Genomic DNA, 72,089 nt, shown 5'->3' with positions numbered 1-72,089 from the left:
GCCTAAAACCATTCTCCCCACCCCACACCCCTTCCTGCCTTGAATATGGGCATGAGGGCTAGAGCTGCGGCAGCCTTCTTGCTCATGATTATGAGACAATGTGCAACAGAGAAAGGCCAGGAAAACTGCAGTGATGATGGATCCGACACTTTTGAGCCACCAAATCAACACTATCAGGCTTTGTGTAAGAAAAATAAAACTCTATTCTCTTTAAACCATTGCAGATCAATATATCTGTTTCTAGTGAGGGGACAAATATAAATACACCATTAATAAAAAATCACAGACTTTGAATATGTGATTCCTAAAGGCTCTCTAGTCACATATTCTATGCTTGTAGAAATTTAAGAGGCTCTTTGAGTGGTAAGTTCAATCTCAGACCCACTTACTTCACACTTCTAGCTGGGACATAGAGCTTCTATAAGACTCTTCCCTTCAATTTTTGCTGCACTTTTTTCACTTTCCAAGCGAAAGACTTTTATCTATGGTATGTCATGATATCTCCTTGTATCTGTCTCATCTTTAATGTCACATCTCTGTTACCAATGAATTATTTCAGGAAAGAGATGAATCCTTAGGAAGGACTGGCACAGGCTGTTAGTATTTTCTGAATCATATGAGAATCCAGGGCAGCCTGAGGCTTCAGAAAAGGGAACCCAATGAGTCAGTGGCAAGAAACAGGGCCCCTCCATAGTTCCTGTGATAAGCCTGTGCATGTACCATGTAACACAAAACTAAGCAACCACTTCTAGGAGCTCTACCAACTAGGAAGACATAAAGGTGGTGCTTCTGTCTGAAGGACAATAATTTAACTCAGTTATACTAACATTTTGAAAGCATCCACCACAGGCCAGATCCTGTGAGAGGAACCAGGAACATAAAACGAGATAATGCCAGAACATGCCCCATGTTGAGACATGTACTCCTTTCACTGATAAGAAGTCTACATTCTCATTTTTTAACCAGGTAAGGATGTAGTAACGTCATCTTCCTTAGAGATCCAGTGTCTCTTCATTTGTATTACTAAGCCAGATGCTGTTTACTGCACCTCAGGCTGGGGGCACTGGGAGAGCGGGGGAAGGTGGGTGAGGCTAGTTAACTTTTCATTCCTCCTCAGCCTATGCCGTTCTGCAGGCAGGATGCCCAGCATGGGTGTCAACTTTTTACAAATAACAATTGAAGCTGTCAGTTATCTTGATGAGTAGCGCTCCAGTGCAAGAACAGCATAATTGGGGGTGAAGTGTTAGTGAGCTAATTTTTTCACCAGCAAAAAAACAAAACATCTTTCTGGGGATAATGTATTTACTGTTATTATTTGGTATGTAGCACAGAAATTCCAAGTAATATAAGAATGAAAATATCAAATTCCTCAACTTTAGGAGAGGCACAGTATATAACCTCTCTCACAGGTTAAAAAAAAAAAAATACAGAGATTATCAGAACCTTATTTCTTTTTTTCTTCATAAAGTTTTCTCTCTCCTTTTTTTTTTTTTTTTTGTCAGTTTTAAACAGAAAAACTCTGGTGCTTATTTTTTGTTGGGTATTTGTATGCTTAAATATAAGGCATCAGGACTATAAAAAGACCCCAGTGTTTAAGCCTCAAGGCGAATATGATATGAATTTAAATGATCTATGACATTGTCCTCTAACACTCTGGATGGCTCATTATTCAGTGAACCAGAATGTAATTTCTCCATCCCTCCTAGTCTGTAAACCTAAGACCCCAGCAGCCTGCCCATTCTTGACCATCTTGTAAAATCTAACTCAAAAACTGAAATCCCGGTGGAGGCGTCCCTGCCTTTGCCAGCAACGCTAATGTTTCTCTTCAGTTTCATCCCTCTTCCGCCTGTCTCTCATCTGGCCCTCCTCAAACTGTCTTCTAATTGTTGCTTACATTCTGTCTTCCCTCTGGATAGGGACTAAGTTTGTTCACCTATGTACCCCAGGGCCTTATGCAATTTCTAGCACATAGAATATCCTCAATACACTCTTGCTGAATAGGAAAATGAAGGAAGGAATGTGGGAAGGGTGGAGCATCTTGGTAGGTGATCAGTACTCAGAGCAAGAGCTCCATAGTCAAGCCAAGTGAAGGGCTCTGGCTCCTGGTCCCCAGCAGAGGGCAGCAGAGAACTAAGGAGCAAAAGCTAACGCCCCAGAAGAAAGTTCTCCTGTGATTGCCAATGGGAAAGGCCAGAGAGCAGGAAGGGAGGACAACCCCCATGACACCAAAACTCAGGGGCGCAGCACTGTCAGATGTCACAGGATGCACAGGCAGAACCCTGAACCTGGCAGGAATGTATGAGGAGGTTAGGATGCGTAAGAGACTCCTACAGTGGGTCCAAAATAATTTGGATGGATTGTATTTTGGGGGCCAGGCATCATCTGAAGGTTCATAGCCCTGGCCCAAGCAGGAAATGTCCCTCAGCTGATCTCAAGGTCTTGGGACTCCAGACGGACATAATGGATGAACAAACCTAAACTTCTTACAACTGGATCACTAAGGAGAAGCCTTAGTGATCTCATAGGACTTGGAGAGATGAAGATTAGACATTCCAAAAGCCACTGAGCAGGAGTTGAGCAAAGAAACCCTAAATAAAAGGCAGCAATAATGAGAAGGTTCCACTGGTCAGCCCAGGAATCCAAAAAGCAAAGGACCTGGGTGGGAGAGGATGACACAGCTGTGTTTTGAAGGAACCACAGAATTTTAAACAAATAAACCCAAACCACACTCACAGAGGTTTGGGATTAGATTGCATTTCATAACTGCAAAGTCTTACCCTCTTGCTTACCACTTGCAAGCATGGTCAATGGACTAGCACCCACATCATTGCCAAGAAGTTGCTAAAATGCAGAATTTCAATCCCACCCCCAGATCTACTGATTCAGAATCTGCACGTTAACAGAATTCCCAGGAGATTCGTACGCCCATTAACTTTGGGAAGCCCCCTTCACCACCGGCTGAGCCCTCACCACAAACACCTCTGACCATAACTTGAACTATTCTACCCATTGACCACCATATGGTCACTGTGTATTCCAACCATACCAACCTTTTTTGCTCCTGCAATATGCCATGTTTATTCCCAACACATGGTCTCTGTTCTATCTGGAACCATGGATGAGTTTTCTTGACACTCAGATTTTGACTCAAACATCAGCTCTTCGGAGAGGTCTTCCCCAGCACCCAACCCCACTGAAATACCTGAGTACTCTCAACTACATTAGGCAAGGCCACTTCTGTGCATGGTGCCACTGTTCTCAACCCTAACATCTGAACCACACAGAGAACTTATTAAAACACAAATTCCAGGCCCAGCCCTCCAGAGTTTCTGATTCAGTAGGTCTGGGGTGGATCTGAGAGTTCTGAGAATTTGCATTTCTAACAAACTGCCAGGTGACAACAGTACTGTTAAGCTGGGACCACTCTTTGAGAATCATTGGCACTGTCTCACTATCTGATGGTATTTCCCTGATCACTCCTTTCTGTAGGGTCATCTACACTGTACCAGAGCGTCTACTCCAGGAGAGTAAACAGTCTGTATGTTTTGTTCACCCAGTGTCTCCAGTGCATGGTATATAGTTGGTGCTTTTTAATATTTGTGGACTAAAGAATGGATTCATTAGTAGCCAACTTTTTTCACTATAGATTTTGCATCTTTTGTATGTGGCTTAATATAACTTAGCAACAGCTTTGCATTCCATTCTGTAATACATATAATCAGCAACCAGAGTTTTGTATTCATTAGACATTAACTTACAAAAATGTAAACCACACAGAGACAATTGAGAGCTATGTGTTATCTATAGCTATCTGCTATTGAAAGCACTTTTTATGTTGTTGACTTCATTAGCTGGTCTTCTACTTGAAGACAGAGACTCTATCCAATCCCATACCAATGCAGGGGACAGAGGTTTGATCCCTGGTCCGGGAAGATGCCACCAGCAAGGGAGAAACTTCTGTGCCACAGCTATTGAGCCAGAGCTCTAGAGCCTGAGAGCTGCAACTATCAAGCTCACATGCCTAGATCCCATGCTCCACAACAAGAGAGGCCACCGCAATGAAGAGGAGTCTCAACTCGCCACAACTGGAGAAAGACCCCTCGAAGCAACAAAGACCCCGTGCCATCAAAAATGAATACATAAATGTTTTAAAAATGTATTTTTTAAAAATCATGACCTCTGTCCCTTCTGAGCACTGAATAATAAGTAATATTTAGACAGCGTTTTTTTACATACCTCATTTCTCTTAGTTTGTATTGATAATAGTATGGATATCTAGGAAGTATTCATAATATATATAAATCTTTAAGTTGATTCAGGAATACTTACATTCTTCAAACTATATATCAACTTCATAATAACTGTTAAGTAAATATTACTACTACTATCCCCATTTCACAGAAGAAACTGAAGATCAGAAAATTTAATAAATTTGAACCCACTTTTTTTCCTTCTCCTGGACAACCCACACAACCGTCTAGGGCATGATCTTTTCTGGAGACAGCAGCAGCAAATGCTAAGATACAAGGAAAACTTTGTTTGATTAGTTTGGACATTCTTATGATGTTCTGGTTTGGCATCTGATTATTGAGTCTTAGGCAATAGGCCATTCTAGTTATCAATTCAAATCTGTATACACTGAATTTTTTTATTGTTTTAAACCAGCAACAAAATCACAAATATCTGCTAATAATACACAAGCAAACTTTGAGAATTTAATGTCACAACTGAAATCAGGTACTGCTTGAGGAAAAAGGTAAACTTAAAACAGGGAATATGAGATTTTATTGAGTCTACATTTTCTTACAATGTTTTGATTTCTTTGTATTCAAGTAAGTGAAGATATTTCCAATAAGAACATGGTTTTTTAATTAGAAGTATTTTTTTCTTTTTAAAAAGTTATTTTCTTTTATTCTTCACAATGATTGCCCTTAATATAACTTATTAATTCTTCAAGAATGTTCCCTATCAAAGTTACTTGGGATATACTGCTAGAACAGCTGGGATTTGAAGCACTATAGCAATTCATATGAGTCTGTCTTCTGCTAAAGATGCTTTATAAAAGTGCAATTTTTAAAAAAACTTCTAAAAATTCCATAATTGTACTTACAAAAGAGGTGTGAGGTAGAGAAAAGAACAGCAAGTGTGAAAAAGGGAGATGGAATAAAAGGGGAGAGGCGAGGGAGAAGTTAGGAGTAGTCAGGAGAAGAGATAAAAGGAAGAAAGGGGGAAAGGAGGAAAGAAGAAAGGGAAGGAGAGAAAGAAAAAGGCTCCCACTTTGGCTCTTGGTCTAATTCTGGCCTTTCTTACCCTCACTCCACATACCCACCCCTCACACATGCACCACACACACACACACACACACACACACACACTACTTCTCTGACAGTTGCCTCAGCCCCGTACATTTTGCACAGGATGTAGAAACTGGCAACATCCTGACATCCAAGCTATTTCTTTCAAGAACACAAAATTATGGCCATACATACATCAATTATTTAAAAATTGTTTTAAGATTTAAAAGATTCTCAGAATGGAACCATTTTCAAAAATAGTTCCATGAAAAATTAATACTTAAGTTGCAAGAGAGTTCCAGAAAAACATCTACTTCAGCTTTATTGACTATGCCAAAGCCTTTGACCTTGTGGATCACAACAAACTGTGGAAAATTCTTCAAGAGATGGGAATACCAGACCACCTGACCTGCCTCCTGAGAAATCTGTATGCAGGTCAAGAAGCAACAGCTAGAACTGGACATGCAACAACAGACTGGTTTCAAATCGGGAAAGGAGTATGTCAAGGCTGTATAGTCTAACCCTGCTTATTTAACTTACATTCAGAGTACATCATGAGAAACGATGGGCTGGAAGAAGCACAAGCTGGTATCAAGATTGCTGGGAGAAATATCAATAACCTCAGATATGCAGATGACACCACACTTATGGCAGAAAGCGAAGAGGAACTAAAGAGCCTCTTGATGACAGTGAAAGAGGAGAGTGAAAAAGTTGGCTTAAAGCTCAACATTCAGAAAACTAAGATCATGGCCTCTGGTCCCATCACTCCATGGCAAATAGATGGGGAAACAACAGAAACAGTGAGACACTTTATTTTCTTGGGCCCCAAAATCACTGCAGATGGTGACTGCAGCCATGAAATTAAAAGACACTTTCTCCTTGGAAGGAAAGTTATGACCAACCTAGACAGTATATTAAAAAGCAGAGACATTACTTTGCCAACAAAGGTCTGTCTAGTCAAAGCTATGGTTTTTCCAGTAGTCATGTATGGATGTGAGAGTTCGACTATAAAGAAAGCTGAGTGCCGAAGAATTGATGCTTTTGAACTGTGGTGTTGGAGAAGTCTCTTGAGAGTCCCTTGGACTTCAAGGAGATAAAGTCAGTCCATCCTAAAGGAAATCAGCCCTGAATATCATTGGAAGGACTGATGCTGAAGCTGAAACTCCAATATTTTGCCCACCCGATGCGAAGAACTGACTCATTAGAAAAGACCATGATGCTGGGAAAGATTGAAGGCGGGAGGAGAAGGGGACAACAGAGGATGAGATGGTTGGATGGCATCACCAACTCAATGGACATGAGTCTGAGTAAACTCTGGGAGTTCGTGATGGACAGGGAGGCCTGGCATGCTGCAGTCCATGGGGTCACAAAAAGTCAGACACAACTGAGCAACTGAACTGAACTGAAGTTGTTTTCTACATTCAATACTCTACAGTACTTTTTCTTACATTACTCTACAGGCTTTTTTAACAAAATATACTTCTTGAACAGATGGATGGATGATACACAGTTATCCTAAATCACTAAACAGCATAGCCACAACCAGAATTTTCTATCCGTGCAAACTCCTGCACACATACCCACTCTGTTCCCCAATCCCTTGGGAATATGATTTCAATATCAGAATTTTATCTTTGGGGAATATTTTCATTGTTACTAAGGAAAACAACATGAAATATTTTAGACTGGGGCTATCACACACACACTCACACATGCATGTACTTATGTGAATGTGTGTATGCAGCACACACACAGGTACACGTGTGCACATACACACCAATACCAGGTATATGAAAGCTATATACATATCATTCTCATTCAGTGATAGATGAAGGGAAATGTTGAGATTTGGATTGTAGCTTTTGCCTCCTCAATAGAACCATATTATATTCCTGAATGAGCTGTCAAACATCCTGATGACACTGTTTAAAATTCATAATTGGGCATATGTTTCAATTTAATCTGAGAAATAGGAAGGCCTACTCTGGCCAGTGATATGCTGCTTATCTGTCGCTTCCTCCTGGGTTGTCAGTGTTTCTGAAATGCCAGTGCTACAGGCAAAGCACTCTGATTAGAACGTCAACCTGCCTTTGAGCAAACACTGCCAACTGCCAGCCTGTGCCTGGAAACTGAATGCCCCCTTAGCTCTAGGCCAGGGCTGGGGAGCCAGTTAGGAAATCCTTAAGAGATACAAGAAACTGATATGGAGAGTTGCACTCCCAAAAGGTAAGCTGGCCTATTTAGAAATGTGAGTCAGTATTGAGAGACGCCCTTTGTGGAGGAATATACTCAAATATCCTCACTCTTTCTAAATCCCCATACTGTCAATGGGCTTCCCTGGCGGCTCAGAGAGTAAAGAATCTGCCCGCAATGCAGGGGACCTGGGTTTGATCCCTGGGTTGGGAAGATCCCCTGGAGAAGGAAACGGCAATCCACTCCAGCACTCTTGCCTGGAAAATCCCATGGATGGAGGAGCTCGATAGGCTACAGTCCATGGGGAACACTTTCTTAACACAAAGGGTATTAGATTCTACTATTCATCCTCTGACTTGCTTTCTTCACTTTAGCAACACATCCTAGAGATCATATCATCCCCTGTCTGAACACATGGCTCTATCCCCTTTTTTTAAAGAGTTTACTAAACCTAAAACTGCTCTTAAAAAGTACACAAAATTTAGAGAGAGGTACACAGATTTCCCATATACTCCCTGCCCTGCACACACGAGCCTCCTCATTATCAACATCACTCACTAGAATGGTACATTTTTTTTTTACCAAAAATGAATCTACATTGACACATTATAATCACCCAAAATCCACAGTGAACCTTAAGACTCAATTTCGGTGTTCCGCGTTCTATGGGTTTGGACAAATGTATAATGATAGGTATCCACCAATATAGTGCCATGCAGAGGTTTTTTACTGCCTTTTAAATCCTCTGTGTTCCACCTGTTCATTGCTCTTCCTCACCTTCTACCCCACAACCACTGATCTTTTCACTGTCTACATAGCTTTGCCTTTTCGAGAATATCACGAGGATGAAATCACACAGCATGTAGCCTTTTCAGATTGACTTCTTTCACTCAGTAATATGCATTTAAATTTCCTCCATGTCTTTTCATAGCTTGATAACACACCTCTTTTTAGTGCTGAGTAGTATTCCATTCTCTTGATATACCACAGTTTATTTACCCATTTACCTACCAAAGAGTATCTTGTTTGCTTTCAAGTTTTGGCAATAAAATTGATATAAACAGGCCTGTGCCAATTTCTGTGTAGACATAGTTTTCAACTCCTCTGAGTAAATATCAAAGAACTCAGCTGGTGGATTGCATGGTTAGGGTGTTTAGCTTTGTAAGAAACCACCACATTGTCTTCTAAAATACCATTTTGCATTCCCACCAGCAACGCATGAGAATTCCTACTGCTCCACATCCTCACCAGCATTTAGTGTCAATGTTCTGGGCTGCGGCCATTCCAAGAGCTGTACAATGGTATCACACTATTGTTTTAATTTGCAGTTCCCTGATGGTACATGAAATGGATCTTCTTTTCATATGCGTATTTGCCACCTGTGTATCCTCTTTGGTGAAGGGTTTATTAAAGTCTTTAGCCCATTTTTATTTAGGCTGCTTTGTATCATTGAATTTTAAGAGTTCTGTGTATGTTTTTGGATGTTTTATATATTAAGTTTTTCTTCTTCTGTGAATTGCCTAATTTTTCCTGCACATTTTTATTGAGGTGTTTCCTATTTATATTTGGAGCTCATTATTGGATATTAATAAAATTCCCATTCTATATGTTGAAAATACTTTATATCAGTCTGTCCTCTCAACAAAGTCTGAATTTCAGCATAATTTTCATAAACTTGTCTTTGATAGGCCTATTTTTTCATTTGAGGTGATCAAAACTTTTTGGTTATGTGAGATGTGTGCATTAGGGTAATCTGGGAGAAGGGTGTACAAAAACTGTCTGAACTATCTTTGCACTTTTATGTAAGTCTAAAATTATTTTTAAATAATTTTATTATTTTTTAATTTTAAAAAATAATTTAATATACCTTTTTTACTCAATTATTTTAAAAACCATTTTTAAATAATTTTTTTACTCATACTAGTTTTTTTTAATTGTGGTAGCTTTTACAGCTTTGTTTGCTTACATGGTTGGTGGTAGTGGTGATTTTGCGCCTAGTTTGTTAACACTCTCGAGATTGATTTTTGTGTATAATAAAATGATATAATCTAGATGTCTGTTTAGATTTTTTTCTGAATGAGGAGCCTGTGATCCCAACATCATTTACTAAATGGTCTGTTAGTTTTCTATAGATTGAATGCGTCATAATAAACTGAATTCCCACACTTACCTAAGACTGTTTCTGAACTTTGCCCCGTTTTATTCTTCTACTTGGGGCTTCCCTGGTGGCTCAGATGGTAAAGAATCTGATTTCTCTATTTGTAAATTAATACCCACACTTAGAAAATCACTAGTGTTGTTCAGTCTCTAAGTCGTGTCCGATTCTTTGCGACCCCATGAACTGCAGCACATGACGCTTCCCTGTCCTTTAATGTCTCCCGGAGTTTGCTCAAACTCATGTCTGCTGCGTCAGTGATGCCATCCAACCATCTTATCTTCTGTCACCCCCTTCTCCTCCTGCCTTAGCATTAGGGTCTTTTCTAGCATTAGGGTCTTTTCCAATGAGCTCTTTGCATCAGGTGGCCAAAGTATTAGAGCTGCAGCTTTACCATTGGTCCTTCCAGTGAATATTCAGAGTTGATTTCCTTTAGAATTGACTGGTTTGATCTCCTTGCAGTCTAAGGGACTTTCAAGACTCTTCTCCAACACCACAGTTTGAAAGCATCAATTCTTTGGTGCTCAACCTTCTTTATGGTCCAACTCTCACATCCATGCATGACTCCTGGAAAAACCATAGCTTTAACTATATGACCTTTGTAGGCAAAGTGATGTCTCTGCTTTTTCATACACTGTCTAGATTTGTCATAGTTTTTCTTCCAAGGAGCATGTGTCTTTAATTTTAATTTAGTTTTTTGAATGCTGAGTTTTAAGCCAGTTTTTCCACTCTCCTCTTTCACCTTCATCAAGAGGCTCTTTAGTTCCTCTTCTCTTCTGCCATTAAAGTGGTATTATCTGCATATCTGAGATTGTTGATATTTCTCCCAGCAATCTTGATTCTAGCTTTTGATTAATCCAGCCTGACATTTAGCATGATGTATTCTGCATATAAGTTAAAAAAGCAGGGTGACAATATACAACCTTGATGTACTCCTTTCCCAATTTTGAACCAGTCCATTGTTCCATGTCTGGTTCTAACTGTTGCTTCTTGTCCTGCATACAGGTTTCTCAGGAGGCAAGTTTCTAAGTTGGTCTGATATTCCCATCTCTTTAAGAAATTTTCACAGTTTGTTGTGATCCATAAAGTCAAAGGCTTTAGCATAGTCAGTGAAGCAAATGATTTTTGGAATCTCTTGCTTTTTCTATGATCTAGCAGATGTTGGCCGGAGAAGGTAATGGCACCCCACTCCAATACTTTTGCCTAGAAAATCCCATGGACGGAGGAACCTGGTAGGCTGCAGTCCATGGGGTCACTAAGAGACGAGCACGACTGAGCAACTTCACTTTCACTTTTTACTTTCATGCATTGGAGAAGGAAATGGCAACCCACTCCAGTGTTCTTGCCTGGAGAATCCCAGGGACGGGAAGCCTGGTGGGCTGCCATCTATGGGGTCGCACAGAGTCGGACACAACTGAAGCGACTTAGCAGCAGCAGCAGCAGCAGATGTTGGCAATTTGATCTCTGGTTCCTCTGCCTTTCCTAAATCCAGCTTATACAACTGGAAGTTCTTAGTTCACATACTGCTGAAGTCGAGCTTGAAGGATTTTGAGCATAATCTAGCTAGCACGTGAAATGAGTGCATATGCTCCTTTCCTACCTTGACCCAATCTCTTAGAATTTGTAAAAAATATATACCAAATCATAATCCCTCCACCTTTACACAGGTATCTTTATCTTTTTATACTCCCTTCTGGTCTTTGTCCACACATAGGGTTTCATATTTTTATAATCAAAATGTACTCACAATTTTGCATTCTTCTTTTCCATATAATATGGCTTAAACATTTTCCCATGCAATCTTCATAATTACTACTTTAATGGCTATATAATTGTACATTTAGGTGATCTAGTATCATTTGTTTAGCCACCCTCTAATTTTTTCACTATTACAGACAAGTAGAAATGAACATTTTCAAATGCAGCCTTTATTTTCTTCAGATGTATTACTTCCTTAGAATATATACCCAAGAATGGAATTGCAGATATGAAGATAGGAGCAGTTTTAAGATTCTAGTCCTAGTCATATTGTATCTCAAAATGATTTTACCAATGTATTCTTAGAATCTTGTCAGCATTGGACATTACTGTTTTTGGTTCAAAAATAAGTATAAGAATTTGCCTGGTTTAAATGATGGTTAATTTTCTTTTTTGTAAGAAATACACATATTAAACTTTCTTAAACACCTATTGGCTTTCTTCTACAAATTGTTAAATATTTCATTAATCAAATGAGGTACTAATTTTATTTCTTACATTTGAATAAGTTTTATACAGGATAGATATTTACTACAATAGGTATTCATTAAAACCTGTCTCAGAATAAGTGCAAATATCTCCCCTAATCTGTTGGGTGCCCTTTTTCAATGATAATTTTGAATTTTTCATTATTCTAAAAGTTTTCTATGTTATAATGGTAAATCTACCAACATTTTCCTTTGATTTTCTTCCTCCTCAAAACTATGTAAACCATCATTCATACAAATTCTTCTGATAAATATTTTAAACTTTTCTGATCATATGGAGTTGATTTTGGATGGATCATTAGATATGGACAGATGCCCCCGCCCCACCCCAGACACTCTGGAAATTCATCCTCAAATACAGAATTAAACTCAGTCAGTACCACTCTCTACAATAGATAAAGAATATTTCGTGATGTCCAACACTGTAGCCACCTAGCCACATGGTTGCTGAGAGCCTAAAATGTGGCTAGTCCAAAATGAAATGTGCTCTAAAAAAGTAAAATACATATCAGATTTTGAAGACCAGGTATGAAAAGAAGAATGTAGAATAGCTCATCAATAATTTTATATTTATTACATATATTGGATTAAATATATTTATATATTAAAATAATCTCATCAGATTTATTTTACTTTTTTAATGTGGCTATGAGGAAATCTTAAATTGCCGATGTGGCTTGTGTACATGGCTTGCATTATGTTTCTACTGGAAAGAACTACTCCAACAACTACATTTTCTGTCATAGCTCTTGATAAGAAGCAGAGCTAAGCCCAGAGGATGATGGCAACTGACACTGTTCTCTTAAAGGAGAGAAAACTTGCTTTACAATTTAATGAACATGAGAGGGGACAAAAGTTTCATTAACCACTGTTGGCATTTTCTGTGTCAAGACAACCCCTGTGCTCATCTTTGAGGAAGATCCCCAAATTGATTCCTTGTTGAAAAATCTCTGGAGGCCCTGAAGAAGGGCAAGACCACAACACGAGGATTAGTCCAACTTTTAGAGTCATATAGTTCCAGCTTATCCTTGAAAACTTTCTTAAAACACAAACCAGACTGGAATTCACCTTTCAGGTTTCCACACCTAAACTTTTCCCGTTCTTCAAGGTCTTTGTATAGCTCCCTCTAATTATTCCACTTCTCACGAACTGCCCTTCATGACCAAGTTCCTGCTCACTTGGTATCTGTAACACAATTCAGCAATTGTGCTTTTTGCTAACTATTTCTGGTGACACCCAGACGCCACATGGGGCATTTTAATGCCTGTCATAACTCCAGGACAGGTTTTTCTGTTTCAGCTTATGTGGCTATTAGTGTCTATTCCATTCTCTGGCCTAAATTACCTAAAAATTTAAAGTAACAATAACCCTATATTCTACTAGTATTCTCCCAAAGTATTTTCACTCTAACGATCTCATTTAAGTCCAAATAGGACTCAGATCTAACTGGCCAATTTTATACCTCTCTGTTCCATGAAATATAATAATGCAGAGACAAAGTGAGGGATTCCAGTCACTGCTCCTCTATAGTGTACACGCCATGAGAAGTCCAGAATTAAGTTCTCTTTTTAAAGCATTTGCTAGGCTGTCATTATACAGTTGCATTTTTTTTTGCTATTACTAACTTTTCACCACTTTGCCTGGCAGTATGTATTTATATGACAGTAAAAGTGATTAAATAACTAAGTGGACCTTGAAGTAAATGAGTTATTTCTTTTCTGCCATTATGTCTAATTCACCATACATTATTCAGTCTGAAGGCTTTTCAGAATCACAAGTAGCCAAGATCATTTTTCACCTCATCATCCCATTATCCGTAATGAGAAGATTTCTAAATGTCAAGATTACTCTTTACAAAGATCCCTGGTGAACACTCCTATAGACATTAGTGAAATCTATTAAATTTTTTTTTTTCACAGCAGAAGGAAGATGTAGGGGCTGCTCTCAAGAATCAGGTTCCTTCCAGAGTATAAATGGGCCCTTCAGGATGACCCTACTAAGGCGGCGACCGACGACCTCACCACAGCTCATTGCATGAGATATTAGCGGGCTTCGATTCATACCCAAGGTTTTCAGGAGGAAGGCAAGTCTAGGTCTATCATGAAATTTCCTAGGGGATGTCAGTGGATCTAACCAGACTTAGTTTGATCCCTCGGCTCTAATAACTTCTCTATGCACTTTACAGTTCACAAAGGGCTTCTAAGCATATTATCCCATTTAATCCACTACATCCTAAAAGGTATTAATACTCATATTTTTCAGGTGGAGGAAAGGAGTTTCAGTGACAATCAGTGATTTACCCAAGATCACAGTTGCAGTTAACATTACAGCCAGACTCATGCCAAGGTCTTCTGAATTCAGATGTCAGGGGAAAAGACATTTAAGGAATAACTTAAGAGAACAAAATTCCAGCACCTACTTAGCCAGTGGCAATTTGGGGACTTTGCATGAGTCACTTTCCCCAAAATGAGCTGGACCAGAATATCACTACAATTCCACAACACTTTTAATATTCTAAGGATTCTAGGAATCCAAATGTATTAGGCTGACCAAAAAGTTCATTGGGATTTTTCCATAATATCTTACAGAAAAAACCAAACAAACTTTTTGGCCAACACAATAATCCCCACTTTACGTCTGTTCATCCTGGTTCTCGTGCCGCACCTTTGACATACATTGTTTTCAAAGTTGGATTGGTTCTTTGGATTTCTGATCCATTTTCTCCTGCATCCAACAGGATTCCAGTAACTCCACTGGACCCAGTCCAGAGAAAAAGTTCTATCCAGGCCAAAAAAGCCCATTCATACCTAAGTTTCTAAGTCTGCATGGAAGGTAATATGGGAGGTAGAGCACTTCCTCTATTCGGGGATTCCCAGAACCCTGTGGTTAAAAGCTAAAGCCAAGTTCCTCCCTCCTTATTTCATAAATTGGATTTGAAATAGATTAAAATTATTTCAAGAATAATCTTTATTATTATTGACTTAATAAATTGTAGAGATTTCAGGAAACACTTGCAGGGTGGGACAGTCATGCCCTTTTCTTAAAAATAAGCTTAGGACCATCAGTCATGCATCAGATGATATAGGCTGGGTATCTAAGTACATCTACTTGTGATGAAAAGTGAATGCTCAGGTCAGGATAGATATCTGTCCTTGGTTGATTTTAACACAGTTCATTTATTTTTATAGTGTTAAAAATGTCTTTTTCTTCAGCTGCTTCCACAAAACTCTAACCAATAATTCATGGAATTTCTTACCACCCCCCCATCCAACTCCCACAAGGGAGATACTCTATCACTTGAGAAACAAACCCATGAAAAATTTAGGTGATAGATTAAAACCAACTGCAACATTCTCCCTCTTTATTTTCTCCCTTCTTCTCTCCCTCTCTCTCTCTCCTCCAAGCTGAAGAAAAATTTCAGTAGCAAGCCTTGACTGTAGTAGACAAAAGAAACACACTGCTTTATAGTACTTAATCTAAATCTGTTTGTTTTATTCTCTTCTTTTCTGTAGCACTGGAGGTGCAAGCAGAAATTTGCTCAGGATTCTGAGTTGAATTTAGATATCATTTCAAACACTAGAATTAACATAAAAAAATTTAATCGTATCCATAAAAATGAATATAACCCAGAACTTGAGGGGAAATTTTTTTTTGAATAATCATTTGGTATGGTCCTATGCCTCTAAGCAAGAGAATTCAGTCTTCCTAAAAGAGATAAATACATCTCATGTGCCTTGGGATGAAACACTGATCTTCCCATTACTTAATAATGCAAATTCTGCAGAAGCAATATGGTATAAAAAGCATATAGGACTTGCATTTATTAGACAATGGTTCCAGGCCTGGCTAGATGTTTTACTCGCTGGCTGTATTGCCTTAGGAAAGTCACTTAACCTCTCTAAGCCTCATTTTATTCAACTTCATTACAGAATTTTCATTGCACATTTTTATTATAATGTTTATTACAGTAGAAGAAAGGCTTTTAAAAGGCCCTAATGAATTAACAGAGCTAGGCATTGAATATCAATAGCTAATAACATGACATACAAATACCTAGATTATGAATTATTAAAGAAAAATAAACCTAATTCTGATAAAACCTCAAGATATAACTATGAGTTTATAGGAGACAGAGCACCATACTAAACCACATCTCAGAGATGCAATCAGCAAAATTAAGACTGGCGGAAGCTCTGTAAGATAGACAGGCCCAGTGTCTTTGATGACATAACAGAAAAAAAGTAGCAAGGGAAAGAAAAAAGAGAAAGGGGGGAAGAAAATATAAATCAAAAAGGACTTAAGAGATATATAAACATTATGTTGTATAAATTTTATTTGGATTCTGACTAAAATAAACAATTGTGGGAAAAAAGTTGTGGCGCTTCCAGTTTCCAATTAGGGATTTAGAGAGCTGGACGGAGCACTCCTCTCACCCTTACAGCAGCAACAACAGAGAAAAAAGAAGGTCAGACAACTGCAAATTCATGACTTTTTTTCAAACCTCTTAGAGAACTGAGGTCTCAGGAAAACCAACAGATCCAAAATACAAGTAGATACCTATAGGGAGAGAAGAGATGTGACCACACACTTATCTGGGGTAGATGCCACTAAATGGACCCTTCTAAGAAGAGCTCAACTAAAATAGTCGACGTACCATTAGCAAATCAGATTGAGCAGTATATAAAAAGAATAATAAATATCTCACAATCAAGTTTATCCCGGGAGTGTTGATTTGAAAATCAACCAGTGTAATTCACTACGCTAACAGAAAAAAGGAAAAACATGTCTCATGGTAAAAACCTGAATGTCCCCATTAAGAGCAAGCCAGGAATGTCCTCTCTCACCATTTCTATCCTACATCCTACTGGATGCACCATGCTGGGTACATTCTAGCCAATACAAGAAAACAAGAAAAGGAAGTCAAAGGCGTACAGATTGGAGAGGAAGAAAGAAAGTGGTCTCCATTCACACATGACATGATTGTCTACATAGAAAATTCCAAAATATATACCAAAAATATGTCTTAGAACTAGTATGTGAGTTTGGCAAGTTTACTGGATATAAAGTCAATTTTTGGTGACGAATTAATTTTTTTAAATACCACTTATAATAGTATACCAAAAATGAAATTTAGTTTCATATGTGTGCAAGAATGTGGCTTGCAAAATTTATAAAATATATATGGCGAAATTTATATAAATATATATATATAAAATATATATGGTGAAATTTATAAAACACTGAAGAAAGAAACCAAAGAAGAACCAGATAGTCAAATTCATGGATTGGAAGGTTCAATATTGTTAAGCTGTCAATTCTTTCCAATATGATCTATATATTTAACACAAAGTCATTGGTATACAGTAACCTTCTACACTGCTTTTGAAATTCTTCTATAAATCTAAAATTATCTCAAAACAAAATATTTTTAATTTATAATATAATCAGGACAATTAAGGAATTATTGTTCATTAGGGGTGAGATGAAGGTATTAAGGTTATGTCTTTAAAATCCTTACTTCTTAGAGACATAAATTTGAATTTTAAATAATTAGAAAATCACTAAATGGCAACCTCCAGTTACTTATTTCATGCAAGATTCATAAATGCTAAAATTAATGAGTGAAATTGTTATGAGAAACAAGATACATATATTGTCTCAAAATATCTCTCCACAAGACACTTACTAAATATAAACAGAATGGTAATTTTACAGTGAAGTAATACGGCAAACATCTTAACCAAGTACCTCCTGATATGATACACAGAGAAGGACACAGTACCATTTCTTGTATTCCTGTCCAAAATGCATCCTCTGACTCTTAATCATTTCAAAAGCATTACACAAAACCAAACTGAAGGACATTCTACAAAAGGACTGGGCTGTAGTCTCTGGCTGAATTACTGCTGCAAATTAAAGGAGACAAATGCAGTATGTGGTCCTGGGTTAGGGCCCGGAACAGAGAAAAATATGCTCTTTGCTGTTAAGGACATTAATGTGGCGATTGGCAACATTTAAACAGGTTTTCAGGTTGGCTAACAGTGTTGTGTCATTTTAACTTACTGATTTTGTCTTCTATATATGGTTGTGCTATTATAGGGATCACACAATGAAGTATTTGGGGAATAAGGGCATTATATCATCAACTTATTCTCAACTTATATTATATATGTAAGTATGTATTATTTTATTCTTGAATTGTTTGAGAATAAGTATATAATAGTATAATTATATTATATATAAGTATATAATATTATATAATATATAATATAGTTTTATATTATATATTATATTATAATTTATATATCATATATTACATATGTAATATATAACATATATTATATATTATATCATATAATAAATATATTATATTTTATACTATAATAATTATTATATATTATAATAATAATTATATAATAATATATACTATATAATTATATAATATAGCAATAATATAATTTATAAATTATAAATATTTATAATATATAATTATATCACTATACATTATATATTATATAATAATAATTAATGATTATTACATATATTATTATATATTACATAATTATACATAATATATTATATACTATAATATGTATATAATAATATATTATATAACATTATATAATATATGTTATATATAAGATACATAATATATATTATATTATATATTATTATATTATATATCATATATGATACATATTATATTATATATTATATACATTATATCATATATTATATATTATAATACAATAATATATTATTAAATATAATATATAATAATAATATATGTAATAATTTATTATTATATAATAATACATGCAATTATATATTGTTTATATTTATAATTTATAAATTTATATATAAATATAATGTATAAATTCATAATTATTTATAATTATATATAACATATATAATATATACTAATATAATATATATTATATATATTTTAATATATTATTAAAATTATATTATATATAATATAATATATATAATATATTATATGTATACACAGAAATTAGAATATTTATTATACAGATAAAGCAATGTGTTGAAATGTTAACCTTTAGGAGACCTATGTGAATTCTTTTGTACTATTTTTGTAACTTTTCCAAAAAGTCTGAAATTAATACAAAATTTAAAGTTTTAAAAATTAACAAAAGAGGTTAATAACAACATCTTGAGTCTATGGCCTCCCCTACTTCCACCTTCTGTCTATGCCAGAAGAAAACCGACTCTATGACTACCATTCATTAGACCACCTCAGCCACTGTTTCATTTTCTGTGGCTGATATAACATATTACCACAAACTTAGTGGCTTAAAACAACACAAATTTTTTATCTTACAATCCTCAGGTCAGAAGTCCAAAAGAACTCCACTGAGCTATGACCAAGGTGTCAAGAGAGCTGACCCTTCCTTTCTAGAGGCTCTAGAAGAGAATTTGCTGCCTTGACTTTCCCAGCTTCTAGAAAGTGACTGCATTCCTTGCTTCACGGCTCTTACCTCCATCTTCAAAACCAGCAGCATGGCCTCTTCAAATCTTTCTCTGACTCCCTCTCCTGTCTTCTTCCACTAAAGTACCCTATGGTTTACAATGGGGCCTACCAGGATAATCCAGAATAATTTCCCTATGTTAAAGTCAGCCGATTAATGATCTTAATTTTATCTACAACCTAAAATCTTCCATGCCATGCAACATAATATATTCACAGGTTCTAGGAATTGGGATGCAGACATTTTTAGGGGCCATGTTTATCTGCCTATCACTGTTATCCTCTACCGGGAATGCCTGGAAAGTGTGCCCTATCCTAAAACCCAGATCCCTAAATCGTACTCCTCTAGAAACATGTCCCTAGGTAATTGGAAGTGTTGAGGTGATTGCTCCCAATGTAACTTCCTCATCCCCAATAAACTTTACAGATTTTAGTTATTTCTGTTTTCTGTTTGCTTGTTAGTTGTACAGTCTTCCTTTCTTCGACTGTTATCCATTGTCTGACTGAGCCTATAAATTGGAAGACTGATGCAGACAAGTAAAATAAATGTCACTGGTTAGAAAACACTTCCTCAAGTCAGAAAGAGAAACACCAATAGTATATTAATGCATATATATGGAATTTAGAAAGACGGTAACAATGACCCTATATGCAGGACAGCAAAAGAGACACAGATGTAAAGAACAGACTTTTGTACTATGTGAAGGTGAGGGTGGGATGATTTGAGAGAATAGCATTGAAACATGAGTATAACCATATGTAAAATAGATGACCAGTGCAAGTCTGATGCAAGGAGCAGGGCACTGAAAGCCAGTGCTCTGGGACAACCCAGAGGGATGGGGTGGGGAGGGAGGTGGGAGAGGGGTTCAGGATGGGGGACACCCATGGCTGATTCATGTTGATATATGGCAAAAAAACACCACAATATTATAAAGGAATTAGTCTCCAATTAAAATGGATTAATTTTTAAAAATAAATAAATAATTTAAGGAAAAAAAAAACACTTCCTAATGTCTAATTTAAATCACCTTTGTTGAAACATGACCACAGTTCTTCTTGTCCTCACTTTGGAAGTAACAGTAAGCAATAAGTCATTATTAACCTGATAAAACCTTTTAATTTAGAGTCTTTCTAATGGAAAACACACACATGCATATATAAACATACACACACAGAGATCATATGTTGACCAACCAGCCAATCCAGGATAAAAGTCAGTCAAGCTGCTTTTCAAATGTTGGAGTGATCACTCCAGGGATGGAGTGATACAGTTAAACCCTCAGATAAATAACCATCCACAAACATAACCTATTGATGCCTCCAGCTTTTCTCCCTTCACCAACATAACCCTACTCAGTCCTTGCCTGTTTCCTAAAGTGCTTATAGTTTCGGTTACCCTCTCTTAGTTCTGATTCCGTTCAAATTGGACCTGGGGCTTTTTCCTTCTCCAACTGGCAGCATCTTTTTCATCTTTCAAGGCTTATCACATGATCCCTTTCTCCCCCAAGAACAATTCACCAATCTCTTCTTCGTGCTCCCATTCGATGTGCTGGGGGCTTCATACCTCCAATACAACATGTAACTTGTGGTGAAATTCTCCTCATTACCTTCAGTTTTGAACTCATGTCTCATTTCCGGACTATGAACTCCAAAAAAAGCAGCTACTGCTGTTACCTGTTGCTGCTGCCTGTTACTATTTATTAAACAAGTCCAGGATTTCTTACTACCTCTCTGGCTATTTCTTTTTCTATTTTCAGATTAATTTTCCTTTACCTAGAGGAATTCCAACTCAGTGTTGGCATCCTTCAATACTTGGTCCTCGAGCCTCTTCCCTTCTCATTGTATATTCCTCCCTCTAGCTGACTATCCATTCCCTTAGTTTCAGTGAGTACTTTGGTTCAGATTACTCCCAAGGTATACCCAGCCCAGAACCCTCCTCTGAGACTAAACCCACACATCCATCATCTACTGAAGGCTTCAAACACAAGTTCAAGACAAAAGTCAGGAACTTTTCCATGGTAATGAGCACTTTGGTGGACATAATGAATCACAGTGATACCTTAGCTGGGGCTTCTAGAGAGAAAATTCCTCTTTCTATTTGATGGTTTGAGTATGTGATCATCTTGCTTCCCTAAGTTGTCAAAGGTACCCAAGAGACTGATTCTTATTCCACTGGTCCCAAGACAAGCCACTCTTAAGGCCAGTTTACCCTATTTTTTAATTTATATAAGTCAACTAATTATCTTTCTGGTTAAGCACGTTCGTATTGGGTTTTCTATCAGGAGAACCACATAGAAATGGATACTTCCTCTGGTATACCTGACCTTCCAGACTGCCCCAATTCAGTGAGCAGCAGCAGCATTCATGGGCTTCCCTGGTGGCCCAGATGGTAAAGAATCTGCCTGCAATGCAGAAGACCTGGGTTCAATCCCTGGGTCAGAAAGATCCCCTAGGGGAGGGCATGGCAACCCACTCCAGTATTTTTGCCTGGAGAATCCCATGAACAGAGGAGTCTATCAGATTACAATCTGTGGGGTCAGACACAACTGAAGCAACAGAGTCAGACAACTGAAGCACAGAGTCAGACACAACTGAAGCAACTTAGCACACATGCATGCATCATTATCCACATGGCTTTAAAAGTCAGACACTAAGGAGTCATTTCCAGTATCTCCTCCCTTACCTGCCATATCCAATCTGTCACCACATCCTGTCAATTATAAGTCCTAAATATTTCTCAAATCTGTCTGTATCTTTCTATCTTTACTGTTCCCACTCTGTTCTAACTATTTTTGCCTGTACTACTACAAAGCACTAACTGCTCTACCCTCCAATCCATTTTCCACACTGCAGCCAAAATGATCTCTTTTAAGTGCTAAAGTGCTAATTTCACCATTCTGTTCAAAACACTCAATCATTTTTCGTGGCTTTTAAGACAAAGACAAAACATCATTTGGGGAGTGACCCCAAGAAGCCTGAATTATCAGTATTGGAAAGTGAGTGAAACAGAGGAGGAGGAAATTAATGAGCCAGTTGACCACTGCCATGAGCAACTGTGATCAATTCCTTGAGGAACTTCTGAGGACTGTGGAGAATGTATTTTAGAACTGTCCACAAGAGACAAAGAGGAGAGCATTTACCCATAGACTTTCATCTGCCAATGGTTGAGAGTTGCCCTATGGTGCTAACTCATTGACATTTCCAAGTTGCTCACATGTGACTGCCAGTGGTTGCCTGCAAGAGCCTCAGACATGGGGACCAGAAAAGGCCCAGGCATACTTAGAATGAGGTCAGCACAGGATCAGTGGGAACTGGAATAGCACTGTCCCTCATAGCCCTGGCTGGAATCAGACTGAGGCATGAAGTGGTACAGTAAAGGTGTCTGATACTATGCATGGTCCAGCTTCTACCTTTCTCTTCCAGCCCCCTCTCATTCTCTGACTTCATATAAACCATACAAGTATTACAGCCCCTGGACTCCACATGTTCCCACCCACCAAAGGGCCCTTGAACATGTTGTTCCCTGCACCTGGAATACTCTCTCCTTCCCTCTTTGTCTAGTGCCCTCAACTTACTCATCGGGACTCAAGTCTAACATTACTCTCTGGGAAGCCTTCCCTGACTGTCAAAACCATGGTAATGGGCACTCACAGCTCCCTGTGCTTCTCCTTTGAGGCACATGTGAAAGTTGCAATTATCTACTTGTGTGATTATTCAAAACTGTCTGACTCCCTCAGGATTATAAGTAACCTGAGGAAAACTATAGAATTTCTAGCATTAGGACAGTACTTGGCATGTGCCAGGTGAACTCAATAAATCGCAACTGAAACCATAAGCAAATGTATCTTTCTATTTCCACTAGTTGGAGACAGAAATGGCAACACACTCCAGTATTCTTGCCTGGAGAATTCTATGGACAGAGGAGCCTGGTGGACTTCAGTCCATGGGGTCACAAAGAGTCGGACACAACAGCACACAGTACATTCCCACTAGTATCTGGAACAAATAGGTGCTCAAATATTTTTAACATAAGTAATTGATTAATTAATGCAGCTAATATTTTAAGAAGCAGAAGTGTTACATTCTGGCAGAATGTATCTAACTTTCACTTAATTGCTAATAAGACTTCTCTGGGAAGCCCTAGAGCAGACATTGTTTTGTTTTTGCTTTTTTTTTTTTTAATATGTAATACCTGTAGACAGCAAATGAATTCCCCCGGAAAGAATAGTTGAGAAAGAGAAAACAGAAATCATCAATGCAGGTAAGAAAGCTACACTGTGGACTAAGTGATGCAATCTAAAACAAACGGGTAGAGGTTATTGACCACAGGAAGAATAAAATTCACTGGTATGTGAAAACAAACTCCTGGGGTCACTATGAGCTCTCCCTGTTAGCCAGCACCATCAATTATGATTATTAAGTGCCTGCTCAGCTGCTGTGCAGTGGAAGAGGCAGGGAGGTTTGGTAGCTAGGCAACAGCCTGGAAACTCTAAGGGTAGGAGTTGTGATTCTGGCTCCTCCATAAAAGTGATAAGTGGCCTTGGGTAAACTCCCTGTGCTTTGTTTTCTTCATCTGAAAAATAGCATCACCAGTCTGCCTTTCTCTTTTGAGGGAAGAAAAACAGCAAACAATACCCTGCAATTGTAGAAAAGCGAACTAATAGGGCCCAGGGAGTGAGGAACTCATCAGGGGACCAAACTTCTCAACCAAAGTCACCACTTTATTACAAATCATTTGAGCCTGAGGCATCACTGACGCGATGGACATGAGTTTGAGTAAGTTCCAGGAGTTGGGGATGGACAGGGAAGCCTGGCGTGCTGAAGTCCATGGGGTTACAAAGAGTCGGACACAACTGAGCGACTGAACTGAACTGAATCTGTGCCTCAGTTTAGCCACCTTGAATGATTCAGGATAATAGTCAGGTTCTGACTTATAATACTAATTAAAATATGTGGTCTTTATTTCTATAGATCTAGGGGAAAACTTGGGTGAAGGAATCTCTCCCCAGTAAGTGTCCTCAGAATTCCTCAAGTATCTCTAACCTGTAAGCATCTCAAAAGAAAGGTCACAGCTGCCTGGTTCACCACACAAATCCCAGTATCTGGCCAAGGGTCTAAGACACAGTGAGCACTCAATTGTGTTTACTGAATGAGTACATTAGTTATTTAAATAATATCAACTCTTTAAATAGGGAAAAGACAATATATAACTAACTTCAAGTGAAACATAACTAATCTTAAAGGAAAAAAAAATCTATTGAACAATCTTGGAGGATGTGGCCTTGATCTATACTCCAGAGTAAAGATATTCCATGTCAGGTCATGAATAGCCATGACACAAGACTATACTTTGACTAATTCTTTTGTTATTTTTACTATTATTTAGAGCAGAACCAAAAATACAGTTACAGCTCAACTGCATTCCTAACTCCAAATATAACTGTCATTCCTGTAGAGTAAGTTTCAGAAATGTTTATATATTATCAAAATTAAGTTTCAAAATGAGCTACAGTATCTGGAAAAAGGGGATAATAATATTTCACAGAAACTAATTGGAAACTTGTTTTGAAATAAAGTAGTTATTATTTCCATCATGGAGAGATGAAAGTACAGAGATTTCCTTTTATCTCACAGCCTAGTATCTTACATTATTTATTCAAACTAAAATTAAAACCTGGCCAAATCCTACTGAGGCACTGCATATCAGTTAGAGATTATTCTTCTGGAAATGAACTTTTGTTCGCAAATTTCATTATGCAGTTACAAATGACTATTATTAAAATGTAACATATAAAACTAAATCGTCTTTTTTTCCTGGCCATGCACAAAGTTCAATTTCCTATGCAGTATTATTCTTTTCTTCTGGACTTAGTGGCATGCTGTCCCTCTGCCCATTGCCTCAGCATCCAGAGAATCTCAAAACACCTACTCCACTCTCCCGGAGCCCCCATCAATGCCACTTTTTATTGCACTATCTGATGCATCCCAACAGACAGACACCAAAGAACATTCTCCACCTGGTGACCTTGCCAAGGCCCATTTTTATTTTTTCTGCAGACTCAAACCTCAGGAAAAGTGACTACCTACAACGAAGTACCTGGAGCATGATGTTGAACCACTTGCAGCTTTCTCAGCCTAACTCTGAAGCTCTTTCTCACCCATCCCCTAGGCCTTGACCTAACCACCTCCTACTCACTTTGTCTTCCTTGATCACCTAACTCTGACTTACCTAACTCTGACTTGCCTTTCAGGTCTCAGCTCATATGGAACTTTCTCCAGAAAGATGTTCCTGCCCTACCTCCCAGCTATGAGATGAGGTACAGCCTCTGTGTTGCCATGGTACCCTGTACTGTGTAGCACTTGCAACATCTTAATTGGCTCTACGACTCACCGCCTAAATTCTAAGCCCCATGACAACAAGAATTAGGTTGTGTTGGTTCACCTTTTTTTTTCACCAGTTCTCAGCACAGTGATGGGCATATAGCAATTGAACAATAAATAGCTCATGAATTCTGGATTTAAATTCAACTCTGATATCTGGCCTCTAGGAAAATCAATCTTCCATTCAAATTCCATTCACTCTCTCTGGGCTTTCCTAGAATTGAAGTGGAAATAATTTGTGGTTCTCCTTGGTTCTTCACCTTCAGAACTCTAACTTCTCCTCTCTTCATTTCCTTCCACTCCTGGAAGGTCCTGTATAGCACTTCCAGGGTTTTCTCCTCTGGTCAATCTGTTTGAATTGTGCTCATTAACTAGCTTTTAAACCTGGTCCTATTTCTTAGTTCTTCAGTCATATCTATCCAATTTCCTGTATACCTAGGCCACCTTTTGCTTTATTTCCACTCTCTGGTCTACTCTCTAACTCTCTCTAACTCAGCAAGGATGAAGCTTAGTACATGCACTAGTTAAGGAGAGACCTAAAGATACATCTAGGCACTGCATGGATTTTTATATGGACAACAATTTTAAGAAACTTCCAATGTGAGTTTTGTGCATCTAAACATGACCTATGCCCTTCATGCTACTCAAACTGTCCCTTGCCCCCTGGACAGTGACACTCCACTACCTCCTCATCTAAAAAAAAAAAATAGCCTCCCACCACAGCTGCTCTGAAAGTCATTTTCCAATCAGCTCAGTCTAGCTTTCCTCTCTGGCTAGGTGCTATCAATAGCTCCTTTTTCATCACAGGCTTCTAGGCTTATTTGTTTGTCTGTTTGACCCTGATGAAAGGTAGAAATAAGGGCAGGTTTTCCCAGGGAATTGGAGCTTCCCTGATAGCTCAGTTGGTAAAGAATCCACCTGCAGTGCAGGAGACACCCAGCTCAATTCCTGGGTCAGGAAGATTCGCTGGACAAGGGACAGGCTACCCACTCCAGTATTCTTCGTCTTCCCTTGTGGCTCAGCTGGTAAAGAATCTGCCTGCAATGCAGAAGACCTGGGTTCAATCCCTGGGTTGGGAAGATCCCCTGGAGAAGGGAAAGGCTACCCACTCCAGTATTCTGGCCTGGAGAATTCCATGGACTGTATAGTATGGGGTCGCAAAGAGTCGGACAAGACTGGGCAACTTTAACTTCCCAGGAAATAGTCAATTCCAGTTATTTTTGCACAAGCTACTTAAAGACAATCTTGGTTCATATCTTGGCTACATTTGAAGAAAGGAAGGAAAGAGTATTGCTTGCTTCACTCTTATTGTGTGCATCATTGGAGGTATGAGCAGATCAATAAATAATATCAAGTTCTAAGAATGTAGTAGGAAATAAGACAAGGAAGACAAACAAATAGGATCAAAATACCAGCATTATCATTATTACTGATAAAAACTGATTTGAGAATTTGGCTTGATGTTTGGGTACAAATGGACTTGCTAATATTACTTCTCAATTAGGCAAATTTATCCACCAATCACAGGCATCAATACACCACTGTACAACCCTCTAGAACCCTACCCACCCAGGCAGGGGCTGCTTCTGTAAGTTTGCAACATGTGTCAGTATCCTGTAGAATTGAGACCGCCAAGAAAGATGTGAGTTAAGTAGCTTTAGTTCTTTCTCCTATCAGAAAATGCGAAGAATGTGATGATTGTTATGACAAAGGAAATCTGCCACAAAAACACAAAGGCAGGGGAATGGAGAGTCTCTCCTTAGGGCAACCATTCAAATCTGTCAAAGCATCCACCAAAGTCCCTATTTATGGTCCAAAGATCTGATAGCTCAGGATGAGTGAGTGACTGCGAGTTTACCTTTTCATATTGTTATGAAACCATATTTGAGGACTCGTCCAAGGAGCGGCAGCTGCACGGGGAGGGTCAGAGGAGCTACTCCACATTCCAGGTCAGGAGGGGCGGCCATGAGGCTACCCTTCACGTGAGGCTACCCCTCGTCCAAGGTAAGAGAAACCCAAGAAAGATGGTAGGTGTTGCGAGAGGGCATCAGAGGGCAGACACACTGAAAGCTTAATCACAGAAAACTAGCCAATCTGATCACACTAACCACAGCCTGTCTAACTCAATGAAACTAAGCCATGCCGTGTGGGGCCACCCAAGACAGGAGGGTCATGGTGGAGAGGTCTGACAGAATGTGGTCCACTGGAGAAGGGAATGGCAAACCACTTCAGTATTCTTGCCTTGAGAACCCCATGAACAGTATGAAAAGGCAAAATGATAAGATGCTGAGAGAGGAACTCCCCAGGTCAGTAGGTGCCCAATATGCTACTGGAGATCAGTGGAGAAATAACTCCAGAAAGAATGAAGGGATGGAGCCAAAGCAAAAACAATACCCAGTTGTGGATGTGACTGGTGGTAGAAGCAAGGTCTGATGCTGTAAAGAGCAATATTGCATAGGAACCTGGAATGTCAGGTCCATGAATCAAGGCAAATTGGAAGTGGTCAAACAGGAGATGGCAAGAGTGAATGTCGACATTCTAGGAATCAGCAAACTAAAATGGACTGGAATGGGTGAATTTAACTCAGATGACCATTATATCTACTCCTGTGGGCAGGAATCCCTTAGAAGAAATGGAGTAGCCATCATGGTCAACAAAAGAGTCTGAAATGCAGTACTTGGATGCAATCTCAAAAATGACAGAATGATCTCTGTTCATTTCCAAGGCAAACCATTCAGTATCACGGTAATCCAAGCCTATGCTCCAACCAGTAATGCTGAAGAAGCTGAAGTTGAATGGTTCTATGAAGACCTACAAGACCTTTTAGAACTAACACCCAAAAAAGATGTCCTTTTCATTATAGGGGACTGGAATGCAAAAGTAGAAAATCAAGAAACACCTAGAGTAACAGGCAAATTTGGCCTTGGAGTACAGAATGAAGCAGGGCAAAGACTAATAGAGTTTTGCCAAGAGAATGCACTGGTCATAGCAAACACCCTCTTCCAACAACACAAGAGAAGACTCTACACATGGACATCACCAGATGGTCAACACCGAAATCAGACTGATTATATTCTTTGCAGCCAAAGATGGAGAAGCTCTATACAGTCAGCAAAAACAAGACCGGGAGCTGACTGTGGCTCAGATCATGAACTCCTTATTGCCAAATTCAGACTTAAACTGAAGAAAGCAGGGAAAACCACTAGCCCATTCAGGTATGACCTAAATCAAATCCCTTATGATTATACAGTGGAAGTGAGAAATAGATTTAAGGGCCTAGATCTGATAGACAGCGTGCCTGATGAACTATGGACAGAGGTTCGTGACACTGTACAGGAGACAGGGAACAAGACCATCCCCATGGAAAAGAAATGCAAAAAAGCAAAGTGGCTGTCTGAGGAGGCCTTACAAATAGCTGTGAAAAGAAGAGAAGTGAAAAGCAAAGGAGAAAAGGAAAGATATTCCCATTTGAATGCAGAGTTCCAAAGAATAGCAAGGAGAGATAAGAAAGCCTTCCTCAGTGATCAGTGCAAAGAAATAGAGGAAAACAACAGAATGGGAAAGACTAGAGATCTCTTCAAAAAAAATTAGAGATACCAAGAGAACATTTCATGCAAAGATGGGCTCGATAAAGGACAGAAATGGTATGGACCTAACAGAAGCAGAAGATATTAAGAAGAGGTGGCAAGAATACACAAAAGAACTGTACAAAAAAGATCTTCACAACCCAGATAATCACGATGGTATTATCACTCACCTGGAGCCAGACATCCTGGAATGTGAAGTCAAGTGGGCCTTAGAAAGCATCACTACGAACAAAGCTAGTGGAGGTGATGGAATTTCAGTTGAACTATTTCAAATCCTGAAAGATGATGCTGTGAAAGTGCTGCACTCAATATGTCAGCAAATTTGGAAAACTCAGCAGTGGCCACAGGACTGGAAAAGGTCAGTTTTCATTCCAATCCCAAAGAAAGGCAATCCCAAAGAATGCTCAAACTACCACACAATTGCACTCATATCACATGCTAGTAAAGTAATGCTCAAAATTCTCCAAGCCAGGATTCAGCAATACGTGAACCATGAACTTCCAGATGTTCAAGTTGGTTTTAGGAAAGGCAGAGGAACCAGAGATCAAATTGCCAACATCTGCTGGATTATTGAAAAAGCAAGAGATTTCCAGAAAAACATTTACTTTTGCTTTATTGACTATGCCAAAGCCTTTGACTGTGTGGATCACAATAAACTGTGGAAAATCCTAAAAGAGATGGGAATACCAGACCACCTGACCTGCCTCTTGAGAAACCTATATGCAGGTCAGGAAGCAACAGTTAGAACTGGACATGGAACAACAGACTGGTTCCAAATAGGAAAAGGAGTACATCAAGGCTGTATATTGCACCCTGCTTATTTAACTTATATGCAGAGTACATCATGAGAAACGCTGGGCTGGAAGAAGCACAAGCTGGAATCAAGATTGCCGGGAGAAATATCAATAACCTCAGATATGCAGATGACACCACCCTTATGGCAGAAAATGAAGAGGAACTAAAAAGCCTCTTGATGAAAGTGAAAGAGGAAAATGAAAAAGTTGGCTTAAAGCTCAACATTCACAAAACTAAGCTTATGGCATGTGGTCCCATCACTTAATGGGAAATAGATGGGGAAACAGTGGAAACAGTGTCAGACTTTATTTTGGGGGGCTCCAAAATCACCACAGATGGTGATTGCAGCCATGAAATTAAAAGACGCTTACTCCTTGGAAGGAAAGTTATGAGCAACCTAGATAGCATATTCAAAAGCAGAGACATTACTTTGCCAACAAAGGTCCATCTAGTCAAGCTATGGTTTTTCCAGTGGTCATGTATGGATGTGAGAGTTGGACTGTGAAGAAAGCTGAGCACCGAAGAATTGATGCTTTTGAACAGTGGTTTGGAGAAGACTCTTGAGAGTCCCTGGGACTGCAAGGAGGTCCAACCAGTCCATCCTAAAGGAGATCAGTCCTGGGTGTTCATTGGAAGGACTGATGCTAAAGCTGAAACTCCAATACTTTGGCCACCTCAAGAGAAAAGCTGACTCATTGGAAAAGACCCTGATGCTGGGAGGGATTGGGGGCAGGAGGAGAAGGGGACAACAGAGGATGAGATGGCTGGATGGCATCACCGACTCGATGGGCATGAGTTTGACTAGACTCCAGGAGTTGGTGATGGACAGGGAGGCCTGGTGTGCTGCGATTCATGGGGTCACAAAGAGCCGGACATGACTGAGCGACTGAACTGAACTGAACTGACTGATGAGGTATTGTGGATTTGTTTAGCTTCATCTGGGATCAAGACAAGCTTTCCTTTAGCATTTAAATTAAGTCAGAAGGCTTGGAAGTGAGTGTACTGGTTTACTTGGATTCCCTGATTAGGAAGAAATTCTTTTTAAAAAATTTCAAGCCAGATTCAAATGACAGACTTTATAAAGAATTAATCCATTTATTTTGCTGCTGCCATAAGCACACTAAGCATAATTTAATCTTTATTTGATGATTCATGGTCTTTGAATCATTATTTACATCAATTCTAACTGTTCGGTACTGGATACACAGAAACACAAGATACAAAAATCGGATTGAAGGGCCCCTAACCACAAGACAAACTGTGGCTGACCAGAAACCTCTCTGATGAGGTCAGTCTCTTTAAAATACATTTGAAAGATGATAGGAATGCATTAGAAATGATGACAGTGGTGCTGGCTGTGATAAGCACTTACTAGGCACCAAACAGAATCCTAAGCACTCGATGTGTATTAAATCATTGACTCTCAAGTCCTAGGAGGCAAGCATTATTATCTCCATTGTACAGGTGAGGCAAATCAGGATCAAAGAAGTTAACTAACCTGCCCGTGGTCTCAGTGCTATAGGAAATAGAACAGCCAGGATTTGCCCTCGGACTACGTAGTTCTGCCTGCAATGTGGGAGACTCAGGTTTGATCTGTGATTTGGGAAGATCCCCTGGAGAAGGAAATGGCAACCCACTGCAGTATTCTTGCCTGGAGAATTCCAAGGACAGGACAGTCCATGGGGGTCACAAAGAGTTGGACACAAGTGAGCGACTAACACACTGTGTAGTTCCAGAGCCTTCACTCATAACTGACGCTAAAACAAGGGAAAATGCGGACAGGAGTACTGAACTGGAAGAACATGACAGGAGTTAGGCCCTCACTGCACTGTAGTGAAATATGCTCAAACCTTCCATCCACAAACTCAGAAACACACACACACACCCTTATCAGCTATAATCAAAGTAAAAAGGATGAATCGAAGAAACACACTTACTGCTTGGGGCACATTATACAACATTAACCAACAGCAAAGAGAAAGTCATGTATCTCAACTTCTGTTGTATTTCCATCTTGCTTTATCAAGGAGAATGATCTTTAAACTCAGGAGGGTTGAATAAATGTAGTTTAGAAGGAATTGAAGTATGAGATAAGTAAGGTGATAGCAAGAGACCATCTTGCTGTTTTAAATGAGTTCAAGTCTGTAGGCCTAAACAAATAACATCCCAGAGTATGGAGAGACTTCGCAGATGTAATCTAAGAGTCACTGTCAGTAATCTTTAAGGGATCACAGAGACAAGAAAAGGCATCAGGGCAATGGAGCTAGAAAAATAGCATTCTAATCTTTCAACATGAGAAAAAAGGTGTATTCCATGATGTATACAGATTTTCTCCAGTCATGTAAGATACTGTTTTCCCCTATTGTACTCTGAGTACCTTGCTTTATTTTTCTACATAGTTCTTGCAATTAGTTGATGTCACATTATACATTGGGCTTTCTTTGTGGCTCAGCTGGTGAAGAATCCGCCTGTAATATGGGAGACCTGGGTTCGGTCCCTGGGTTAGGAAGATCTCCTGGAGAAGGGAAAGGCCACTCACTCCAGTATTCTGGCCAGGAGAATTCCATGGACTGTCTAGTCCATGGGGTTGCAAAGTCAGACACATTATACATTACAGCTCTTACTATTATCTGACATTGTATTATACACACTGACACTGTATTTTACATACATATGAGGTGTCTCTATGTGTGTATGTATGTATTTATGTACATATGTCTATCTTCTCCTCTTGCAGAGTCAACAAATTCTATGTGAATGAGGTCCTGATGTTTTATGGTAGCCCTGCCCTTTTGAATGACAGCTCCATGAGAGCAAGGATTTCACTGCCTTTTTTTTTTAACCACTATAACCCCAATCACTAGAATAGTACTAAAACACAGTCATCCGCAATAAATATTCATTTCTCAATAATATTTGATTAATTAATGGATGTCAGGCTACAGAATGGTCTCTAGAAGCTATATGGCTCTGTTCTTAGCCCTATCCAAAATATTAAATTTGACTCAGATGAGGAGAGAGAAAATAAGAGAATTGGTTCCAAGTCCAGTCACAAATAATTTATTATTATTAATACCAAAACCATCGCCTACTCAACAATAGGTACTTATATTATTGTAAATGCTCACAATAAACCTAAGAGGTAGAATTTATTATCATCTTCATTTTAATATGAGAACACTGGGCTTGGGAAATTCAACATGTCAACATGAGACAGCAGGTACAGGAAGCTGGGATTAAAAACCCAGATTGTCTCAGTGCAAAGCACATGCTTTTTTACAATAATATGATAATGCTTATGAAAACATAGGGAAAAAACTACCTAAATTTGTAGCTGACAGGAAAGCCGGTATTAGATGAAAAAAATCAAGATTTTACAAGAGTTTGACATATTTGAATGGCAGGTCAGAATTCAAAAAACATGCAAAGGTGAAGTCCCCTGTGCCAATTTTACGAATCTAGCGCACATGCACAGGGCACCGGGAGGAAGGGATGGGGAGCACTCATTTATCTGAAACAGACCAAGAGGCACCAACTGACCACAAGCGCGAGGCAAACCAACATTAAGATGTGGCCATCGAATGAACTACAACAGTATTAAACTTTATTATTTGAGACTTTTTAAAGCAAGGGGGACCCAGTTCTATTCTGCAGAAGTTAGACTAGGAAAGCCACAGTCAAAGTAAGGTATTAAGGCTGCTAGAATAGTGAAAATCTTGTTATGAACAGAAAGATCAAGGGGTTTGATGAAGTCTGGGAGAAAAGAGACTTGTGGGGATAAAATAACAATTTGCCTATCTGAAAAGGACCATCACAATAAACAGGAGGACCTTTTCTGTTGATCTGATGAACCAGGTTTGACTAAAGATACAAAGAAGTTTATTAATAATGAGATGCCTTCTGAGCTATGAACTGCCACTCTGTCAGGGGAGATATTCAAGCAGAGGCCATCTGACAACCTGGCCCAGATACTTTAGTATCTACTCAGTGAGGTATGAAATTTAGTTGGCTTTCTGTATTACCATTCATTCACCTCCTTCTGCATACAGTGACATTATTTTCTTAACCCCAAACCAAGACCTGTGGTCCTAAGAAGACTGTGTTTCAAAGACAGTCCTGCAGATATAGAGCTATTGGCTACCAAAATATTGAGTTTCTAGGATATATCAGTGATTGAAACAATGGGGAAAATATCTGAAATGAGAACTTTCCTGGGGAAAGGGATTTATAGAACCACTCTAGGGCAGGCATTTTCCTCTCCTGGAGTTTAGTTCAGTTCAGTTCAGTTGCTCAGTCGTGTCCGACTCTTTGCAACCCCATGGACTGCAGCACACCAGGCTTCCCTGTCCATCACCAACTCCCGGAGCTAACTCAAACTCATGTCCATTAAGTCAGTGATGCCATCCAACCATCTCAAGCTCTGTCACCCCCTTCTCCTCCCACCTTCAATCTTTCCCAGCATCAGGGTTTTTTCAAATGAGTTAGTTCTTCACATCAGGTAGCCAAAGTATTGGAGTTTCAGTTTCAGCATCAATCCTCCCAATGAATATTCAGGACTGATTTCCTTTAGGATGGACTGGTTTTATCTCCTTGCAGTCCAATGGACTCTCAAGAGTCTTCTCCAACACCACAGTTCAAAAGCATCAATTCTTCGGTGCTCAGCTTTCTTTATAGTCCAACTCTCACATCCATACATCACTACTGGAAAAACTCCTAGAGTACTCATTTTTCAATCAGATAGGCAGAAACTCTTGGTTAGCATTCACTTGCTTTTTTCTTAGTACAGCAAGTTTTCTTGAACTATGGCCTCTTCTTCCAAAAACTGAGAACAAAAATATGTATTCAGAAAATCAAGAAGCTCTCAGAAAAGTTTCTTGGAATATAGTAAAAGTCCAGGCCCTCCTATAGAAGCTATGCCAGTGTTAGGGGAAACACTGACTGAAACCACTCATCCAGGCCACATAATATTCAGCAATGTAAGTTATTTTATAGCAGGAGGTCCTGGTAAGGAACCCAGAACTAACAAGCTACCCCCAACCAGAAGAATTCGGGAAAAATCAAAAGGAGATACCACATGTCCTACTATACTCCCAGAGTCCTCCTCAATGGAATCCCTCTTGGCTTAGCAAGGCGTGTACCACCAGGAAGGACTCTGAGTCAGAATGACTGGCCAGAGACAACCCAGAAACTAATCCCATCACCATAAAACCCAAGACTGTGAGCCACGTGGCAGAGCAGTTCTCCTGGGTTCCCTTACCCTCCTGCTGTCTGCCCAGGCTCCCTTTCCCAATAAAGTCTCTTGCTTTGTCAGCATGTGTGTCTCCTCAGATAATTCATTTCCGAGTGTTAGACAAGAGCATGCTCTCAGACCCTGGAAGGGGTCTCCCTTCCTGCAATACCAAACCTTCCCTCATGGCATCACTTCTGCCTTTGTGGGGATTCTCTATTCTGTGCAGCTACTCAAAATTGCAAACTATCCTGGTTCCTCCAGCCTGGACCAAAGAGCCTCCCAACCAACTCTCCACCTTTGGATTCTTGCTCCAGACGTAGGTGGGTCAAAAGAACTCCCACCCCAACCCTTGGCCAAATCTGGACTCTCTATCTTAGAATTACAATACTATCTTTTAATACCAGATAGCATTCACTGAGCTGGTATCAGCCATTTCCTATTAGACACAATGTTCTTTTCAATAGACTACTTTGTTTCACACTGACAGTCATTTTTCACCCTGCATAGCAGAATTTCAAAGCCAAGAATCCTGTATTACACAGTAAACAAACAAAATTAGACTCAAAATTGCCTTTTTTGATTTTGATATATTAATCAACTCTTTAGGAAAGCTTCTAAACATTTTCAATTACATCAAAAACAGGCTGGCAACATTTTCCAACTTTAAAAAAAAACAAACAGGCTTGTTAAAGGTTTGTTTTCTATGCCACAGATACTGTATATTACATATTTGCAACTATTTCTGTTTTAGGACAGATTGATTAATAGCATCAGCTCTAAAATCCCAGCATGTCCACAGGGGGTAAAAAGTATTTCCGTCTGTGATCCTTATGAACCAAGGCAGATATATCTATTTTGCTGTGTTTGCTTCTTCCTTCAGCAGCAGCCTCAGATACCGGCACCTCTCCGAGACTATAGGCTTCACTGTTGCCATTAAATGCTAATCGTTGGCCAGGTGCACAATAGTGGGTTAAATGAGCCCAGGGCAAAGAAGTCTTGATATGCCGAAGGCCTGGCCTCCCTCCTGTACTTGACATCTACCTTGACTGCGCAGGAAAGCTGGCATTTGAACTAACAATGAAAACATCCTAAAAAAACAAAACAGGAAATATGGTATAGTTGACAGGGATAAATAAAAGAAAATGTATACTGGGCAATTATGTGTTTAATAAATTCGATGACAACAATAGCTGCTGCTGCTGCTGCTAAGTCGCTGCAGTCATGTCCAACTCTGTGCGACCCCAGAGACGGCAGCCCACCAGGCTCCCCCGTCCCTGGGATTCTCCAGGCAAGAACACTGGAGTGGGTTGCCATTTCCTCCTCCAGTGCATGAAAGTGAAAAGTGAAAGTGAAGTTGCTCAGTCATGTCTAACTCTCCGCGACCTCATGGACTGCAGCCTACCAGGCTCCTCCGTCCATGGGATTTTCCAGGCAAGAGTACTGGAGTGGGTGCCACTGCCTTCTCCCACCAATACCTAAAGTGCTAAAATTATGTCTGTTACTTAAAGAAGTGGAAATCATAGGAAGAATGCTACCAAGACAACTGAAATGTTTACACATTCTTCCTAAATGTATTCTTTAAGAAAAGAGCTTAAGACTACTCCTGCTGCTAATTGCCCAAGTTTTTTTTGTAACCTTTAGAGGACTATCTTGGTGGTGGTGGTGTAGTCGCTAAGTCGTGTCCGACTCTTGCGACCCCATGGACTATAGCCCTCCAGGCTCCTCTGTCCATGGGATTCTCCAGGCAAGAATACTGGAGTGGGCTGCCATTTCCTTCTCCAGGGGATCTTCCCAACCCAGGGATCGAACCCAGGTCTCCTGCATCACAGGCAGACTCTTTACCAACTGAGCTACAAGGGAAGCCTCAGAGGACTATCTTATCTACTAGTTAAAACTTGCAAGTTATCAGGATTTACTGAATCCCCGCAGTTTGCAGAGTGTGTCACATGCAAGAATACAAAAGAATTAGAATACAGATGATCTGCTGATAAAGGGGGCCCACATTATAGGGTAGAAACCAGACAAAAAATTTGCAAAATACATAAGAATACTCTGAAATGTGAAAATGAATATAATCTGTTATGTAATTACTTAGGGCTTTATGTGACCCATAAAGCCTTGGGGATTTCACCTCCCTTACTGGCTCAGGCTGTAAAGAACCTATCTGCAATGCAGGAGTCTGCCTACAGGAGAACCGGGTTTGATTCCTGGGTCAGGAAGATCCCCTGGAGAAGGAAATGGCAACCCACTCCAGTATTCTTGCCTGGAGAATCCCATGGACACAGGAGCCTGGTGGGCTACAGTCCATGGGGGTCACAAGAGTCAGACATGACTTAGTGACTAAACCACACCTCTGAAATGAAACACAGAACTTGAAAGCTTTCAGCACTTGAAGGAGTTTCTCCCAGAGGATGTAGGGGCTATACAAGTAATCACTGCTCTGTCCTGTGATTTTTCTTACACACACACACACACACACACACGAGTTTTCTTGGTACTCCTTAATACAAATGAGACGTACTAAGATTTTCAAAAAGACTTATTTCACTTTGTGTAAGATTCTTGAAAAAGCAGTCAAGTTTATGGAGTCCAGCACAACAGCTACCCAAACCCCTTGACCCCAACAAATATTCACATTCTTACTCCCCAAAGGAGCTCAACATGAGGCTGGGGCCTCATAGACGCCATTAAAGACAATTTTTAGGGCCTGTCCCAATATTCTCCCAAATTTGAGATGCCTCTCATCTCCAGCAAAAACTGCACTTTAATTCTTTATAGCAAGATGGGGAGGAAATTTCAGGAGGCCAGAAGATTGAGATCACATGCTTTTCACTTCCAATCAAATGATACACCAAATAATCTCAGTATTACTCATACTACTTCCTGAATTCTACTTAAAAGTGAAAGAATTTTAATTATCCAAGGCTGGTTTCTTTAGGGGCTGAACTGGAGGAAGGTTTCCCAGAAAGTAGACAGAGTCCTAAAAAAGGTTTTGAATTGTCTATGGACAAAAATTAAAAACCCAAAGTGACATCCTTTACATCTTCATTTTGCCTTGCATGGGACAGGAAAAAACAATTTCTTCCCAGTCTCTCTTGGAGAAGGCAATGGCACCCCACTCCAGTACTCTTGCCTGGAAAATCCCGTGGACGGAGGAGCCTGGTAGGCTGCAGTCCATGGGGTCGCTAAGAGTCAGACACGACTGAGCGACTTCACTTTGACTTTTCACTTTCATGCACTGGAGGAGGAAATGGCAACTCACTCCAGTGTTCTTGCCTGGAGAATCCATGGACAGAGGAGCCTGGTGGGGGGCCGTCTATGGGGTTGCACGGAGTCGGACACGACTGAAGCGACTTAGCAGCAGCAACAGCAGCCCAGTCTCTCCCTACAGACGTACCTACTAAAATGTACTAGTAAGCAGGTGTTCTCAATTAACAGGCTTTAAGCAGGTATTTCTTAAGCTGTATGCAAATTTTCTCTTTTTCTTCCTTATTCTAAATATACAGCAGCCTGTCTACCAGAAAAGGGGATGGGGGTTTTGTTCTTTAATTAAGAACACTTATCATCCTCTATTAGTCTATTTAACACCAAGAAAAGAAGCCATGCCAAGGGCCCAGGCCCCACCTGGGCACTTTCCTACCGGTCTTTCTGAACAGGCCCATCTGTGCAGCTCACAGATGGCTTTGCCGAGATGACTGATGAAATACCTAAGGGGACACTGTCACACTTTACTGAGACCCTCTATAATCTACATTCATGGTCTGGTAACTGATAACAAATCTCTTGATGAAGCCATATGAAAACTGACTCCCCCTTTACTATTATAGAACAGGCATACTACTCTGTCAGTAACTCTACACAGTAAGAGTGTGTGAAGAGACAGTAGCCAAAACAGTGTCTTATTCAGTAGTGAAATTAACTGAGGAGACTTTCTTAAAGGTGGTAAGATCTCCCTGTAGACTTGATCATTCTCCAATTAACCAAATGCATTTATTTTATAAGTCTCCTATAAATTGTAACCCTGGTAATTTACATGAATCAATTAATGCCTATGTCTAGTAATCATCCAAAAGAAAAATTAAATATATTGAAATATATGTAAGTTAATTTTTTGTTTCACTTATCACAACATGAATCTTTCCTCACATATGTTCAGTCTTATCAATCTACAGCTGCTATTGCATGATTCTGTGCTCATGACTTTTAAAAAAGGAGGAAAGTTAATTTTAAGACACCCAAATTAAGCATTTTTGGTAGGAAAACACTATGTCAATTCAAAAGAGATTGCTATGTTAATGTAACAAAAGATCTAAAGCATTCCTCACACTGACAAAAGTAATCCCCCATTCAAGTTGGCCCCCAAATGATGGGGTACCCAAAAGGAAATGAAATTGCAGCAAAATGGGACCCTATGAGGATTAATAATTTTACAATTTCACAATATTTACATGATTATAACTAAAACATTAACTCCAGGTATAAAGACATGTAACTGGTTAGTACAAGTTTAAATACTTACAGTTATCAAGACAGCAGTCATTGGCAAGCGAAACCACGAGAGGAGAGGCCCCTGCTATGCCTGATCCTGCTGAGCAATTTTCAGACCTCAGCTCATTCTGGCAGCTATGAGCAAAGAATATACAGAAACCAGAATTATAATTACATGATTTTACATTGTATCAATTAGCATGCTTCCATTGAAAATAGTAAAAGGCTGAGTAAAATTGGTTTCAACAATGCCTTTTATTATATTACAAAACAAGAGGTCCACAGGTAGAGTAGCTCCAGGGCGAGTTCACTAGGTAACTCAACAACGTCAACTAGGAACCAGGCCTTTCTATCTGTCTCCTCTGCCAATGAAAGCATGCTGGCTTGTCCCCTGAGGCTGGTCCTCCTCAAAGTCCTAAGACAGTGTCTGCAATTCCAGGCACTACATAAAGATGACAACATTAAGAGACAGAAATGTTTGCTTCTACGCATAAATTTTATCCAGAAGCACCCTCCTTCCCAAAGACTCCTCTCAACTCTCATTGGTCAAAACTATGTCACAAACTCACGTCTAAATCAACTACTGGAAGGGTAATAATGAGATTTAGAATGTCTGGTTTCGACTACTCAAGATTTACCTCCCCGTCAGGTTGAGGGTTACTCCAACTTCCCCTAAAGCCTAATATCTGAGGAAAAAATAGGATTCTAATAGCAAGAAACCGTGTTCCTCCAAGGAGATGTATTTTAGGTTAGTGGAGTAGGCAGCCTAAAGTATCTGCTACATACATCTAATAAGAATAGAAATAGACCTTAACTCACTACACATGGCTCAATGCATGAAGCTGACACGAATGGTTTAACTGACAGTATCGTAGATCTAAGATTAGCCATTGTTGCTGCAGAGGTATATCTTCATAGAAACTTGCAAAGACATGAATCTCTGTTTAAAAGGCAGTAATTATAATTGAAGAACAAATCATGGCTAAATCCATATTATCTATATGAACCCAGAAAAGATATTTCCTCTTTTATTGAAAAATCAAGGATTCCCTTTACGGGAAATTTCTCTTCCAATGAGTTTCCTGTAATAGTTTCACATTCCAGATGTGCATTTGTAATAAGCTTGTGTTGGTTAGTTGGGCTCAATTTATCTAATGAGCCACTGAAGTGGACAATTCTTGATGTAAATTAGGAATTGTGGCTGCATTAAAAAGTAATTTATTATATAAAGTACTATCTGAATATAGTCAGACATACATCATTTAATTTTTTCCTTTCCATTCATTTATTACATGGCCATCTCACACATGGAAAAAATAGCTAGGATACTTGTTAAATATGCTCTTTTCTAAAATATTTTATCAATTCTAATGAGAAATAACAGTGATGAAATATTTTTAATGCCATATCAAATATATTTAAGTGATGTCAGGAGCGACAATGTGGCACAACCATAAAGCAATCCACTGTGAGGGAAGAAACATGAATTCTAACAGCATTTCTTCAGTATTCACTATGTACCAGGCACTGTGCTAAGCATTTAACTCGCATTCATTTATTTAATCTTCCTAATACCCCCAACAAACTATGTACCATGGCTATCCCTTTTTCAGGTGTGGAAAGTGAGGCACAGAGAGATGACCCAGCTGGCACAAAGTCACAAAACTAGTAAGTGGCAGGGGCAGGCTGCAGAACTTCAGAGGCAAAGCACTTACCATAGTTCAATATGACCTCTCTAGTCCCAGAACTGCCACTAGTTGCTTAACTTTGTTGGAACCACTGTTTCCTAATGAGTTAAATAAAGAGTTGGGTGGAGATCTTTAAGAAAATTTCTAGCTCTAACACTTAAAATATCATGAAAACTGTAACCTTACAGAATCATCCTCTGTCAAACTCTTTATATTAAAGTTGCATTTATCACAAAACCAAACACCCATGTCTGGATACTTACTTTCTAGTAACAGTTGGAAGATAATACAGAGGAAGAAATAATTAAAAAGCCAATCATGGCATATAAGTCACAGGAAAAATACATCTCCTTGGAGAAATACAGTTGCAGCTTATCAGACCTAAATTCATGAATTTCTTCAGATGCTGGGTGTGAGACCTACCTAGAGGAAAGGTTACATAACTGGGTTTTCTACAATATGGCCTGTAAATTACCTAAAAGCTTCCAAAGCATGTACAACATTTTCTGACATTAGGCAGTGGAAAACTCTTCACCCTTCAGAGCAATAAGCCCCCTTCTGTCTGGACCTCCAAACTTTCACTTTCAAAGGAATTAGAATTGAATTATTTTAAAATATCTTAACAAACATAATTACAAGTACTTGTAAGATTCCTCAAAATAACCTCTTTGGAGTATCCAGACAGAGACACAGAGTAGAGCTATATATTTGCAGAAGAATTAATATTAAATTATTTCTCCAAGCACTGTGAACTACCCACTAGAGTGACCATTCAGCTTTTCTGAAGAGCAAAATTTTAAATCTAAATGATTAAAGTCTCAAATTTTATTTCAATAACACAACCAGGATTGGACAGTATCTTCTTTCACTGTGTGAAATACATGCTGTACTTTTTCACTATGTGTAAATGTGGTCTAAGTTCTGGAAAACTGACAGGGGCATTTTCTTAAAATCTATAGAACTCCTGTTGCTCCCTGATGGAATGAACAGAGAAAAGGAGTACAAAGGATTTCAAAAATTTCAAAACACTCATCTTTTTAAAAAGTTAATTGAATAATTTCAGCAAATTTTTGTAAGCATCAGTTTTCCTTGTTTAGAGACAGTTTTCTTTTGGAAAAAGGGCTTCCCTGGTGGCTCAGAGGTTAGAGCGTCTGCCTCCAATGCGGGAGACCTGGGTTCAATCCCTGGGTCAGGAAGATCCCCGGGAGAAGGAAATGATAACCCACTCCAGTATTCTTGCCTGGAGAATCCCATGGACGGAGAAGCCTGGTAGGCTACAGTCCACGGGGTTGCAAAGAGTTGGACATGACTAAGCGACTTAACCTTCACCTTCTTTTGGATACTCAGTAATATCTCAATTATCCCCAGTAGGTAAAAGATGTAACAATATACAGAATACAGAAATAATTTTTGTATCCTACTATGTGGGTTTGTAGGTATTTTGTTATGTAGGCTATTTTGCTTTCCTATTGCATTTTTTATGTTAAATAATAAGTTAATTTGTTATTCCTGAACAACAACAACAACAATTTACCCTGAGAAAGCCCAAAGCATTGTGAATGCCAATGTCAAGTTGTGAAAAATAAATCTGCTACAGTATGCAAGGACTAATCCATAACAACTTTCTTAAAAAGATAGTTTTAGCATGTTTACATATATAATGTAAAATGAATCCCAAATAAAAGTGCTGGGAACTTCTATTCCCATATACTTGTAATTCTGCTGTCCTACATTTATGGAACAGATAAATTAAGAAGAGCTTTATAAGAATTCTCAGCAAGAAAGAAAAGTTAGGTGACTGGATAACTGCACATAAAGCCGCTCTTGACACGAACCTTCTGCCTGTCATTTAAAAGTTTCTCATATTAGAAAAGCATGATGTTCTTTTGAGGTTGTTTCTCCCTTTAGGCCTCCAAGCCAGATTCTACAGACTATGGGGGGAAATGAGAGGAATTACTACTTGGTTTTGCCTGAGCTATTAAGTTTATAGTAAAATAAAATAAGGTAAAATATTGCAAAACAAAGTAATTAAAGCTAACATAGACACTAAGCAAAAAAAGAGTCAAACAAGTATGAATTGAAATAATGAAACTCATTCTGTAACTGTGAGACCTTCAGATCCAAGGGAAGTGGGACCATCAGTGAAGTGCATGGGCAGGGGAGTCCCAACACCTAATTTCCAAGCCTGGTCAGCCTCTTCCAAACTCTGGCAAGTTATTTAACTGCTCTAGATCATGTTTATTCATAAGTGAAATTGGAATACCCACTTCAAAGGGTTATGGTAAGAAACAATCAGATTGAAAGCAATTGTCAAAGTGTCTGCACCTAGCTAACACTCTATATGTGCTAACTGCTACTCTTATTAACCCAGGAGTAAGGATTATTCAACTGAGGGACACTATCTGGACAGGATAGCCTGATCTAAAAATGTCTCTCATTTCTCATACTGATATAATTTAAGTTATTCCTTTCATGAATTCTTTTTTGAAAACTTAATTCCAAAAGTAATACACATATATTTTATAAATAAAAAATACTAAAGAATAGGTTAAAAGTAAGAGTCCTATAACTATCTCTAATACCAACTGTGATTATCTTACTTTAAAGGTAACAACTATTCTTGGTTTGATGTATTATAAATGTGTCTATGCTGTTACATATTTAAACAAAAATAGATGTGGTTTTTTATAATTCTTTAAAGTAGAAACTGAATCATGTTATAAAAATTACTCTATTATTTGCTCTTTCACTTAACAACATGTCCAGGATATCCTTCAGTATATGTTACTATATGAAGATTTATGCTGTTGACATAAGTTTAATTTTAAATTTTAAATAAGGAGAAAAAATAAATGATGAAAATAAAGAGGCAGCATTCTTTCATCATGTTTAACTTTTAAGAGCAATGACAGCTTTGTAATTACATTGATTTTTAAGTCCTTTATCATTTAGAGATATCTACTGAAATATTTGGGCTTCCCTGATAGCCCAGTTGGTAAAGAATTCACCTGCAATGCAGGAGACCCCAGTTTGATCCCTGGGTTGGGAAGATCCCCTGGAGAAGGGAAAGGCTACCCACTCCAGTATTCTAGCCTGGAGAATTGCATGGACCCATGGGGTCACAGAGTCAGACACGACTGAGTGACTTTCACTGAAATGTTTACTGATAAATTATATCATACCTAAGACTGGCTTCAAAATAATTGGAAGAGGGATAGAGAGAAGGAAAATGAGGGAACAAAAATAATACAAGATTGGCTATGAATTAATAATTAAGCTGGTTGGTGAGTATACGAGTGTTTTTATTTTTCAGGACATGTGGGATCTTAGTTTACCGACCAAGGATCAAACCTGCATCTCCTGAATTGCAAGGTGGACTTTCATCCACTGGATCACCAGGGAAGTCCCCGTATGAGTCTTAATTAGACTACTCTCTTCTCTGCATTTTTAAATATTTTTGACATTTTCCATATTAAAAAAATTAACATTTTTAAATCCTTTAAATTTAGCTGCTAAATTCCAAATGGCTATGAATTTAACTTACAGTAATTAATTTCTGATTAGGTAATTTAATCAATAAAACCAATGGTTCCCAACACCCATCCCCTAAGCAGCACAAACAAACTTAGCTTCCTCATAGTCTGAATGTTGCTATAAAAATCTAAATACAATAACCAGCCCAGAGAAGCAATATTCACTAATGTTATGGGAGTATTTATCGACAAGTGTAAATTATAAACTATTATAATTATTGCTTTTTAGAGTTAATGACAGACGAAGTGTTTTTCTCTTATATTGAAACTGGAGCAGCTGGATGAAAATAGAAAAACAGTTCTTTACGTATGGCCAAGAGAAAGAAAAAATCAAGAAGATAATGCTGTGTGCTCTACTCATCCAGATAAAAAGACACAATCTTTTTATCTTTCTGGTGTACTCACCAAAGCTCTGCCCCCCTGAAGCCAAGAGGAGACCTTTGTATGGCACTAGAGTAGAATACTTTTTGAATCTTTGGTTTGTATTTTTCTCTATATACACCTCAATAGTTTCAAGAAGACAGACAACCCCTTAACATCTTAAAGTCCACAGAACACAAGCTGCATGGATTCTACAGTTCTTCCTGACTCTTGGAGAGTCTACACTCACTGAAGTACATCCATGAGGCCTGACGCCAGACGGGATAGCCAGAGTACCTTCTAAGGCAGCAAAAGGTAAAAGGAAAAGTTTTCTCAGTATTGGAAACAGGTCAGAAGGATTCAGAAGGTCTAGTGAGACACAGAGCATGGCAGGACAAGAGGGTGTCTGTGTGGTGCACCCAGAGAGATTGAATGCTTGGCCCCCTGGTCCTTTCAAAGATTCCTAACACCAAGCATGGACTACAAACAGTGGTAAAACAGAGTCTAGTGCACCTAGCTAGCTGGACCATGGCATCTCCAGTGAGATCCAACGATCAATTACAAGAGCTATGATCTTCACTATGATTTGGCACCATTTAAGATCCTAAACCGGAGTCTCCTGCATTGCAGGCAGATTCTTTACCAACTGAGCTATCATGGAAGCCCATCCCAGGTTGGGGAAGATCCCCTAGAGAAGGGATAGGCTACACTCTCCAGAATTCTTGGGCTTCCCTTGTGGTTCAGCTGGTAAAGAATCCAACTGCAGTGTGGGAGACCTGGGTTGGGAAGATCCCCTTCTGGCCTGGAGAATTCCATGGACTTTACAGTCCATGGGGTCGCAAAGAGTCAGAGGTGACTGAGCGACTTTCACTCACTCAAGAACCTGAATTTTTGCACAATGTTTGGGACAGGAGAGTACTACATAAATATTTAGATTTAATTCCTGCCATCCCAGAAGTATGATGAGGTTTTACTTAGATCTGGGTTTAAGTGACTTCAAATAAAATAAATATGTGCAATAGTTTTTGCAGATCTGTGAATTCTGTTTAATTCACACAGATGACTCCAGTTAAAAAGCAATCATGCCAATAAAACTGGCTATGAAAGCAACCCGCATCCACGCTATAATGATAATCATCTTTCACATCTGCACAGTTTTGTACATTTGGTAAGGTGTTTTCATGTGTTATCTCATTTGATCCTCACAGGGTTAAGAGGGTTCGGTAGCTCTTAAACTGTTGAGAGTAGATGGTGCAGGAGCAAATGACTTATTGGAAGAGCAGATTTCTCCCAGGTATCTGGTCATTAGTTATTTCCTTTGCTCAGCTGCATTCTCTCTCTCTCAGAATAAGAGGAAAATTTTATTCAACTCTTCCTTTAAAAACATCTGTGCAAAGTTGTCATTTCTCAGATGAATTTCACAGAACCCAATGAGGATGATTTCTTAAGAGGCTGCAATTTAGGCTGCCACCCAATGGTGATAGTAAGTCATGGCCAAACCTTCTCATGATACAGAAAAACAGAACAAAACAAACACTCACAGGCACAGCCGCCAAAGAAAAAAGAGATTATACCACTTTGCAATGCCTTCTTACTATCAGAAACAGATATCTTTCTTAAAGTTAAAACTATTCAACAGACATAAAGTTTATTTAGAGAGTATTTTTCTATTTCAAACTTTCAAAGCCAAAGGATTTCACAGAAGTTGCCTGTGAGGAATGGGAGTTCGGGGAACGAAGCAGGTAAGGTTTTCATTTCTCTACTTAGAGCACTTGTATATTTTTGTATTGGTTACAATAAAATGTATTACTTTTATAACACTAATTTGAAAACTAGATAGTTTTTAATCAGAGGAATCTAATATCTAATTCAATTATTTTCCTCTTTATCACAAAACATCATTGCTGATTCTCTTTTCAGGAACTGAAAAAAGAATACCTTCATTTCTTTAATAGTTCACTTCTGTCATGAAAAACCCTGCCCTGGCTTGTCCATGTCCTCTAGGCCAGGAATTTCCAACTGTGGCAAGAACACCAGAGAAAGACTCAGAATGAAAATTTCACTCTCCATCAACCTACACCATCTGGTGAGTGTACAAGGCTGAATGCATTTGCCATCACTTTTTCAGGCATACTCAGGGCAAACAGGTAGTAACCATCTAGGAAAGCGGGTGGGAGGCGGGGGTGGGAATTGTTTCTTTTGTAAAGTTATAACAGGAAATATTTCTCCAAAAGGCAAAAATGCATTTTAATATCTGTAAAACTTACTACAGATAGTAAATAAAATAACAATAGCTACAAACATAACTTTATTTGTAAGAAAAACAATGGGCTTTTTATTTTTGCAGTGTGGGACTCATATTCTTAAGAGTGACAGAGGGATATGAAACAGTGAAAGCCACTGATTTGGCTTGGTTCAAAGTCCCAGCAGCCTCCTTTTCAACTACTGGCTTTGACTTCTATAATTTTTTTCATGAGTAAGAACTTGTCATAGGTAAAGAGAAAACCATTTAGTCTCTCCAGCCCTCTGTTTTAACTTTTCTTTTGTTCTTCCTTATTATTAGTAAACACACAATTTTCCCTTGAAGAAAATAAACACCCATCTTAACTGTGTCTTGACTTCCACCACCATAACATGTTCCCCCAACAATTCATTCCCACATTCTTTTTCCCTCTGTGAAACCCCTCCATCAAATAAATGTCTTCCAGGTTTAGACATGGTAGCTTCATATGCATAAATTTGATCATATTTTTAAATATTTTGTCTTCTCAATCCCCATAGCAACTGGCTTCTTTAGAAACTTCCACAAAAAGTCCAAAGATATCATTATCTTTTAACTGAACAGAATATTTTGAATAGAATTAGTTCAGGAAAATAAGGTGGTTTCATTACCACATCCCTGGCCTTTCATTTCTCTTTTTTTTTCTTTTGTAAAACAAAAATTTAAATGCCAATTTCACTAGATAGAATTGGTTAGGTGTTCTGGGGTTTATCAGTTATTAAAGAACGTGTGTAATTTTCAAAGATGCTATCTCACCCATTTAAAAAAAAAAAAACCAGTTTTTCACTTACTGATTTGAGTAAGTATTTATTGAGTATACTAAGGACTGTTTGAAGCTTTGAAAGATTCAGGCAACTATTATAGCTCAGAACTGCCCTCCGGTACCTGCAATCATTCAGAAAACTAAGATCATGGCATCCAGTCCCATCACTTCATGGCAAATAGATGGGGAAACAGTGGAAACAGTGGCTGACTTTATTTTTCTGGGCTCCAAAATCACTGCAGATGGTGATTGCAGCCATAAAATTAAAAGACGCTTACTCCTTGGAAGGAAAGTTATGACCAACCTAGATAGCATATTAAAAAGCAGAGATATTACTTTGTCAACAAAGGTCCATCTAGTCAAGGCTATGGTTTTTCCAGTGGTCATGTATGGACGTGAGAGTTGGACTATAAAGAAAGCTGAGCACCGAAGAATTGATGCTTTTGAACTGTGGTGTTGGAGAAGACTCTTGAGAGTCCATTGGACTGCAAGGAGATCCAACCAATCCAGCCTAAAGGAGATCAGTCCTCGGTGTTCATCAGAAGGACTGATGTTGAAGCTGAAACTTCAATACTTTGGCCACCTGATGCGAAGAGCTGATTCATTTGAAAAGACCCTGATGCTGGGAAAGATTGAAGGCGGGAGGAGAAGGGGACGACAGAGGATGAGATGGTTGGATGGCATCACCGACTCCATGAACATGGGTTTGGGTAGACTCTGGGAGTTGGTGATGGACAGGGAGGCTGTGGTTCTGCTAAGTCGCTTCAGTCATGTCCGACTTTTAGCGACCCCATGGACTGCAGCCTACCAGCCTCCTCCCTCCGTGGGATGTTCCAGTCAAGAGTACTGGAGTGGGGTGCCATTGCCTTCTCCGGCTGTGGTTCATGGGATCACAAAGAGTCAGACACGACTGAGTGACTGAACTGAACTGAACCTGCAATCATGTTAGGTGACAATAAAAAGCAGTGTGTAATTAAATACTGAAACTGTAAAACAGCCCTATCAGCAGTAAAAGAAAAAAAAAAGAAAGTCATCATTTTTGGTTGATGTAAGAGTAATATGAAATTTGAATTGGGTTTTGAGAGATAGGCAGGATTTGAAAAGTTGAAAAAAGAGAAAACATTATTCCAGGCATCATTCCAGAAATAGAAGGCAGTATGAATATTTACATGGAAGGTGAATATGAAATGTTTGGAGGCACAGCAAGTAGATCAGTCTGGCTAGAGGAAATGAAGTTGAGGCATACAGTTCAGTTCAGTTCAGTCACTCAGTCATGTCAGATACAAGACAGGGCCAAAAAGGTAGGAGATAAGGCTAGAGGGTAGGTGTAGAAAGCCTTGTAATCAGTCTAGATTTTATCTAACAGATGATAGGATAAACTAGTTAAAACAGGAAATTAAAAGAAATTAGGAAGATTATCTTTTTTTCTTTTTCTGGCTGCACTGAGTCTTCACTGCATGCAGGCTTTCTCTAGCTGAGTCATGCAGGGGCTTTATGCCTGGGACAGATGAGATCTTAGTTCCCAGATGAGGGATCGAACACACATCCCTCACATTGGAAGGCAGATTCTTAACCCCTGGACCACTAGGGAGTTCCCAGGAAGAGTAATCTAAAAGAACATTTGAGATTACTTAAGGGTTAGACTTTCTCCCTCTCTTGTTTTTTTTCTTCCTCCATTTCCCTACTCTACTTTCAGTTAAAAGTCAGTCTCTAAACACTTTTCATTGAACTATAATTAAAATAGATAAATAAACTATTAGTTTCAAGTGTACAACATAATGATTCGGTAATTTTGTTCATTATGAAGTAATCAAAATAAAACCAGTTACCATCTATTACCATATAAAGTTGTTACAATATTATTTACAATATTCCCTATATGCACATTACATCTGCATGGCTTATGAACATAGGGATACAAATGATCATAGGGATACAAATGCACATAGGGATACAAATATCTTTTCGAGTCTGCATTTTCTCCAGGTAAATACCTACTAGTGGAATTGCTGAATCATATACAGCAGTTCTATTTTTAGCTTTTTTTGAGGACCCTCAACAGCCTGGAAAATCCCATGGACGGAGGAGCCTGGTAGGCTGCAGTCCATGGGGTTGCTAAGAGTCGGACACGACTGAGACTTCACTTTCACTTTTCACTTTCATGCATTGGAGAAGGAAATGGCAACCCACTCCAGTGTTCTTACCTGGAGAATCCCAGGGACGGGGGAGCCTGGTGGGCTGCCGTCTATGGGGTCGCACAGAGTCAGACATGACTGAAGTGACTTAGCAGCAGCAGCAGCAACAGTTTTCCACAGTGGCTGAACCAAGTTACACTCCATCCAACAGTGCACGAGGGTTCCCTTTCCCCCACATCCTCACCACCACTTGTTTCTTGTCTTTTTGAAAACAGCCAATCTGACAAGTATGTGGTATCCCACTGTGGTTTTGATTTGCATCCCCCCCATAGTGATGTTGAGCACATTTTCATGTGCTTTTTGACCATATATTTGTCTTCTCTGGAAAAATGTCTACTCAGGTCGTCTGATTTTTTAATGGAGTTGTTTTGGTTTTTGATACTGTGGTGTATATTTATTTTGGACATTGACTGCTTGTCAGATATATCATTTGCAACTATCTTCTCCCATTCCATGATTATCTTTTTGATCTGTTGGTGATTTCCTTCACTGTTCAAGTTTTTTACTTTGATACAGTCCCATTTGTTTATTTGCTTCTGTTTCCCTTGCCTGAGAGGACTGCTAAGACTGGTGTCAAAAAGTTACTGCCTAGTTTTCTTCTAGGAGCTTAACAGTTTCAGGCCTTACTTTTAAGACTTTATTCCATTTTGAGTTTATTTTATATATGGTGTAAGAAGGGATCCAGTTTCATTCTTTCTCATGTAGCTGCCCTATTTTCCCAACACCATTTATTGAAGAGACTATCTTTCCCCTATTATATACTTTAGCCTCCTTTGTCATAGATCAATTGACCATAAGAGCATGGGTTTATTTCTGTACTATTCTATCCTATCGTTCTATGTGTACATTTTTGTGCCAGTACCATAATTTTGATTACTAGAACTTTGTAGCATGCTATAGTTTCAAGTCTAAGAGTGTGATACTTTCAGCTTTTTCTTTTTCAAAATTGCTTTGGCTATTTGGGGCCATCTGTGGTTCAATACAAATGTTACCATTGTGTTCTAGTTCTGTGAAAAAAGCTACGCAAATTTTGAAAGGAACTGCATTGAATCTGTAGATTGCTTTGCGTAGTACAGACATTTTAAGGATATTGATTCTTCCAGTCCATGAGCATCATATCTCATTTCATTTATTTGCGTTGTTTTCAAATTCTTTTGTCTTTGTCTTATAGTTTTCAAAAGTACACATCTTTCAATTCTTTGGTTTAATTTATTCCTAGGTAATTTTCTTCTTGATGCAATTGTAAATGGGACTATTTCCTGCATTTCTTTCTCATAGTTTATTAGCATATAAAAATGCAACAAGTTTCTGCATATTAATTTTGTATCCTACAACTCTACTGAATTCATCTATTACTTCTAATAGTTTTTGGTGGTCAGTCAAAGTGGCTTCCCTGATATCTCAGAAAGAAAAGAATCTGCCTGAAATACAGGAGACTGGGGTTCAATCCCTGGATGGGGAAGATTCCCTGGAGAAGGGAATGGCTACCCATTCCTCTATTCTTGCTTGGAGAATTCTACAGACAGAGGAGCCTGGTGGGCTACAGTCCATGGGTTGCAAAGAGTCAGACACAACTGAGCAACTGTCACTTTTTCTACTTTCAGAGTGCTCTTAAGATGAACACAATTCTATTGTGCAATCCTGAAATGATGCCATTGTCCTGGTAAAACAGTTTAATAGCTTCACAGGAACTTTCAAAATCCTACTGACTTAACACATGGCCTTTGAGATCTGGCCCTAGCTTGCCTCTCCACACTTGTCACACAGTTGCCATCATTGAAAAAAATTTCCATCTGAATTAAGTATCTCCTTCATTCCTCCTGCCGCTTTCCCTTTTTTTCTCTGGCATACGCTTAATTTATCTTGAGGTCTCAGCTTAGGTGTTACTTTCCCAAGGAAGACTCTCCAAACTCCTGAAATCCAGATTAGGTTTCCTGCAATAAGTCTTATCTCAATGACAGCATTTAAGACCTATATCCTTGTCTACGACATACCATTAGGAAGAGGTAGTTTCCCTACCACCTATCAAAGGGCCAAGAGCATAACACATATTTAAAAATATTTGTTGAAGAATGAAAAAGGCAGAAAAAATAGGAGTCTATGATTGTTACTTATATAAAGGTAGTAAGATTTGGCAGCAAGAGGGAAAACATTTTGTGAGAAATAATAGATCTGACGTTGTGTGTCAGTTTCCTAACTGATGCTCTTTATTTGTCCTCCATGGCTGTATCAAAGGAACTCTCTTCCTTCCTGCCTCAAATAGATACTAACCTTGGCTTTGCTGTTTGGACTATTACAATGATTATCTTTTCTTTAGGTTATACACCCAATTTCTCTTTATACACCCAATTTCTCTTTAAAAAATTTCCCTCCCCATTGTGTATAGTCCTAAAGGGACTATAAATCAGGTCTTGCCCTCTCTTAGCTAAGATTCAATGAGATTCTCTCCTTGACTATGAAAATTTGAAAATCCTAACAGCAATCATCTGATGCTCTTTATTCCTGCAGTGACACTAATTCCCACTTCCTAGATACCTGCGTTGCCCTGGTTTCTTTCAACTTGCCCTTTTCTCCAGCCTTGTTATAAACTACTAGAAATGTCCTTCTAATAAATCCCCATTTTATTTAATAAGCCATGATCAATTTCTGGTACTTGCAAAAAACAAAAAGAACAAAAGCTAACTGAACGAAATAAAAAAGAAAGAAGGGGAGTGAAAGGGAGATAAAGAGAGAGCATAAAAGAGAAAAGAAAAAAGAAATACAATAGTAAAATAAATTATATATATAATTTTAAATTTCCTAGCAGATTCATTAAAAAAAAGAAACTGATGAAATTAATTTTAATGCTAGGTTTTATTTAGACCAATACATCCAAACTCTTATTTCAACATTTAATCAATATCAAAAATATAAATATTTTACTCTTGTTCCTTCCAAGTCTTTGAAATGTAGTATATATTTTACACTTACAGCACATCTCAACATAGACAGGCTAAAGTGAAATACAGTCCTGCCAAAATAATAAAATGTGTAAAACAGGAAAATATTTTACACTGCTATAGTTTTTAAATTTAAACAAATATTCCATTTTGCAGTCACATTAGCCACATTTCAAGTGCTCAGTAGCAACATATTAATCATAGGTTTACTGTACTGGGCTGCATAGCCTTAGAAATGATCTGCTCCAAGAGCGAAGAGACTCAGGGAACCTTTTCTTAATGGGTCTAGTTACTGGAAGTAATTGGAGGTTTTCACTCGTCCAACCAATTCCATTATGAAAGGATTCAGAATTGTGTGAAAACCTATGAAAATATCTCTTCCCCCCAAATGATGTTTCTTTGGCTGTGTAACTAAAACAGGTTAACACATTATTGAGTGTGAAACCTATCCTCTGTATTCTATAATTCAACAGCAGAGAGACATCAAGGAGTTATCTTCCCTGTCTGCAAGTTTAATTCAAAGTTAAAATTACATTATTACTCTTAAACCACTTTTCATTCATTACATTTTGATAGGTAGAGGCTTTGGGGATTTGTTTTAATTATAAGTATTTTCTATGTCAAATAAAAATGCATAATTTTGAAGGTTGAGAAATTTGACCTTTATCCCTCAGACAACAATATTCACTGTAAACTGTGGAGTAGGAGAGTGACCATGATGAAGCCAATGTTTCGGGAAAAGGAATCAGAATCCAGTGTCCAAGTATATTGGTAACAACAGAGGTCCAGAGGGGAAGTGTAGAGCTTCTAGCTTCCTTAGCTGGTATGCATATGCTCTTATTTCTTCAGGAATTGTTTCCCTCTTAAGTCTGACAAGACATGCGCCTATCTTTCAAGATAGTGTTCATAGTCAGCTATTTCCTGGATGCCTGGATGCAGATGGCAGAATGGATCACTTCTTCACCTTGGCTCTCACAGAACCTCTTTCAAAATGCTGAACAGAAGTCGAATTCATAGAGGCAGAAAGTAGTATAGTTTGCTGGGAGGAGAGGGAATGAGGAGTTTTTGTTCAATGAATAGCGTTTCAGTTTTGCAAGATAAGTTTTCTGTGGATGTATGGGAATTATGGTAGCACAAAACTAAATGACTAGAAGGCTTTTCCTCAGGCTAACTCCTCCCCCTTTCAGATCTCAAATGTCACACATTTAAGAGAACTTCCTTTTCCAGGCCAGAATTGTTTAGATGCCTTTTCTATATCCTCTCATGAGTCCCATATTTTCCACGTAGGGCTCTTATTATAATTGTAATCGAGAACTAATTTGGTGTCATAACAAAATAGTATGACCAGGTGGCTTAAGCCACAAAACTTTATTTTCTCACAGTTCTGAAGGCTAGAAGTTCGAGATGAAGGTTTCGTTTCTCCGGAGATCTCTTCTGGGCTTCCCTGGTGGCTCAGAGGTTAAAGTGTCTGCCTGGAATGCAGGAGACCTGGGTTCAATCCCTGGGTCAGGAAGATCCCCTGGAGAAGGAAATGGCAACCCACTCCAGTACTCTTGCCTGGAGAATCCCATGGAGGGAGGAGCCTGGTAGGCTACAGTCCGTGGGGTCACAGAGTCGGATAGGACTGAGCGATTTCACTTTTCAAATGGCCACCTTCTTGCTGTGTCTTTCCTCTGTACCTGCGCAATCCTGGTATCTTCCTGTGTATTCAAATTTCTTCTTATCAGGACACCAGTCAGATTAGATTGCCACCGACCCTAAGGGCCTCATTTTAATTTAATCACCTCCTTAAAGGTCCTGTTTCCAAATGCAGCCACCTTCTTTTAACCTTTTATTTTATATTGGAGTAGAGCCAATTAACAACATTGGGATAGTTTCAGGTGAACGGTGAAGGGACTAAACTATACATATACATATATCCATTCTCCCCCAAACTCCCCTCCCAACCAGGCTGCCACATAACACTGAGCAGAGTTGCATGTGCTGTACAGTAGCTCTTTGCTGGTTACCCATTCTAAATGCAGCAGTGTGTACATGTCATCCCAAACTCCCTATCCCTTCCTCTTATCCTTCCCCCTGGCAACCAAAAGTTCGTTCTCTAAGTCATACAGCCACATTCTGAAACAAAATTCTGATGAAATTTGGAGGGACTCAATTCTGCCCATAACATGTGATTACCTCTACTGTTCCCACTTGGTAAACTCTATGACAACTCATCTTGTTCTCATTACAGGACTTTCACAGTTGCTATTCCCTCCCTTTGGTACACTCTACTCCAGTCTTTCATACAACAATTTTTTTTTTCAGCTTCCAAGCATAGGCACTATCATCTGACAAGAGCAATCCCAGATCAGCTTATCTAATGTCACCCTAAAAGTCCCTCTAACACATCATCCTTTTCTTTCTGCCATGGCTCTCAGCAGATAGTCAGCTCCAAGAAAGGCAGGTCATGTGATTTCATGCATCAGTGTAGCTCAGAGATGAACCCAGTGTCTTACACACAGACACGAATGAGTAAGTTTCTATACCCGCTTACCATATTAAAAATGACTTTTTTTCCTCCTCTGAGAAAACCTGCCAGGGAATGACTATTTTATTCAAGTGTCAGCTCTGTGATCGATCTTAGCTCTAACACTTACTAGCTGTGTAAACTCTGGTAAGTCCCTTAATCTCTGGGCCTCAGGTTCCCAAACGATATGAGGACCACAATACCTTCTTCAGAGTTCTTATGAGGATGAACTAAAGTAATACACACTCCCAGGGGAAAAAAATAAAATAGAAAATTAAATTAAAAATAAAAAAAAATTTTTAATAATAAAAAATAGAAGACATGCGGTACTTAGCACAAGAATTCATTATATAGTGCACGCTATCAGCGGAAGAGCTATCAGGATGGGTGTTTTTCAAAGTGTGGCAGCTATGAATGGCACGAAAACTGTCTTTAGATGGTAATGCGCAGCATTAAAACTATCATCTTGGCAAAGTTATTTTAACTCTTCCTATGAAAATAAGGTCATGTTCTCATGCTCGTGTATTTGACATACACCTCTCCCTATTCTTCCTATTTAACTGGCAACTTAGGTTTAAAGACGCACACTCCAGTCAACAGGTGGATTTGACACTGTAAAGGCCATTCGGCAGCCAGACTGCCTGGGTTTACCCCCACCTCCCTCACCCTGACTTTGGGCTGGTTCTGGAACCTCCCTGTACCTCAGTTTATTCAACTGCAACAAGAGGATAATGATGGCCCCGTGGGGTTCTCAGGAAAATGAACTTATTACACATATGGAGTGCCACAGAAAACCCGCCAGCCACGTTAGAAACACTGAGGGGGAATGGTTGGTGCGGTCACTGTCTCAAAGTTCTCACCAAGGCAACTGGGTCTGCGACGCGCGGCCAGACGGGGTCTGTAAGGCGAGTGGCACGAGGCCGGTGCTCAGCCCTGAGGGGACCAATCGAAGCCCTCAGGGAAGGTCGACGGCGCCCAGAACTACGGCCTCCTGAGGCAGCAGCCGCTTTGGGTTCTCCCTCTCTCTAGGCGTCAAGTCGCTCTCACTCCTGCTTTGACAGCCGTGTTTACCCTGGGCTTCTGCGCGAAGAAAGCACCTCCTGAGACAAATGCTCCCTGAGGCGACAAGCAAAAAGCGCGGGCCAACTCAAAGCGCGAGAAACAGGGGCGGAGCCGACGGGGCGGGAGGACGCACGCTACGTATGACGGCGCCGACGCACACGCAGAAACGCGCATGCGCGGTGGGTCCAGTCGCAGACCGCGGCGCCCGGTGGGAGTCAGTATGGCGGCCGAGCGCAAAACTAAGTTATCCAAGAACTTGCTGCGCATGAAGGTGCGGGGACGCGAGGGAGGCGGGTCGGGCGGTGGGGACACCTAGTCTTTCCGACCTGGCTGGAGCCTAGGCGGCGGGCGTACGAGGGCATTAGAGAAGCCCCGGAGGACCTACAGCTGTCGCCTTCATTCATTCACTGAGCAGCGCCTGCTTTGCTTTAGGCACCGGGAACTGGATTATAAATTCCGGCGATTCTTTCTTAAAACCGGCGGTCGGATAGGAGAGACAGACGCCTAAGCAGGCACTTAAAATACAGTGTACTCAGCGCAGTGGTGCTAGAAGCGCCGGAAGCCCCTGGAACTTACTTGGGCTTTTACGGGTAGTGGCATCTAGTAGACACTGAAGGGTAGGTGGGCGGGTGGGGGACAGAGCGTCACAGACTGGGGGAGAAGCGAGTTCAGAAGTTGGTGAGGCAACCCTCCACCCCAAATCCGTAATTTCAGAGAACTAAAGGTCATTCAGTCTGTCTGGAAGGCAAGTAGCAAGAAATGGCCCTGGAAAAGAAGCCAATAATCACAGCATGCAAGGAAGGAATTTTAGGGCAGATTAGGAATTTTTTTTCTTTATCTTGTGAGCACTGGGAAGCGATTGAGCACCGGGGCGAGTATCACGAGCTGTGCTTAAGTTTTCACCGTTACTTTCACTGTCCTGTGGAGAATACATTGCTGACAGAAAGACCCGACAAAACTGCAGTCATAACGACCAGCTAGGACTGATGATCTGGGTGAGGGATTTCAGTGGTGGTGGGAACAGAGAGAATTTTAACAGTTGAGGTGAAGGTGAAGTTATGTCACCAACTTCAAACAAAATTGATTTTCAGATGAGGTGTGCGGACAAGGGTAGATAAAATGAATATAGGAATTAATACAGGAGAAACATGTAAGCCTTAAAACTTAAGTAACGGTATTAGCGAACATTTCTAGCTCTATGTGCTAGACACTGAGTGGTTTGCATATTACAGGGCGGGAAAGCCACATAATAACCGATTGAGGTGGGTACGATTATTATCCCTCTCTTACAGCCAAGGCACCTGAAACAAGAAGTAGGTAACTTGCCCAAAGTTACACAGTTTATACGTAAGTGTAGACAGGGCTTAAACTCAGGCAGTCTGGCTCTGAAGCCCCTGCTCTTACTTATCAGTACAACTCTGTACTGCTTGTCACTGAACACCACCCTCTAGATGCAAACTGCTAGATGTCTTATTTACAGAATAATGGAATTTGCAGTGAAGGGAAGCAGGGCATAAATAATGTTTTGAAACATTGGAGAGTAAATGGCATGTGCAAGACCTGAGTGGAGTTGAGCTGGAGTATAACCTGGGATGGATAGGGTGAGTGAGAGCGGAGGGTGAGTAGTAGTGTAATTAATCATTTTTGAAGTACTTCTTTGATATGTATTAGCAAAATTTGGATCTTCAGTAAACAGAGGGCATTCTTTCCTTATGGTCTGTAGTCATAAATTTCAGGGAAGTATATTGGCAAAGCAGGCATTGGGAAGATTTTAGCAGTTGTTTTAGTCTTGGAATAAGTCAAATGAAGGTATGCTGGCTGCTTAGGGCTCAGACCAACAATCTGACTCTGTAATTGTGAAGGAAGAAGTTAACTTAAAAGTTATCTACCCCTGCCTGGGCGGTTAGGGAACACTCAACTGGACACTTGAAGCAAAGGAGACAGAAACAATTACCCAGCTTCTCTGGCAAGTTTGGCCATTGCCAACAAAAAGCCTTCTGGCAGAACAGCAGGAGACACAGAGTATACAGATAAAGTGGGGTATCCTATGAGAAGCAAGGGAGCAGCTGCTTTAGGTTTCCTTATCTAGTGTAGCTGTTCAGCCAGAGCTAAATATAGAGCAAGAATGAGAGGGTTGAGGATTTAGTACTGAAAAGACTCTGATGCTGGGAGGGATTGGGGGCAGGAGGAAAAGGGGACGACAGAGGATAAGATGGCTGGATGGCATCACCGACTCGATGGACGTGAATTTGAGTGAACTCCGGGAGATGCTGATGGACAGGGAGGCCTGGCGTGCTGCAGTTCATGGGGTCTCAAAGAGTTGGACACAACTGAGTAACTGAACTGAACTGTTTATTTTCTAGTGTACTGGAAGTCCTCTTGTCTTGGCCAGCTAAGCTGCTTGGTCACCCCACCCCCACCCTTGAGATCGGATTCCCAGAGAAATGAGGTTGTTGGGGAAAATAGTTGCAGACTCTGATTTTGTTATGTTTTGACAGTTCATGCAAAGGGGACTGGACTCGGAAACCAAGAAACAACTAGAAGAGGAAGAAAAGAAAATCATTAGTGAAGAGCACTGGTACTTGGATTTGCCTGAGCTGAAAGAGAAAGAGTAGGTTTTTTATGATACGTTGGACGTTCACAACCCTGTAAATATGATTCATCATTCCAGTGACATAAAACCCATGAACTGATATCTGTTCAGTTTCTTGAGTTAGCCCTGTAAATATTTTTTTTTAATCATTAAGTCTATAAGAGTTCTACTTGCATTTATATGTTTTTATTGATTTTGTCATCATTTATAACAGTGTTCTTTTTTTTATATTCCTTACTTAGAATAAAGGAATCTAAGCCATATGTCTCTGGTGATAGCTGGGGACCTTTTAAGAAAATCTGCAATGTGCTGTCTGTTGTATTAAGTTCTGAAGATTATATGTGTACTTCAGGTCTCGCCAGTTTTGTTTCAGTAACAGAGTTCTCCATAGATTGAGCTTTGTAAAGTCAAGAGTGTTTTGTTTATTTTCTTTTTAATTTTTACTGTTAATACCAGTCATCTTAGCTAACATGTACTGAGTCTTTAGTGTATATACTAGGACCTGGGCAAAGCACTGTATGTCTCTTAATTATTTAATCCTCACAGCAAACTTGAGAGCTGGCTACCATCATTCCACCCATTTTATGGTTGAGGAAACTGAAGCTTAAGGGAGGGTAAATTGCTTAGGGTCACCAGATAGTTATTACTGAAACAGGATAACACACTAGATCACTTCTCTTCCACCTCTAAGCTTGGTTGATGCATGGTAAATTTTTAATGAAGGAGTGATGATTCACATCATCAGTTAACTTTTCTAAATGTTTCTGAAAGCTGTTTATCATTCCTCCTTGACTCTTTTTTTACCTTGATAGCCTCTGTGGTACAGTAGTTTTACTTAAATTTTATCAAGTGACTAGTTCAGTTCAGTTCAGGCTCAGTCGTATCCGACTCTGCGACCCCATGAATCGCAGCATGCCAGGCCTCCCTGCCCATCACCAACTCCCGGAGTTCACTCAAACTCAACGTCCATCGAGTCGGTGATGCCATCCAGCCATCTCATCTTCTGTTGTCCCCTTCTCCTCCTGCTCCCAATCCCTCCCAGCATCAGAGTCTTTTCCAGTGAGTCAGCTTTTCACATGAGGTGGCCAAAGTACTGGAGTTTCAGCTTTAGCATCATTCCTTCCAAAGAAATCCCAGGGCTGATCTCCTTCAGAATGGACTGGTTGGATCTCCTGCAGTCCAAGGGACTCTCAAGAGTCTTCTCCAACACCACAGTTCAAAAGCATCAATTCTTCAGCACTCAGCTTTCTTTATAGTCCAACTCTCACATCCATACATGACCACTGGAAAAACCATAGCCTTAACTAGATGGACCTTTGTTGGCAAAGTAATGTCTCTGCTTTTCAATATACTATCTAGGTTGGTCATAACTTTTCTTCCAAGGAGTAAGCGTCTTTTAATTTCATGGCTGCAGTCACCATCTGCAGCGATTTTGGAGCCCAAAAAAATAAGGTGTAACACTGTTTCTGCTGTTTCCCCATCTATTTCCCATTAAGTGATGGGATGGGATGCCATGATCTTCGTTTTCTGAATGTTGAGCTTTTAGCCAACCTTTTCACTCTCCTCTTTCACCTTCATCAAGAGGCTTTTTAGTTCCCCTTCACTTTCTGCCATAAGGGTGATGTCATCTGCATATCTGAGGTTATTCCAGCTTGTGCTTCTTCCAGCACAGCGTTTCTCATGATGTGCTCTGCATATAAGTTAAATAAGCAGGGTGACAATATACAGCCTTGACATACTCCTTTTCCTATTTGGAACCAGTCTGTTGTTCCATGTCCAGTTCTAACTGTTGCTTCCTGACCTGCATATAGGTTTCTCACTAGAGATGCTGCTTATTGTCTTCAGACACACTTATGTTTTCCCTTTTTATACCTTATAATTTATTTTTTTGTTTCTAACACAGTTGTTGTCCATTGTTTACTTGGCTGATCTTCTCTAGATCTTTCTTGGGAGGTTGAATGTCCTTCTCTAAAGATAGAAAGTACATCCCACCAGGAGGGATGGAAGGAAAGTACTTTGTTTTTTTCTGTTTACTTCTCAACTTGCTTTTCTCTTGCTTCTCAGAGGAGGCAAGATGTCAGTGAGGAAGGAGAAGATGCTGCTGAAGGTGGTATGGATTTGGGAGCAGGGGTTGGTAGGAAAGGGACTGTTACTGGTAGGGAGGTATAATTTAATTTTATGCCTTGGCTAAACTTGCTCAAGAGTATTCCAGATGTTTTGTTACTTATTTTTAATGAAAAACAAGACCGTTTGTATCTTGTTTTCAGTATTCTTTTTTTCCCCCCCAACATAGCATATTAGTCCCAGGAAAATGACCTTTAGATTCCTTTCCTAGGGAGGTATGTGACATAGTCTGTTCAGGTTCTGTAACAAAATACCACAGACTGTGTAGCTTATAAACAACGTAAATGTATTTCTCACAGCTCTGGAAGCTGGAAGTCCAAGATCAGGATATCAGCCTGGTCATGTTTTGATGGTGGTCCTGTTCCTGGTTCAGAGCCAGCACCTTCTTGCTGTATCCTCACCTGGTAGAAGTGGCTGAGGATCTCTGTGGGGTCTTTCCTAAGGCCCTAAACCCATTCATGAGGGTCCCACACTCATGACTTAAGCACCTTTCCAAGGCCTCACCTCCTAATACCCTCATCTTTGGGGGTTAGGATTTCAATATATGAATTTGTGGGGGGACATGAACTTTCAGATCATAGCAGTAAATATTAATAATAACCTTTTGCCATCATTCAGTGTCATGTTTATGTTTAGAAATGAAGATCAGTTTGGGACATCAGCTGGAAGAGATGAAGCTGTCAAGTTGGGTAATTTGAGGAGTGTATAACAGAGACCACCAAAGTGTGGGCAGAGGTAGGGAAGCAGCTGTGGACAGTGCAGCACCTCAGTGGCTTGTGTAGTAGAAATAATTTCCCCCAGGCCTGAAGGGTCAAGGGGAGGGAGTGGTTACTGACTCTGAAGACGGGCTGTGTGGAGGGAGCGTGTTGCAAGAGTCGCCATCTTTATCTGAGGGCACAGCCAGCCCAGTAAGCCTATGGAAGGAAGCCGTTCCATGTGTTACATTCAGAGCAGCTTCCCAAGGCACTGATGGTGGGGGCTATGGGGGGTGAGAAGTAGACCAGGAAGGGCAAATGGATGACATGGCCCTGAGGTGTGTGTGCTTTAACACCCCAGATAGTGGGATGGATTGGCTAATTTAGTGCATGGGCTCTGGAGACAGACAGACCTGGGTTTGATGCCCACCTCTGCCACTTGATTACTTGTGATCTTAGACAAGTTATTGAACCTGTCTCTTGTCATTGGTATATTGGGTGTGATAATATGAGAAGAAAATGAGGTAATACATGTGAAGCAGTGACCACAGTGCTAGGCATAAAGCACAAAGTGTTAGCAGTATATATTTCCTTATATTTGAGTGTTAGGAAATTCAACCACTCTTTCTGCTCATTTGTGTTTGTGAACCTTTACTTGGTAGTACCATCTGAATTATTCCAAAGGGTTACCGATCTCCTTGAAACTGAAGATTTCATTGTGTATATGCTCTGGGAATCTAGAGGTTGCCATTCAGCTATATTGGACTATAACTCAGTGATGACCATTAGGACTATTCAGGGTGCATGCCTCCCTTAGCCAGTGACCAGGCTATGTAGGTGGATTAAGACCTGCTTGCTTTGCCTCAGCTTGAAACAGCTGCAGAGCTTCCTAACTCTGGAGCTCCCTGTAGGGGCTGAGGTCTTGGTGTAGCCACGCTGCAAGTCAGCTTCTCCCTCAGCCCAGTCTTGCAGCCCTCACTTCCGTAGAGGGGTGTCTCCCAGCCAGCACTCCCCAGTGAAACTTCTGTGCAGAACTCTGTCTCAGAGTCTGTTACCAGGGAACCTGATACTTAGTCTAGAAGTGGAAGTTAACCAGATCAGAGATTTTGCTCTGTTGTTGCCATGTTGTTTTTCTCCAAAGGATGTGCTGTGGTTTAGAGGATGTGAGTACAGCCAGTTTAATGACTCGCCTGCCACAGGATGATGTTTAAAAAGTATTTTTGGCTACTGTGCTTCTTGTGCTTATGTATTGTGGCCTGGTGAACTTCGAGAACTGTGAGGTCTGAGATTGACCCTACTTGCAAACTAACAAGTCAGCCTGCTACAGTTTCACAGATACTGGTGGAAGGCAGGAGTGCTCTGAGTCAGAGACAGGACTTTCATTACTCACAGCACAGCAAGCAGCTTGAGCATCACGTTGGCATCATTTCCTCTTATCCCAGGAAGGATGACATGGTACCCACAGTAGGTTAACATCAGAACAGAGAAGTCTGAGCTTAGGAGCCCCGAGTCTTTGATACTGAACTGCAGACAGACTTGCCTGTGGCCCCAGGGTAGGCAGTATCCTTATTTTGAGCCTTAAAGCAAGTCTGTGTATTGCTCCAGCAGGAGAACAGAGACAGCCGCTCAGCCTTTCAAAGCTTTGCACTGTGCGTGTATCCTTGAAAAGAACGAAAGCACATCTAGGGCCTCACTCACAGGCGTGCGGAAATGAAGGAGACCCACAGAGACTAGCTCCCCAGCAGTGAGTTTTTGCCCTGTTTTGCAGTGCTTGTTATTCGTGGCCCTAGGCAGGTGTGTCTGTTTTTTCCTGAGCAGTAGTTTCTCATCTGCAATAATTGACAAAATTGATAATTTCTTGGATGTGTTTTAGCTCTAAAGTTATGGATTCTGATTAATGAAAACAGGAAAATTAAAATACAGAATGTTTTCAGCTATATTTTGGAATATTTCCCTTATTTGCTAGCTCCATGAGTGTCCCTCATCATTGAAACTATGCTTGTAGATAACAAACCACCTTTTCATACTAATGTTATTGCGTCAATAGAAATGCATGAGAAAGCCCTCTGAGGGGCCAGTGGTCCTTCTGCGAATCCTTTGCTGGCATTTGGGTCCATCTTTTGACTTAAGTGAAGGCTTAAATGCATATGTATGGTGCTTTCCTAAGGGAGGTGATTTACTTGAGACATTCGTGATGTTTTATCACCTGCACTCTACAAGAAACCAGATTGGCCAGTTGAAAGGGAATCTCAAGTTCATGAGAAATGCTGAACAAAACGTTCAGGAGAACATGTGCTGTCGTCGGATGTGCTCACTTGGGATGGGGGTTATGCACCGGTGACTCGTGGGAGAATCCCTTCGGACACTGAAACATCCACACCTGCATCTGGATGCCCTCTGTGGTGTCCAGTGTTGAACCCTCTCAGCAGCAGCGCCGTTTTTACTTGGATGATGTTTGGTGTGAGGTCAGCCACCTAGCCACTCTTATTTCTGCTCATTTTCCAGTCCCACTCATCCGGCTCTCCCAGTGTCTGTAAGATACCCTGTATCCTTAGGGTAAATTACTTCTCTGCTTAAGTCATTCAACATCAGTCGTTGTTATATATAGCTGAGAGCTCCAACTTAAGACACTCACTTAAACCTACCTAGGACACTGATTTCTGCAAATTTAATAAAAAACTTGGGTAGGGAGCATAAACATCAAGGAAACTTCACTTTATGTTTGGAAAATTCAGGTACCCTCTTTTCTTACCTCACAGTGCTTTTGTTGACCAAAGCAATCCGTTTTTATCTCTAACATTAGGTTAGAAAGCTTAGTGTATTTTTCCTTGATTCCACTGAGAACCATAAGATCTATTTTTCATTTGAAATCTTTACTTTTATTTGCTGTGCTTTGCTACAAGTAGACATGCTATTAATACAGCTTTATTTTCTCATTTAGGAGTTTCATTATAGAAGAGCAGAGTTTCTTGTTGTGTGAAGATCTTCTCTATGGAAGAATGTCATTCAGAGGATTTAATCCTGAGGTTGAGGTATTAAATATAATTGCTTCAGATTTAAAATTTTTCCACTTGAATTCTTTCTGCTAATGATTAGGTTTAGGTTTTTTCCCAACAGACACCATTTCTCCTCATTATATAGAAAGTAACAAGTCCTGAAATATTGCCATAGCTATTTAAAGAAATCACAGGCATTGCAGTCTAGTTTTATGTTAGAATTGAGTAGATGATTTAATTTGGCGGATACAGTCCCTGACAGTGCCACTGTATATATTAGGGTTTTAGCTCAGGTCTTTTACAGGAATGTCAGGATTTTATTCATTTGCTGCCATTATGAAAAATTATTTTCTGGCATCTATAAATCTATCTTTTCTAATGGAAAAAGTGTTACTTAAAAATTGAATAATTTGACTTTTTAATGGACAGCTTTTAATTCAAGCTTGTAAATAGATTGTTAAATGATTCTTTAGAAAGTTTGTCTTCAAAGGAAGTATTTACCTTGTGACCGAGCTGTTTATTTTAATCTTTCTGCCTCAGGTTTGTAGAGAAGCACAGATTTGTCCATTTAACAAATAATTATTAGAACTCTGGCTCAGATACTGAAAGCTCTCCTATCAGTAGTTAGCCAACCACATGGAGGTTTGTGATACACAGCTTTCGTTTGGTAACTGTCTCATGAAGCTGTAGTTTCTTAGCCCTGGGACTGTTGACACTGGGGCTAGAATTGCCTTTGTGGGGGGAGGGGGGGGGGCTTCCTGTGCACTGTGGGATGTTGAGCAATATCTCTGACTTCTGCCCCCTACCCACTAGACACACACATACACACTCCAGCTGTGACAACCTGAACTGTGTCCAGACATTGTAGACATTGCCAGGGGCCCCTCGGTGAGCAGAATCATCCCTGGTTGAAAACTGGTTCTCTAAGGATGCCTGGAGCAACCACAGTTAGCCAAACTAAACACCAGTGTTTATTTATAAAGACTGCAGGTTGATTTTCCTTTGTCTCGACTTTTTTTGAGTGGGTGTGCTAATTAAGGCAGTAAAATCGACTTTACACAAAATCAACACTAGAAGTGTTTGTGTTTAATATATCTCCTGTTCTGGCCTGCTGAAAGCTTTAGATTAGGAAGAGAATGAGAGCAATGGGGTAAAAGATTAAAAAAGATAGCAAAGATGATGAGCGAATGATGCCCAGAGACTAGGGTATTGGGTGGGCAAGGACTCCAAAGTGATGCAGTGGGAAATAGTGTTGATCTGACCCTCCAGATTTGATGTGGGACGTTATTAGAAAGTGACTTTAATTACCGGCACTCTAAAACACTTAATATATGCTCTCTGGGAAAAGGTTTTGAACTGTTTGGCGTGCAGGTCTGAGCTGTCATAAATTGTGAGAAAAGTTCAGTGTACCTGGCTATAAAGAGAATTATACCAACTTGGGAACACTTACTTTATTACAAGCAGGATGTACTTAGGACACATTTCATAGTATCTATGTGTTTCTGGGGATGCCTACCGTGGGGTTTATTCAGTAAATATTTACTGTGCACCTGTGGTGTGTCAGCCCTGTGGAGGCACTGGAAGTGCAGCAGGGAACCAAAGGCTGCGCCCCCACAGAGCTTGTACTGAGACTGCTTCATCTTCAGTCCTTTAAACGTTGGAAAAGCTAGTCAAAAGTGATTTCTGCTTTCCTTTCCTGGTCCCACCTTTCTGGTAAAGAGGATATTGTTTTTAAGTCTGTCGGTGGATACCTATCAAGAAAACATTAATGTGAGAAAAAGAAGCCAAGGAAAGATCCATGGCATGCAGACATCATGTGGACATGAGTGTGTTATCCACCCGCATGTTTAGGGGTGAGGAGGCCCCCCACTGTTACACCAGCGCTGGTCTTCCAGCACTTCACTGCTCTCCTTCCCCAGCTACCACCCAAGCTGCGTTTAAAATTACTCCAGACTGTAGTGTTTCTCCCATTTGGCTCAAAAGTGGGAAGTTCAGAGGATGCATGAAGTTTACTCCTCCTTTCCCCACTCACTACAGTGTGTTAGCAGTGTGCCTGCTTTAGATAGAAGTAACTAGTACATTTCTGATCTAAAATACAGTTTAAACTCATTAACAGTAAGTCTAATCTAGTGAGGCTTTGTCTTCTTGTTTTTTTAATTCAGAGCTGGCTTATATCAACATATTGTGGAGTAAAGTTGGTTAAATTTTACAGAGACTCCCTTAATAAGTTTTGGCTAGTCCTGTAGATTCTGTGGATTCTGTGTCTCTACCTTCAAATGTGTCTGGCACTAGTTCCTTTAACAAGCTTTTTCCGACCCTGATAGTCACCACCGTAGTGTTTTTTTTCCAGAAATTAATGCTTCAGATGAACACCAAGAACAAAGCAGAAGAAGTTGAAGAGCAAACAGTGGAGCTCGATGTGTCAGATGAAGAAATGGCTAGAAGGTAAGTGTTATCTTAGACCAGGTTTATAATCTGAGCCCAGCATTCACTGACTCACGCTTACACTCCTTCTGCCCAGTGATGGGTCTGCCCTATCTTTGAAGGGAGTAACCCCAGCAGAAAGGGGACTTCCTGCTTTTTCTAACATGACCTGGGGTGGATTCATACCTGTCACAGGCTGGCAGCTGAGGGCTAATTTCTAGTGCTGCTTCTAATACATATTTTAAAATATACATCTTAATTTATTAGGATAATGCAAAACCAAAAAAAAAAAAAAGAATTGTTCGCAGAGAAATTCATGAATTTTAAATCAGATTATTTCTTTTAATCATAGTTTTGGTTTTTCTTATTCTTTGTTGTGTATTTGATTTTATATTCTTGACAAGCTTTGATTCCTTTTTTATTTGAAACTAAACTTTTTCTGTTTTATCATCTTAACAGATATGAGACCTTGGTGGGGACAATTGGGAAAAAGTTTGCCAAGAAAAGAGACCGTGCCATTTACGAAGAAGATGAAAATGGAGACATAAAACCAGTTAAAGCAAAGAAGATGTTCTTAAAGCCCCAAGATTAAAGTGGAGGTCTTAAGATATAGCTCAGGGATGAGAGCATATTTTGGAACTCAACTCTGTAGGTTCCTCTATAGTTATTAATGGCGTAATGTTTATTTGTAAAGAAATGTATACTTTTGGAAACATGCTGTTTTTGGAACAGACATGTGATGGATGTTATACATCCTTTGCTTAACAGTGTTCATCAAGAGTGGACTTTAAACCCTTGGTCTTCAAGTGTACATAGGTATGTGATAGCTTCCTAAAGAATATTTTATCTCAGATTTTTTTTTTTAATATAACTCTCCAGTCACTGACCTTAAATTGAACTCGTGAAAACTAATACCAGTGTTTAAATTGCCCTTATGTTTATAAACATGTCAGGTCGGTTCATACATATATTTTGGAATCAGGTCATGAGAATTTATTATATGTTAATTCATCAAGAACAAACTTGCCTCTTCGGGCTAAGTATTTTCATGCTACAAAGTCAATGTCAATGTGTGGAATTATGTTTTTTGTTGTTGTTTAAGCCTTTACTTAATTTTTAGACATGGTTCTATAATAAATACCTGTTTTCATATACTTTTTTGTTCTCTTATCAAATAATTGTAGTCTAATTCAGTATTGGAACTTTTGTCCAATTGGTAATGTCCAATAGCCATTAACTTAGAATATGGTGATATATTAGATTGAAACTTTTACAGGCCAAAAACAGTGATCAATTTTTGATAGTTCAACCCAGTAAAATTTACCACCAACCACACTGCCTCTCGAAAGTGCAAGTCACTCAGTCGTATCCAACTCTTTGTGACTCCATGGACTATCCACGGAATTCTCCAGGCCAGAATACTGGAGTGGGTAGCCTTTCCCTTCTCCAGGGGATCTTCCCCACCCAGCGATTGAACCAGGGACACCATCTCTTAATCTGAACCTTATTCTATATAGTAAATGAGAGGCCCATGGAATTAAATGTGTATGTGTGTCTGTCTGTCTGGAGATGTTTACCTAGGACATCTGAGAAATACTGATTTCATCTAATTATGTTCTAGCAATTGAAAGAGGTGCTTTCCTCCTCTCTCTCGGAGTCTCCCTAGATTCAGACTGCTCTGTGACCGCAGTTCTCTGGTGAGTTACAAAAAAGTTGTGGCTTTGAAGTTAATTTGGCTCTGAATTCATCGTGAAGGTAAGAAAGGCGCACCTTCCTGCTCTCTCCCTCCTGAGGCACGAGCTGGAAGTCTCTCACGGCGCTTGGCCGGCACCACAGTCCCTGAATCTATGGAGCATCTCATCCACCCTCATGATACTCTGACGTAAGAGGACAGTGCAGTGGTCTACTGAAGGCGCAACGCACCGAGGCCCTAGGTGGGATACAACACTCTTATCCTACAAAATGTTACTGATGCTTTGAGTCACTGAGCACTCAGATGGGTCTTCTGCTCTCCCCATGGTCAGAACATACCGTCTGGAATCAGCGGAGGCAAAGGGAACGGCTCCTCTCACTGCTACACCCACTAACCCACACAGACATTTGCTTCCTCCCCCTCGATTTTGATCTCTGTTGTTTGGAGCTCTGGGTTCCCAAGGAAGGTTTGTTTCCACTAGGGAAGACAACAGTGGTCCCAAGAAGACAGAAATTGAAACAATCTGTTCATTTTACCACTAAACCAGCAGGCAAAAAAATGTTAACTCTCCCAGCTGGTGCTTGTGATCTTGGGAACAAAGGGACATTTGTGTTGTTCCTGCAAGATAGGTGATGAAGAAGGATGTCAAACCCAGAGCTTCCTCTAGGGCGTGGTTTTTAGCACTTCCATGTCCAGTGATAAGTTTTTTTTTTTTTTTTTCACTTTTTAAAACTTAAATTTATTTTTAATTGAAGGATAATTGTGGAAAAGTACAACCTCAGAAGTGAAAAAGATTTCAACCCTTTAGACTCTGTAGTCTTGGGTCGCTCTAGCAGGTGTCAACCCTGAGCAGTTGAGATACTGGCTGAGGAAAGAGGAAGTATGGAGTGTGTAGGGGGAAAAATGAAGTTGATTAACTTGCAACCAATTACAGAAACAAGTTACCAAGCAGTTTCACACATTTTCTTTCTTGGTGTGTGTATGTGTGCTAATTTCTCCTTCCTCTTAGTATTGTGTCCATTTTTTTAAAGAGGGTTAACTTTGCTATTTAGCCTTGAGATAACAATATTCAGATGAGTCTGATGAAAGTCTGGGTAGAACTGACAGGAGATAAGATGAATAGTATGACTGTTTCCCAGAAACAGATAGAATGTCCACTGAGATTTTGGAGAAGAGAGTGAGAACCTCTTTTGTACAAAGGATATTTGCAATTTATTTGGGAGAAATGGAGTGTTTCTTCTGGGAAGTTTAATCACATTTAGAAGCATGGGCGTACGTGAATGTTGAATGGCCCACTCAGCGGACTGTAGCAGATTCTAACCTGTTGTTTCTCAGATTCAAACGCTTCTATATTCAGCTTTGATGCTGGGCTAAGTGAAGAAGTGAAATGAAAGTCGCTCAGTCATGTCTGACTCTGCAACCCCATGGACTACACAGTCCATGGAATTCAGGCCAGAATACTGGAGTAGGTAGCCTTTCCCTTCTCCAAGGGATCTTCCCAACCCAGGGATCAAACCCAGGTCTCCTGCACTGTAGGCAGATTGTATACTAGCTGAGCCACAAGGGAAGCCCGAGAATACTGGAGTGGGTAGCCTATCCCTTCTCCAGGGGATCTTCCCAACCCAAGAATTGAACTGGGGTCTCCTGCATTGCAGACAAATTCTTTACCAACTGAGCTATCAGGGAAGCCTTCTGCAAATCCTATTTCTTTTTTGCCAGCTGCCTCCTTACTGGAATCTGCCGATGAAGCCCAAAGGAAACAGCAAAGCTACCGGAGGGGGAGGGGCTCAGTTCTTTCTGTCTCTCTGCTTCCTATTCCTTTGCCCACCGCACCCATCCCCCAATACCTCTTCACCCCAACAGAGGCTGGCGTTCCAGTCACGGTTGTCAGTAACACTTGATGCCCTCTTATGTCTATCTGGTACCCTGGCCCACAGGACCCCCCACTCACAGCTCGGAGATGCTGGTTTTAACTGAGCAGCTACTTGTCAGAGGATCTTGTATTTCAGCTCTCCAGGGTCCTCCAAGCTTCTAAAATTGAACAATTACAGCCTCTTCCCTAAGAGTGGCAGTTTCCTGCATGATAACCTTTAGTATTCTCTCTCAACCTTTTTGGCTTTTTAATACCCCATTAACAGTTATTTATATTGAATTTCCCCTGTTAAAGGAAGGGTGACTTATCTCCTGACTAGATTTTGACAGATACAGATAAAACAGTAATATCTGTGAAACTGTGGGCTTGGTAGAGCTTGAAATCCTTTTTTTCCCCCCTTTTCTTCCCTTCTTTATTGATTCATAATTGACAAATATGAATTATATGCCTTTAAGGTATACATTTTGATACATGTATACATTGGTATATGATCACCACAG

General features: G+C 39.7%; 1 protein-coding gene and 1 long non-coding RNA gene across 2 annotated transcripts; one reads left to right on the top strand and one right to left on the bottom strand.

Annotated features, from left to right (window-relative positions):
• Positions 1-35,940: 35,940 nt before the first annotated feature.
• On the bottom strand, positions 35,941-57,164 carry LOC112580203. Its single transcript, XR_003104477.3, has 3 exons — positions 56,990-57,164; positions 39,893-39,996; positions 35,941-36,461 (listed from the first exon to the last, which is right to left on the bottom strand). It is a non-coding gene; the product is annotated as an uncharacterized LOC112580203 (long non-coding RNA).
• Positions 57,165-57,305: 141 nt separating this feature from the next.
• MPHOSPH6 (M-phase phosphoprotein 6) lies at positions 57,306-69,177 on the top strand. Its single transcript, XM_006044494.4, has 5 exons — positions 57,306-57,462; positions 59,690-59,802; positions 65,545-65,635; positions 67,950-68,044; positions 68,483-69,177. The coding sequence occupies exons 1-5, from the start codon at positions 57,364-57,366 to the stop codon at positions 68,613-68,615; spliced, it is 531 nt and encodes a 176-aa protein (XP_006044556.3). The 5' UTR covers positions 57,306-57,363; the 3' UTR covers positions 68,616-69,177.
• The last annotated feature ends 2,912 nt before the right edge of the window (positions 69,178-72,089 follow it).

The sequence above is a fragment of the Bubalus bubalis genome, chromosome 18, assembly GCF_019923935.1.
Source record: "Bubalus bubalis isolate 160015118507 breed Murrah chromosome 18, NDDB_SH_1, whole genome shotgun sequence".
In the NCBI taxonomy this organism is placed as follows: Eukaryota; Metazoa; Chordata; class Mammalia; order Artiodactyla; family Bovidae; genus Bubalus; species Bubalus bubalis.
The sequence above is the reverse complement of the archived record's forward strand: the minus strand, read 5'-3'. Positions and strand labels throughout refer to the sequence as shown.

Excerpts from the sequence above, each read along its gene's own strand:
- MPHOSPH6 (XM_006044494.4), top strand. The coding sequence starts at position 57,364 with ATGCGCGGTGGGTCCAGTCGCAGACCGCGGCGCCCGGTGGGAGTCAGT. Across the intron at positions 59,803-65,544 it reads CCTGAGCTGAAAGAGAAAGA|GAGTTTCATTATAGAAGAGC; the intron begins GTAGGTTTTTTA and ends TTTCTCATTTAG. Across the intron at positions 65,636-67,949 it reads GATTTAATCCTGAGGTTGAG|AAATTAATGCTTCAGATGAA; the intron begins GTATTAAATATA and ends TTTTTTTTCCAG.